This window comes from Oncorhynchus tshawytscha, linkage group LG03 (assembly GCF_018296145.1).
Source record: "Oncorhynchus tshawytscha isolate Ot180627B linkage group LG03, Otsh_v2.0, whole genome shotgun sequence".
Classification (NCBI taxonomy): domain Eukaryota; kingdom Metazoa; phylum Chordata; class Actinopteri; order Salmoniformes; family Salmonidae; genus Oncorhynchus; species Oncorhynchus tshawytscha.
This window is the reverse complement of record NC_056431.1, coordinates 66,034,738-66,095,685: the sequence shown is the minus strand read 5'-3', so window position 1 is coordinate 66,095,685 and position 60,948 is coordinate 66,034,738. Positions and strand designations below refer to the sequence as shown.

Sequence of the window (60,948 nt, the reverse complement as noted above, 5' to 3'; positions counted from 1 at the left end):
CCCTGGCTATCCGTAAATTAAAATAAGACAATGATGCTGTCTGGATTGCTTAATATAAGGAATTTAAAATGATTTACACTTGTACTTTAAACCAAATACTTTAGCCTTTTACTCAAGTAGTATTTTACTGGATGACTTTCACTTGAGTAATTTTCTATTAAGGTATCTTTACTTTTACTCAAGTATGAAATTTGGGTACTTTTTCCACCACTGTTCCTATGCAGAAAAAAATACGTCAAATAGTTGAGTCACTACTGCGCGCTCCGCTGTATGCCACGTACAGGTTTACGTCGACAAGCGGGCAGACTTCCTCATGTGAGGCTAGGATTCTGTGTTTGCCAGCCCTGGGTTAAAGATTTTGGCTGACAAGGTCCTGAGAGAAATACCGACACAACAGTGGGATTAAGTCGTCCAGTTACAGGTGGGATACATATATCTGTCTGTTTCGATATGGCTAATATTGACAACCTGGATCACAGTTAGCATTTCAACCTAACGAATGATACTAGCATCGGGTTTGTTATGTTTCTAAAGTCACATTTGTTTTATTTTCTCAAAGACCTCTCTTAAATTGTATACATAATGTTATCGGTGCAATGATATTGTTTTTTGTATTAAATTAAGTAGAAGTTTCATTCTCTGATGCTAAACTGTGAATTATTTTGCAGGAAGTCAACATTCTGACTATAAATGGGAGTTTTGAGTTGGTCTGTATTTGGCATGGTTCTACATCCTGTCAGTTACAGGAAAATTGGCTATGTAATGATCCAACTTGGCTTTCTTTCTAGCTAGTTAGCGAGTTACATTCGTTTTGACACCTCTAACAACAATACAATCATCTAGTTATGTTAACTAACAATATAACCAGTGCAACAGATTTTGAGCCAGAGTTAGTTATTGGCATAACAGCAAACTAACGAGCTGTCAAATTACCACGCTAGGTAACGTTAGCTATCATGTCATGAATCACTGCAAATAAAATGACAAGCTGTAATCCCGAACCTCGCACTTTCATTAGTCAGCAAGTTAATGGAATGACTTCTGTACAAGCCTTATGTTAAATTGAGATGGGTGTCATAACTTGCTATATTATGCGAACTATCTAGACGGACACCTTTTGTTGGTAGCTAATTTAGCTAGCTTGTTTGCTAGCCAAAGGCCAGACCAACAAGTTCAAATCAAGATCAACTAAAGTAGTTGCATTTGACGTGATTGAATCTATATATTGTAATTGTTTTTTGATAAAAGGCCTATCTGGGTGTGGACTGGATAGGGAAGGGATTGTTCATCATAAACTAATCAGTTCAGCTAGTGCTTATATTATTCTGATGATATTAACCAGTTGTGTGTCATGAATCATGATCCACTCAACACATTCTACAAACTCACTCTTTCAATTCAAGTTAGTACTTGGCCTATATAGGCCCAAGTCTCTTTGTGGGGATGCATAAGAACCGGCCTGCCAGCTCAGCCTGCCATTTTTTTTTTTTTTACTTTTGAAGCAGAACTGTGTACTATATAGTAAAGTGGTTCCTAGAGGGCAGTGACCACTGACCAGCTGTAGTGCATTCTATGTCATGCAAAGGTAAAGATGAGTGAATCCAATTGGGTTGCTAGATGAATGATTCTTCCATTTTCCCATGGTCCAAACACTTTGTATCTGAAGGATGTTTTAACTGATGGTGCTGATCTGTTTTTCAATGGTTGTTTGTGGCTCACTAATCATCTATAGCAGTGGTTCCCAAACTGGGGTGGGGGGGACGCATGACAAAATATCTAGAATTGCAGGAAACGAGCTTTAAACCTGCACAATTCTCTTCACCAACAAGAGGGGTGTGAACAGTTTGTGTCATGAACAGTGCTTGTTCCTATAGAAACCTACATGATTCCTGTGTAATGTTCCATCTCCTTCCTGTTGTGATGTCCCCTCCAGAGGTGGGAGCAGTAGACTGTACCATGAACGGACAACTGGACCTGAGCGGCAAGCTGATCATCAAGGCCCAGCTGGGCGATGACATCAGACGCATCCCCATCCACAATGAGGACATCACCTATGACGAGCTGGTGCTGATGATGCAGCGTGTCTTCAGGGGCAAGCTGCAGAGCAACGATGAGGTCACCATCAAATACAAGGACGAGGGTAAGCATGGAAGGGGACTGGGCCGTTCTGGAATAAGATGGATTATCACAATACTGGTAGTCAGTGTGCTGCTAACTACTTAGCTTCCTCCACTGTCCGACTGCCCCATACTGGGCTCAAACCAGTGATCCTCTGCTTAGCAACACAAATGATAGCCCTCCTTGACAACGTGTAAACCGATAGAACCATACAAAAGGTACCAATTTGGATGGCTCCATCCGCAACATTTTAAGATAGCTGTGAAATAAGTTTACGTTCTTAACTCTGATGCGCTAGCTAGATGCCATCTGATGCCTCAACATTTAGCTGCTCCCTGCTGGTAATGGAAACGGATGTTCTCTTCCATACACTTGAGAATGCATCCTCTCCTTTTTTAGAGTTATTATTGGAAGTAAGAGAATATGTTAATGTGAGGGTTTCTACCTCACAGCTTTCACCAATTCAGTCATTTCACAATAGTCATTATCTTAGGAAATAAGGATTCATTGTGAAAGTATTGGAACGTGGCCTCATTCTGATTTGGGTTCTGAATGATGTTCCCTGCTCTCTTCTCTTCCTGTAGACGATGACCTCATTACTATTTTCGACAGCTCGGACCTGTCTTTCGCCATCCAGTGCAGTAGGATCCTCAAACTCACTCTCTTCGGTAAGATATTATCATACACATACATAACCATCCCTTCCTTTTTTACTATAGGCCTAAGTGCTGCTCTGCCAAGCACGCCCATCCTTGAATAATCAAAACAACTTGATTTTTCCCATAGGATATTAAAGTAGGCTCATTCTGTTTTTCTAGTCTTTGTTATGGTACTGTACTATATAGAACTTATTTCCTTTGTATCCTCTTGAATGCTCATTCTGACTGTTCCATTCCAACAGCACCCTCTCTCCAAAAGTTAAGGTTCATTTCCAGGAACATGCCACAGGGAGGCAGTCTAGTTTCATAGTTTGACATTGAACCTGAGGTCTTCATAGATCTACCTGAACTTGATTACCCGAGATCCGACCCAGTCACATTTTGTAGTTAACCCTCGGATCCCGGGTAGGATCCCGCTCGGTGGCCACGGGCCTCGGATCTTTGTGAAAATATGTGAAATACTGACCGGATCCCAAATTAAATTTGAAGAGTTTAGTTCCTAAACAACATTTCATACATTTTAAATGTTATCTTAGGGCTAAATGACTGTCAGGGGGGGTCCCTTTTCATCAAATCAGACGTGTCATTTTGTGACAAAAGGCAAATTTGCTTTATTAAAACAAGCCATTTATGTGATGTGGGGTAAAATAGCCTACTTGTTGTGAGAGAGGAGGACGCAACAGCGGAAAAGAGTGATAGCACCTAGACTATATAAAGTGAGTTTCTGAAACATTGAGTCAGTCGTTCTTTGCTGACGTGAAGAAGAAACTGAATGAAAGACCGTAGAGGGAGGAAAAAACAACAGTCATCTGTATACCCCTCATTTATGTACATTGTGGATATGAAGGGGAAAAGGGTTGCCCATATTGTCAAGACCTTTTTTTTTTTTTTTTTTTTTTTTTTTTTTTTTTGCATTGGATCCGTCTCAGTCCACTGCATCTGCTGATGTCACTTCCGCACCCCAGGCTTAGACAGGGCTTACCTAGACAGTTGTGTGTTCAAATAACAGTTGAACTAATGTTGAATGTCTCGAGTCAAGTGTGATATTTATCAGCATAAAGATGAGTGGCTCATTTATGCTCTAGATTTGTGGCTTTCGTTCAAAATAAATAAGCTATATAATGCAGAGTTATTTACACATTCTTTCTGATCGTCTTTAATAAAGAACAGATATTTGACTAAGTTAATCTGCTCATGTTTGCGTGTGTGCGGTAGACTCATTGCCGTAGGCTTATCTGCAGAAATATTGTATTTCTAATGTTGGAAGGCTGCCGATATGATTGTGTAATGCATGGATAGGAATAAGAAATATCAGGACAACTTGTCTCTTCAACTCTCAGGACAGTAGGACTACACAGCCGTGGCATGGATTACTTTTCGATCAAACCCATATCCAAACCAGACTGATTCTGCGGGCCTAAAGGCTATATCTCCATTTAATTTAGAACAAAAAATATTAGGCTATTATATGAGTTAGACCTGAGTTGTAGAACAACATATTTTGGTAGGCTATAACACTTGCCAACGTCCTAAAATCACCAAATAAAAATCCTTGAATCTAAAAAATGTGGTCAACAGAAACATGCAATTATAGCGTTGGTATACTGAACTCTAGATCAGGGATCATCAACTAGTTTCATCCACGGGCCGATTTTTAAAATAAATAATAATAATTAGAAAATTATTGAGCGGATGGTGGGGTGTCTGGAACATTAAACAATTTTTGTCGACTGCAAATTGATTGCAAGAAGCCCAAACAGAGATAATATTTGACTAAATCATTTTAAACCTTGCTTACATTTGTATATGATCATGTCTCTCTACTATGCGGGGGAATATTTTAACAGATTTCCAAAATTCAAATCACTTGGGGCTGATATCCTGGTGTTTATACAGTCTTATGTCCAGCAATGAAAATTATAAAATAAAAATATATTTGTTTTTCTCAAAAAACGTGAGGCCAAATAAAACCACCTTGCGTGGCAGTAAAGCTAAAAAATAATGTTTATTTCTTATCCGTTTAAGTCGGATACAGACCTGACCCAATTTGGATCAAATTCTCTCTCAGGTCGGACATGTTGTGTCAGATCTGGTCCACCTCGTATCCGAACTGGATCGGATATTGATTTTCCCCCCAAAATACTGGATCCTGTTGGTTGGGTAGAAATGTAATGGTTCGGATCTCAATTTTTGGATCCAAGAAGACCTCGACATTGAACTCCTACTTCGTACCCCTTGACCAGTTTTTCTCTCCTGCCAGTATCATCCCAAAGGCAGTGTTCCTATGCTGGTTGGTTAGTAGAGGCACCAAGCTATACTTGAAAGTTATTATAATTTTTGTAATACTTTTCATATGTCTCTCAGGAGTTGAGCTCCATCTGGGGCTCCATGTTGTCAACCCCTTTTCAGAGAGTTTTAAGAGTGTGCTCTGCAAAGGATGGCAGATGGATGACGAGGACTTTTGTCTGGTTTTGTCTGCTTTAGGCCTAATCATCATAATGCCTTCTGATCTTCTGCCAGCGACATCCCTGTCCCTATACTGTTGTGTGTGTGTGTGTGTGTGTGTCTCCATGTCACAGTATTGTACTCTGGCCATGTGTTATGCTTCCGCCTTTGTTTCACAGTGCAGAAATGTCAGATATGTGTAACTGTTTACACAAACACACCTCTCTCTCTCATCTCCAATGCCAGCAGGCCCCATGATGTAATATCCTGTGCTCTGTTCCCAATTACACCCCAGTGTCCCTGAACTATCCCTGCTATTATTAGAGAGGGAGCGGCAGAAAGTAAATGTTTTGGGGATATTTGACTCCATCCCGAGACGTTAGTGCCGAGGCCTGGAGCGCCAGCACGTGCCGCCGGCCGTGACCTCACGTCCTGCCGGCCGTGACCTCACGTGTAGTCGATATTCCCAGTCATGTGTACAGGGATTGGGAGCAGGAGGGAAGAGTAGGATTCATCCCGACGGCCCGTCTCCATCCAGGGCCTTTTTCTGACCCGCTGGGTCTCTGCTCACACAGGAATCTGGAATTCTGTCTGTAGAATGCCCTTGTATGTCATATACTACAGTCACATTGTCACATATACCATGTGTCCAAAGCTCCCATCAAGCATTTCAACTGAGCTTTATTTGTTGGGCTTCCTGTAGTGTAGAACCGTGCTCATCTGTCTGTACTAGTTGTGCTCCAGGAGTTGAGTGTTGGTCACATCTCAAATGACTCCCTGTTCCCCATTGAGTACACTACTTCTAGCCAGAGCCACAGCCTTAGTGTCGCTTTGTGGTTTCAGTCATGTGGTTTCTGTGTCAAGCCAGACTACTGTGGGACTGCTCACCTCCCTGCTCTTTTTGTACCCATTGATGGGCATACTCTCCCTCTCCTCTGTGCCCCTATAATCTCTATCTATTGATTCATTTCAGTCCTGATGAGGATTGTGTTGTGCTATGGCAGCCTGTAAGACTGGGACTCATTGAGATGATACAAGGTTCCCAAACTTTTTCACTCCGGCTCCCTCTCCAGCATTGGGGAACATCTTCCCCCTGCGTCTATTTCTATGGGCAGAAGCTCTGTTCATGACACAAACTGTTCACACTCCTCTGCATTCACACAGGACCAAAATAAATCTACTGGACTCATGTTATAGTGATCAGAAGGACTGTCTGGTACAGATCACTGTATCCTATAGCTCTGGGATGCTGCAGGGTGGATGGAGAGAGATTGAAGAGGTGATCCTCACCCTTACCATTGTGAAGTTCCATACCACTATATATTTGAACTGTAATAATGTTATATTGTCTCACACTGATTTTGTCTCGTACTCTTCTCACTCGTCCCCCAATATATCTTCTCCCTAGCTTTCTTTCTCTCTCCCTCTCTCGCTGTCTGTCTCTCTCTTTGTCTCTCGCTCTCAATTCAATGGCAACGTGCCACAAATCTTGCTGCTGTGATTGCCTACTGTGTTATTTGGCCTAACATGAAGGGGAGTTTATCAATATTTTATTTGTTTTTAAATTGTTTATGGGTCCGAGTGATCTGTGGGAAATACACTGAACAAATCAAATTGTATTTGTCACATACACATGGTTAGCAGATGTTAATGCGAGTGTAGCGAAATGCTTATGCTTCTAGTTCCGACCATGCAGTAATATCTAACAAGTCATTTAACCTAGCAATTCCACAACTACTACCTTATACACACAAGTGTAAAGGAATGAATATGTACATGAAGATATATGAATGAGTGATGGTTCAGAACGGCATAGGCAAGATGCAGTAGATGGTATCGAGTACAGTATATACATATGAGATGAGTAATGTAGGGTATGTAAACATTATATTAAGTAGCATTGTTTAAAGTGGCTAGTGATAAAAACATTTCCATCAATTTCCATTATTAAAGTGAGCTGGAGTTGAGTCAGTATGTTGGCAGCAGCCACTCAGTGTTAGTGGTGGCTGTTTAACAGTCTGATGGCCTTGAGAGAGAAGCTGTTTTTCAGTCTCTCGTTCCCTGCTTTGATGCACTTGTACTGACCTCGCCTTCTGGATGATAGCGGGGTGAACAGGCAGTGGCTCGGGTGGTTGTTGTCCTTGATGATCTTTATGGCCTTCCTGTGACATCGGGTGGTGTAGGTGTCCTGGAGGGCAGGTAGTTTTCCCCCGGTGATGCGTTGTGCAGACCTCACTACCCTCTGGAGAGCCTTACGGTTGTGGGCGGAGCAGTTGCCGTACCAGGCGGTGATACAGCCTGACAGGATGCTCTCGATTGTGCATCTGTAGAAGTTTGTGAGTGCTTTTGGTGACAAGCCGAATTTCAACCAGCCTCCTGAGGCTGCGCCTTCTTCACAACGCTGTCTGTGTGGGTGGACCAATTCAGTTTGTCCGTGATGTGTACGCCGAGGAACTTAACTTACTACCCTCTCCACTACTGTCCCGTCGATGTGGATAGGACGGTGCTCCCTCTGTTGTTTCCTGAAGTCCACAATCATCTGCTTTGTTTTGTTGACGTTGAGTGTGAGGTTATTTTCCTGACACCACACTCCGAGGGCCCTCACCTCCTCCCTGTAGGCTGTCTCGTTGTTGTTGGTGATCAAGCCTACCACTGTAGTGTCGTCCGCAAACTTGATGATTGAGTTGGAGGCGTGCATGGCCACGCAGTCGTGGGTGAACAGAGAGTACAGGAGAGGGTTCAGAACGCACCCTTGTGGGGCCCCTGTGTTGAGGATTAGCGGGTGTAGATGTTGTTACCTACCCTCACCACCTGGGGGCGGCCCGTCAGGAAGTCCAGTACCCAGTTGCACAGGGCGGGGTCGAGACCCAGGGTCTCGAGCTTGATGACGAGTTTGGAGGGTACTATGGTGTTGAATGCTGAGCTGTACTCGATGAACAGCATTCTCACATAGGTATTCCTCTTGTCCAGATGGGTTAGGGCAGTGTGCAGTGTGGTTGCGATTGCATCGTCTGTGGACCTATTTGGGCAGTAAGCAAATTGTAGTGGGTCTAGGGTGTCAGGTAGGGTGGAGGTGATATGGTCCTTGACTAGTCTCTCAAAGCACTTCATGATGATGGAACTGAGTGCTACGGGAGGGTAGTCGTTTAGCTCAGTTACCTTAGCTTTCTTGGGAACAGGAACAATGGTGGCCCTCTTGAAGCATGTGGGAACAGCAGACTGGGATAAGGATTGATTGAATATGTCCGTAAACACACCAGCCAGCTGGTCTGCGCATGCTCTGAGGATGCGGCTGGGGTTGCCGTCTGGGCCTGCAGCCTTGCGAGGGTTAACACGTTTAAATGTTTTACTCACGTCGGCTGCAGTGAAGGGGAGTCCACAGGTTTTGGTAGCGAGCCGTGTCAGTGGCACTGTATTGTCCTCAAAGCGTGCAAAAAAGTTAATTAGTCTGTCTGGGAGTAAGACATCCTGGTCTGCGACGGGGCTGGTTTTCTTTTTGTAATCCGTGATTGACTGTAGACCCTGCCACATACCTCTTGTGTCTGAGCCGTTGAATTGCGACTCTACTTTGTCTCTATACTGACGCTTTGCTTGTTTGATTGCCTTGCGGAGGGAACAAAAGATGAGAGAACCGATAGGGAGGAGGTCAGAGACCTGACCGTGTGGTGCCAGGACAACAACCTCTCCCTCAACTTGATCAAGACAAAGGGGATGATTGTGGACTACAGGAAAATGAGGGCTGAGCACTCCCCCATTCTCATCGACGGGGCTGTAGTGGAGCAGGTTGAGCTTCAAGTTCCTCGGTGTCCACATCACCAACAAACTAACATTGTCCAAGCACACCAAGACGGTCGTGAAGAGGGCACAACAAAGCATATTCCCCCTCAGGAGGCTGAAAAGATTTGCCTTTGATCCTCAGTTCTACAGCTGCACCATCGAGAGCCTCCTGATGTCGTGTCTTTACTATCATTAACTGAAGACTTATAGTTTTAATTAGTTATTACGCGATCAACTGATTAAATGCGTAACTAATTAACTAGGGAGTCGGGGCACCATGGAAAAATATTCAGATTACAAAGTTATAATTTCCTAAAATAACTTTTCAGGTATTTTATCTGATCAATTAGTCTTCGAATTAATTAATTGTTTATTTTACCTCACGTTAGTCTCATTCCAAACGTCGTAAATTGTTGGTTATCTGCACGAACCCAGTCTTCACTGAGTCACCATACATCAATTGTCTTAAATCATTTATTTATTACTAACTAAGTAATTCACAGAAATGCATAAACAAACAAGGTAAATGAAATGATAGGAGAATGTGCCCTAGTGGGCTAAACCGGCATTGCGGCTTGTTAGACAAAAAGGAAGTGGTGGTCGACTAAAAAGTCACTACAGAGTTAATAATTATAACAATTGAAATGCTATTCCTTTACACATGAACGCTCACTCATTCGGGAACAATTGCAAATCAATATATATATTTACGCTCAGTGTGTCTTGATCACTGGTGAAAAGTTCACTTCTTTTGTGGAATTGTCCGTCTCTCTCCCTCTCTCTCTCTCGATTGTGGTTAGAGGGGATAGTTCAGAGTGACATTCGTTATAGATGGATGTTTCGGCGGTTGTCGTTCTTCGCGTTCAATGATATCGAATTCCTAGCTGCAGACTAGTAATTAATATCAAAGACTTGTTCCCATTCTGTCGGTTTCGATAGTCTAAGAGTCTAACCACGTGTTATGGTTAAAAGATTCAGCAATGGTCTGCAACCTTTTTGTCCTCCCTTGATTGAGAGAATCATGGTCTGCAACCTTTAGCCATCTCATAATTGAGGTAAGCTCAGTCTGCTGATAATTTCTTAGTTGGGTTTTATTCAGAATTGCAGAATAGGGGCTGTCCCAGGAGGCCTGACCCTAACTGGGCTTAGGGGCGGTCCTCTGATTTAGTTCAAATCAAAAGGGAATTGTATTTTTCTTCATTCAACAGTCCACAATCATATTATACAAACAGTATCATACTCACTCATTCATCTTATACAACAATTAGATGTAAACATCATATGTGAGGCTATTATATAAACAGCGTTATGGTAATTTGGCCACACCGTCTCCCATGAGCCTCACCAAGTTGTGACAAACGGACCAGTTCGTAGCTGGATTCTTCACAGTTCTTTTACACTTTCTCCGGAACATGGAATTTGTTCGTACCTCAAGTTCTGTGAGGTGGAAGGATTTCCTTTGTCCTCTATGAAAGTTTACCCTCTCTCTACTATGTGGCCATGTGGCAGGATCTTCTCAGGAATTTACGACCTCTGACCACAGCAGCCTAGTTGGAGGCAAGGGGGGAGGCAGCGAGAGGGGGATGGGGTTGCTATACCCAAAGAGGCCAACGTCATGACACTGGTTGCATCACTGCCTGGAATGGAAACTGCTTGGCCTCCAACCGCAAAGTACTACAGAGGGTAGTGCATACGTCCCAGTACATAACTGGGCTTCCTGCCATCCAGGACCTCCTTACCAGGCGGTGTCGGAGGCTCCAGCCACCCTAGTCATAGGCTATTCTCTCTGCTACATCACAGCAAGCGGTACCGGAGTGCCACGTCTAGGTCCAAAAGGATTAACAGCTTCTACCCCCAAACCATAAGACTCCTGAACAGCTAATCAAATGGCTACCCAGACTATTTGGATTATCCCCCCCACTCTCTTTTACACTGCTGCTACTCTGTTTATCGATGCATAGTCACTTTAACTCTACCTACACTACCGTTCAAAGGTTTGTGGTCACTTAGGAATTTCCTTGTTTTTGAAGGAATAACACACAAAAAAAGTCCATTAAAATGACATCAAATTGTCAGAAGTACAGTGTAGACATTGTTAATGTTGTAAATGACTATTGTAGCTAGAAACAGTAGATTTATAAAAAATGTAAATATAAATGATGGCTAATCCAAGTTGATCTTTTTAAAAAGCTCATTAGAAAACCCTTTTGCAAATTATGTTGGCACAGCTGAAAACTGTTGTGCTGATTTGAAGAAGCAGTATAACTGGCCTCCTTTACTCTAATTGAGTATCTGGAGCATCAGCATTTTTAGGTTCAATTACAGGCTCAAAATGGCCAGAAATGAAGTACCTGCAAAACACCAGTCTCAACATCAACAGCGAAGAGGTGACCCCTGGGATGCTGGCCCTCTAGGCAGAGTTGCAACGAGAAGGCCAGCATCCTGGAGTCGCCTCTTCACTGTTGATGTTGAGACTGGTGTTTTGCGGGTACTATTTAATGAAGCTGCCAGTTGAGGACTTGAGGCATCTGTTTCTCAAAGTAGACACTAATGTACTTGTCCCTTAAAATGATAAACTTGGATTAGCTAGCACAACGTGCCATTGGAACACAGGAGTGATGGTTGCTGATAATGGGCCTCTGTACACCTATGTAGATATTCTATGAAAATCGGACATTTCCAGCTACAATAGTCATTTACAACATTAACAATGTCTATACTGCATCTCTGATCAATTTGATGTTATTTTAATTGGCAAAAAATGTGCTTTTCTTTCAAAAACAAGGACATTTCTAAGTGACCCCAAACTTGTGAATGGTAGAGTATGTATATATTTTTTTAAATTGTGGATCACATTTTTATTTGGCGTACCCCCTACGGCATTAGGCTTACCCCAGTTTGGGAATACCTGCTCTACACAACATGGAGGTTGGTTTATGGTAGAGAAATTAACATTCAATTCTCTGGCAACTACTGTTAGACAATCCTGCAGTCAGCATGCCAATTGCACACTTCCTTAACTTGAGACAACTGTGGTATTGTGTTGTTTGACAAAACTACACATCTTAGTGTCCCCAACGCAACGTGCACCTGTGTAATGATCATGCTCTTTATTCAGCTTCTTCACATGCCACACCTGTCAGGTGGATGGATTATCTTGGCAAAGGAGAAATTTGTGCACCAAATTTATGAGAAATAAGCGTTTTGTGCAAATGTTAAATTTCACTGATCTTTTATTTCAGCTCATGCTTTACATGTTGCGTTTATTTTTGTTCAGTCTATGTATCTCTAATGTGGTAACATCTTTCTCTTCTCTCCCCCCACAGTGAATGGTCAGCCGAGACCTCTGGAGTCCTGTCAGGTAAAGTACCTGCGTAAGGAGCTCATTGAGCTCAGGAACAAAATCAACGGTCTCTTGGAATGTCTGGAGCCCCCCTCAGAACCTGGCCTGGCTGCCTCCGCACCAGACAGGGGTACGTGCGCGCACACACACACACACACACACACACCTACCTCTGTCTTTGCAAGTGTGAAGTGTGTTTTTAAATAATGTAATTATCTACTGATGTGCATATTTGTTGTATAACTTTATGAAGTGTACACACAGATACAGGCTGGTTGGTTTTATTACTTCCTAAACCCTCTCTATAACTTCACTATTTAGCCCTGAAAAGGGTGGTCCTCTTTCCTAAACCATCCATTGCTTCTAATCCAGTGGACCAATCACGTTCCACACCTGCGCTATGTTTAACGCCAGGGGCGTTTTCACAGCATGCTTTGCATCAATGTTGTTCGCTAGCTGACTTGTGGTGGACAGCAACAGGTGGATTTGTTTTTCCAAGGAGAGAAGTGTAAAAAATGTTTTTACGAGGTGTTTCCTTTGGCATGTTTATGCCGCTAATCCGGGGTAATGAGTTGATGTTTCAATGATAAAAGATAATGGAATGCTCTGCTTATTTGCATATTTGACAATGTATTGTTTGTGAATGTGTGTATATTGATGTGTTGACATGCATCCCCTCCCATCCACTTCCTCTCTCCTCCAGACTCGGTGGATGTGTGTGAGGGTAGGGTGGTGTCAGCGGTGAAGCAGGCCCCGGTCCCAGTCAGTGCGGCCAGCATGTCGGCCTTCGACCCCCTGAATAAGCAGGACGAAGTCAGCAAGAACGTCATCTCCGCCTTTGGCCTGAGTGAGAACCATGTCCCAGGTAAGGCCGCCCATCATTGCTATTACTTTATGTTTGTATTTTTTTATGCAGTCTTCTGACTGACCTTGCCCTCACTCCCCACCCTGTTTGATTTCTCACTTTTCTCTCTCTCTGTCTCTGTTGAGCGTCTGATACATACCCCCTTTGTCGCAGGATGGGGATTGGGGGGTGCACAATTTTGGTATTTTACTTAACTAGGCAAGTCAGTTCAGAACAAATTCTTATTTACAATGACGGCTTACCCCGGCCAAACACTAACCCGGACGACGCTGGGTCAATCACGGCCGGTTGTGATACAGCCTGGAGTCGAACCAGGGTCTCTAGTGACGCCTCTAACACTGAGATGCAGTGCCTTAGACCGCTGCCCACTCTGGAGCCCAAAATTAGTGGTGGTTGGGCCTGTTGCTCTGCTCGTGGCCTGGGCATATGTGCGGCTCTCATGTTGAGGTCTGCTGCGGGGCGGGGGGCAGAAGGGGCATAGGTCTGATCTGGGGGGACCTATATAGGGTGTGGCCAGGGTTTGTTTGGGTTGGTCTCAGCTGGTTGGGGTGTGGCTGGTGACGCTGTGGTCTGGGTGTAGGTCCTCTTGGTGTGGGTTCTCTCGGTGCAGGTGTCTCGTTGGTCTGGACGGGGTGTCCACTGCTCTGTTGCTCCTGTGTGAGGTGCTGCGGTTCAGGGTGACGTCCTTCTGGGTCCTGGCAGAAGTTGGGATGGCTGCCTTGTACAGGTGGACCTGGTCGTAAAGGCTGTTAAAGTCCAGGTTGGTGGGCCAGGTAGACATTAGGTTTTGAGGCAAAGTCCTGGGAAATGCTGTCATTCACCTGTTCTATGGTGGCTGGGTGGAAGTATTTTCGTGGTAGCAGGGTGGAGATAACCACTTGTACGTTGGGGGAAAAGTTTATTCTCTTGAATTGATTTGCCAGTTGAGTCAATGAGGAACACAATTTCTGGCTTTTGTGCCCTCAGTGGATGTGTGGGGGCTGTCAGGGGAGCTAATGGGGGAGCTGACGGGAACTGTTTGTTGGGTTGTCTGTCCTGTTGTGGTCCCGGTCTGAGATGGGCTCTCTGTCACACCTCAGCATTCTCACCTCCTTGTGCAGTACTGTTAGCTGTGCCGTGTGTTTCTCTCTCTCTCCTCCTTCACTACTGTTAGCTGTGCCGTGTGTTTCTCTCTCTCTCCTCCTTCACTACTGTTAGCTGTCCCATGTGTTTCTCTCTCTCTCCTCCTTCACTACTGTTAGCTGTGCCGTGTGTTTCTCTCTCTCCTCCTTCACTACTGTTAGCTGTGCCGTGTGTTTCTCTCTCTCCTCCTTCACTGCTGTTAGCTGTGCCGTGTGTTTCTCTCTCTCCTCCTTCACTACGGTTAGCTGTGCCGTGTGTTTCTCTCTCTCTCCCCTCCTTCACTACTGTTAGCTGTGCCGTGTGTTTCTCTCTCTCCCCTCCTTCACTACTGTTAGCTGTCCCATGTTTCTCTCTCCCCTCCTTCACTACTGTTAGCTGTCCCATGTTTCTCTCTCTCTCCTCCTTCACTGCTGTTAGCTGTGCCGTGTGTTTCTCTCTCTCTCCCTCCTTCACTACTGTTAGCTGTCCCATGTGTTTCTCTCTCTCCTCCTTCACTACTGTTAGCTGTCCCATGTGTTTCTCTCCCCCTCCTTCACTACTGTTAGCTGTCCCATGTTTCTCTCTCTCTCCTCCTTCACTGCTGTTAGCTGTCCCATGTGTTTCTCTCTCTCCCCTCCTTCACTACTGTTAGCTGTCCCATGTGTTTCTCTCTCTCTCCTTCACTGCTGTTAGCTGTGCCGTGTGTTTCTCCTTCCTTCACTGCTGTTAGCTGTCCCATGTGTTTCTCTCTCTCCCTCCTTCACTGCTGTTAGCTGTCCCATGTGTTTCTCTCTCCCCTCCTTCACTACTGTTAGCTGTCCCATGTGTTTCTCTCTCTCCTCCTTCACTACTCTTAGCTGTCCCATGTTTCTCTCTCTCCTCCTTCACTGCTGTTAGCTGTGCCGTGTGTTTCTCTCTCTCTCCCCTCCTTCACTGCTGTTAGCTGTCCCATGTGTTTCTCTCACTCTCCTCCTTCACTACTCTTAGCTGTCCCATGTGTTTCTCTCACTCTTCTCCTTCACTACTGTTAGCTGTCCCATGTGTTTCTCTCACTCTTCTCCTTCACTACTGTTAGCTGTGCCGTGTGTTCCTCTCTCTCTCCTCCTTCACTGCTGTTAGCTGTCCCATGTGTTTCTCTCACTCTCCTCCTTCACTGCTGTTAGCTGTCCCATGTGTTTCTCTCACTCTCCTCCTTCACTACTCTTAGCTGTCCCATGTGTTTCTCTCACTCTCCTCCTTCACTACTCTTAGCTGTCCCATGTGTTTCTCTCTCTCCCCTCCTTCACTACTGTTAGCTGTCCCATGTGTTTCTCTCGCTCTCCTCCTTCACTGCTCTTAGCTGTCCCATGTGTTTCTCTCTCCCCTCCTTCACTACTGTTAGCTGTCCCATGTGTTTCTCTCACTCTTCTCCTTCACTACTGTTAGCTGTGCCGTGTGTTCCTCTCTCTCTCCTCCTTCACTGCTGTTAGCTGTCCCATGTGTTTCTCTCACTCTCCTCCTTCACTACTCTTAGCTGTCCCATGTGTTTCTCTCACTCTCCTCCTTCACTACTCTTAGCTGTCCCATGTGTTTCTCTCACTCTCCTCTTTCACTACTCTTAGCTGTCCCATGTGTTTCTCTCTCTCCTCCTTCACTGCTGTTAGCTGTGCCATGAGACATGAATCCCTCTCAATGATGGAGGAGCAGTGTAGTTGTGGGACCTGGGTATGTTCGGGGGGGACTATCCTCGTCTGCAGGACAGTTTGAAGTGGTGATCAGACTCACTCAGGGTCGGGGGTCGTCACAGAGAGATTTTCCTTCTGTGCTCTCTCGCTCTGATCCCATAAAGGTCCTTCTGAAAGTGCATGAGGATGCCCAGACGGGTACATGTTGACGAGTTGATTACATTTCCTCTAGTATTCTGAGTGTCTAGCCTGGGCCAATACCCTCTCTCTTGACATAGGGGTAGTGTGCTCTTATAGCACGGTGTCATGCCAGGGGATGGTCTGTGCGGAAAATTAAGTTGCTTATGTTTCCCTCTTTGCAGCAGTCAGCAAATAGTGTGTCTGGATTGTCCTTGAGGAGTTTATTTTTGTAGTTATTCTGTGCAGTTTTATTTTAAATATCCATGGGGTACTGTACTTTGATGACATCTGCATAGGGATACACCAGGGGGCTTCAATGGCCTCTGCATTTGGGTGGGGGAGGCTATGAAACTGCTGCCATTGTTAAGGCTCAAGAGTTTTCACACACATCACTTCAGTGCTAATTAAAGTTGCAGCCGGGTCAGGTCAGTTCTGTCCTAGCAGCTAATTAGCCTTAGTTCATTTTGTTATATAAAGCTTATTAAATATATTTTACTTTTTGGCTCCAAAAGTAGGTTCAGACTGAGTAATGTTCACTCAGTTTTGTGTTGGATGCTATTTCCAGGTTTCCGCTGTGTTTCTTCTGCAGGTTTTTGTTTGCTCTATGTTTTTGTCAACTGTCCTTGGCAGTTAGTATCCATTCAGGTCATTTTGTCAAATCATGTTTTGAGGATAGTGTCCCATAGAGGATAGTGTCCCATAGAGGATAGTGTCCCATAGAGGATAGTGTCCTGTATGTCCTTGTGGGGGAAAAAATCAAAGTTTATCTACATTTATCCAACTCTATATGTTTTATATATTTCTGTCTCTCTCTGCTCATGCTCTGTAATCTCATCATCCTCTCTCTTTCTCTCTCTCTCCCTCTTTCTCTCCCTCTCTCTAGCCCCCCCGGGTGTTTCGTCTGTGGAGCGGTCAGATACTCCAGACAGCATTGCATCATCCTCGTCCGCCGCCCCCCAGCCACAGGCCCCCTACGCAGGGATGCAGCAGGGACCCCCAGCATCCCTCGACGGTTAGGAACACGCACACAGTAACCATTACCACCATATCTCTGCATGAATGAATATATGTAGGAAAATGTGGGGAGGGAGGTTATCAGTGTGGGCCATTGTAGCCATTGGGTGGTTTAGCACCTCCAAATATCTGGGGTTAACTGGGATCCCTAAAAAACTGTTGTCTTGTCAAGACGGTAGAGCGAGTTCACCCCATGACAGTTACCAGAGGTCAGTTTGTGCTTTAAACTGATCTCAGGCCTGTGCCTCAGGGCAGCCTTAATCCAGTTGATGTGTTGTGGTACACCTCTCTGGCGTGGCAGCATTAGGGCCTGGGACAACACTACTTGAGCAAAAGGGCCCATCACAGAACTATGTTCCAGTCCCCTGCACTGCCAATGGCATGTTGTTTTTCTGCTCTTATTTCCACTTTGTCCTCTACAGACATTTAGAACAGTATGATTGTGTCGCAATGGCTTCATCCAGATGATTTTCACTGCTCAGACTTGTCGTCAACCACAAATGGGGGGAATTGGTTGTCCTGCTTAATTGTTTGTGTCATGCTGTTGGACATTAAATCTATTGTAAATCACAACTGCCATTTTAGTAGGGTATTTATTAATGCCTCCATTTTAGTCTGGGATGGCTAAATATTAAACTTGGATTGGCCAGTTCCCCAGTCCTGTTTTCAGTACAGTATTGTTACTCTGCATATCTACATGCTGATGTATCTGTAACATACAGAGCATTCAGGAAGTATTCAGACCATAACCTTTCCCACATGTTACATTACAGCCTTATTCTAAAATAGATTAAATACATTTTTTCCCCTCATCTACACACACTACCCCATAATGACAAAACAAAAACAGATTTTTTTTATGTTTGCAAATTCCTAAAAAATATTTTATTGATTAATTATACGTATTCAAACCCTTTGCTTTGAGACTTGAAATTGAGCTCAGATGAATTCTGTTTACATTGATCATCTTTGAGATGTTTCTACAACATGATTGGATTCCACCAGTAGTAAATTTAAATTGTTTGGACATGATTTGGAAAGGCACACACCTGTCTATATAAGTTCCCACAGTTGACACTGTATGTCAGAGCAAAAACCGAGCCATGAGTTCGAAGGAATTGTCCGTAGAGCTCCGAGACAGGATTGTGTCGAGGCACATGTGACAGAATGGCGCCGGTGGAGGACGGCTGCCGTTTCACGGGCTCCTAACCAGCGTTGCTTTTTTTTCACATTGTTTGTAACAGTACATAATGTTGCTGCTACTGTCTCTTATGACTGAAAACAGCTTCTAGACATCAGAACAGTGTTTACTCACCTAGAGTTGGACGAAGATTTTCTCTTTAATGTGTCTGATGTGAAGGATATACTGCTACTCGGAGACCAGGCCCAAATCCCTGTCATATTCGCATGAAGAAAAGACCGAATTAAAGGAGGCTGGAGATCGGGGGCAAGTGAGTAACCCTCCTCAACCGTCCCTTCTATTGGCCAACATGCAATCACTGGAAAATAACTGGATGATCTCTGCTCGAGACTATCCTGACAACTGTAATATCTTGTGTTTCACAGTCGTGGTGGAACAACAAGGATAATATACAGTTGGCTGGGTTTTCCGTGCATCGGCAGGACAGAACAGTTACGTCTGGTAAGACGAGGGGTGGAGGTGTGTGTTTTTCAGTAACAGCTGGTGCGCAGTCTAATATTAAAAAGGTCTCTAGGTATCTCTAGGTACCACAACCCAATGCTGGCATTAAGACCGCACTCAATGAGTTGTATAAGGCCATAAGCAAACAAGAAAATGCTCACCCAGAAGCGGTGCTCCTAGTGTCCGGGGACTTTAATGTGCAACCAGAGGAAAAATAACTCTAGACCAGCTTTACTCCACACACAGAGGCATACAAAGCTCTCCCTCGCCCTCCATTTGGTAAATCTGACTATAACTCTATCCTCCTGACAACTGCTTACAAGCAAAACTAAAGCAGGAAGTTCCAGTGACTCGCTCAATATGGGAGAGGTCAGATGACGCGGATGCTACGCTACAGGGCAGTTTTGCTAGCACAGACTGGAATATGTTCCGGGATTCATCCAATGGCATTGGAGTATGCCACCTCAGTCACCTGCTCCATCAATACGTTCCTTGATGTCTTCGTCCCCACAGTGATTTTACCTACATATCCCAATCAGAAGCCATTGATTACAGGCAACATCTGCACTGAGCTAAACGGCTAGAGCGGCCGCTTTCAAGGAGTGGGACACTAATCCGGACGCTTCTAAGAAATCCTGCTATGCCCTTGGACGAACTATCAAACAGGCAAAGCATCAGTACAGGACTAATATGGAATCCTACTACACCGGTTCTGACGCTTGTTGGCTGTGGCAGGTCTTGCAAACTATTACAGACTACAAATGGAAACCCAGCCACAAGCTGCCCAGTGACGCAAGCCTACCAGACGAGCTAAATGCCTTTTATGCTCGCTTCGAGGCATGCAACACTGAAGCATGCATGAGGGCACCAGCTGTTCCGGACGACTGTGTGATCACGCTCTCGATAACCTATGTGAGCAAGACCTTTTAAACAGGTCAACATTCACAAGGCCGCGGGGCCAGACGGATTACCAGCACGTGTACTCCAATCATGCGCTGATCAACTGGCAAGTGTCTTCACTGACCATTTTCAACCTGTCCCTGGCTGAATCTGTAATACTTACATGCTTCAAGTACACCACCATACCCCATGTGCCCAAGGTGAAGGTAAACTGCCTAATTGAGTACCGCCCGTAGCACTCACTTCGATAGCCATGAAGTTCTTTGAAATACTGTTCATGGCTCACGTCAACACCATCATCCCCAAAACCCTAGACCTACTCCAATTTGCATACTGCCCCATCAGATCCACAGATGACGCAATCTCAATCACACTCCACGCTTTCCTTTCCCACCTGGACAAAAGGAACACCTATGGAAGAATGCTGTTCATTTACTACAGCTCAGTGTTCAACACCATAGTGACGACAAAGCTCATCACTAAGCTAAGGACCCTGGCACTAAACATCTCCCTTTGCAACTGAATCCTGGACTTCCTGACGGGCCACCCCAGGTGGTAAGGGTAGGCAACAACACATCTGCACGCTGATCCTCAACACGGGGGCCCCTTGGGTGCATGCTTTGGCCCCTCATGTTCACCCATGATTGCGTGGCCAGGCTCAACTGCAACACCATCATTAAGTTTGCTGATGACACAACAGTAGGCCTGATCACCGACAACGATGAGACAGCCTATAGGAAGTCCAAGACTTGGCTGGTGTGTTGCCAGGACAACAACCTATCACTCAACCTGAGCAAGACAAAGGAGATGATCGTTGACTGCAGGAAATGGAGGGCCAAACACGCTCCCATTCTCATTGATGGTACTGTAGTTGAGCGGGTCGAGAGTTTCAAATTCTTATCGTAGTTCAAACACACCAAGACAGTCGCGAAGAGGGCATCTTTCCCCTCAGGAGACCGAAAAGATTTTGCATGGGTCTCCAGATCCTCAAAAAGTTCTACAGATGCACAATCAAGAGCATCCAGACCGGTTGCATAACCGCCTGGTATGGCAATCCGACCATATTGCTATTTTGTTTTTATTAAATTTTTACTTTCCTTTATTTAGTCAATATTTTCTTAACCAACAATGCAGTTTGAGAAATGGAGTTATGGGCTTGTAAGGAAGCATTTCACGGTAAGGTCTACACCTGTTGTATTCGGCATATGTGACATACAATTTGATTTTGATTTGAGATCTGGGGAACAGTACCAAAAATGTCTGCAGCTTTGAAGGACCCCAAGAACACAGTGGCCTCCATAATTCTTAAATTGAAGAGGTTTGGAACTAAACTCTTTTTGCTAGTCCTGTCTGGTCCAGCAACGGTGGGTTTGTGCCCATAGGTGACATTGTTGCCGGTGATGTCTGGTGAAGACCTGCCTTACAACAGGCCTACAAGCCCTCAGTCCAGCCTCTCTCAGCCTATTGCGGACAGTCTGAGCACTAATGGAGGGTTTGTGCATTCCTGGTGTAACTCGGGCAGTTGTTGCCATCCTGTACCTGTCCCCCCGCAGGTGTGATGTTCAGGTGTACCGATCCTGTGCAGGTGGTGTTAGACGTGGTCTGCCACTGCGAGGACGATCAGCTGTCCGTTCTGTCTCCCTGTAGCACTGTCTTAGACGTCTCACAGTACGGACATTGCAATATTTTGCCCTGACCACATCTGCAGTACTCTTGCCTCCTTGCAGCATGCCTAATGCACATTCACGCAGATGAGCAGGGACCCGGGGTATCTTTCTTTTGGTGTTTTTCAGAGTCAGTAGAAAGGCCTCTTTAGTGTCCCAAGTGTTCATAACTGTGACCTTAATTGTCTACAGTCTGTAAGCTGTTAGTGTCTTAACGACCGTTCCACAGGTGCATGTTCATTTATTGTTTATGGTTCATTGAACAAGCATGGGAAACAGTGTTTAAACCCTTTACAATGAAGATCTATGAAGTTATTTGCATTTTTACGAATTCTTTGAAAGACAGGGTCCTGAAAAGGGGATGGTTTTTGCTGAGTTCTGCAAGACCCTTCCTCGAGCTGGCCGCCCAGCCAAACTGAGCAATTTGGGGAGAAGGGCCTTTGTCAGGGAGGTGACCAAGAACCCGATGGTCACTCTAACATGGGTCCAGAGTTCCTCTAAGGACAACCATCTCTGCAGCACTCCACCAATTAGGCCTTTATGGTAGTTTGGACAGATGAAACACTTTTACTTTAGTTTATTTAGTAAATATTTTCTTAACTCTATTTCTTGAACTGCTTTGTTGGTTAAGGGCTTGTAACTAAGCATTTCACAGTAAGGTCTACTGATGTATTTGGCGCTTGTGATCAAATAAAATTAGATTTCCTTTGAGTAAAAGATGCATGACAGCCCGCTTGGAGTTTGCCAAAAGGTACGTAAAGACTCTCAGACCATGAGAAACAAGATTCTCAGGTCTGATTAAACCAAGATTGAACTCGTTGGCCTGAATGCCAAGCATCATGTCTGGAGGAAACCTGGTTCCATCCCTGTGGTGAATCATGGTGGTGGCAGCATCATGCTGTGGGGATATTTTTCAGCGCCAGGGACTGGGAGACTAGTAAGAAGTACAGAAATACTTCATGAATACCTGCTCTCGACCTCGGACTGGGGCAAAGGTTCACCTTCCAACAGGACAAACAACCCTAAGCACACAGCCAAGACAACGCAGGAGTGGCTTCGGGACAAGTCTCTGAATGTCCTTGAGAGGCTCACCTAGAGCCCTGACTTGAACCCGATTTAACATCTCCAGAGAGACCTGAAAATACCTGTGCAACGCTCCCCATCCAACCTGACAGAGCTTGAAATCATCTGCAGAGAAGGGGAGAAAATCCCCTAAATACAGGTGTGCCGAGCTTGTAGCGACATACCCAAGAAGACTCAAGGTTGTAATCGCTGCCAAACATGCTTCAACAAAGTACTAAGGGTCTGAATACTTATGTAAATGTCATTTTTCAGTTTTTATCATCTTTATACATTTCCCAAAAAATCTGTTTTTTGATTGGTCATTTGTGGGGTATTGTGTGTAGATTGAGGAAGAACACAGAGCTTCAACTCTTGGTCCCGCTGGGTATTCCCATAATGGTGGTGATCTGGAATGAACACAGTTTCACCTCTTGAACCCGCTGGGTATTTCCATAATGGTGGTGATCTGGAATGAACACAGCTTCAACTCTTGAACCCGCTGGGTATTCCCATAATGGTGGTGATCTGGAATGAACACAGTTTCAACTCTTGAACCCACTGGGTATTCCCATAATGGTGGTGATCTGGAATGAACACAGCTTCAACTCTTGAACCCGCTGGGTATTCCCATAATGGTGGTGATCTGGAATGAACACAGCTTCAACTCTTGAACCCGCTGGGTATTCCCATAATGGTGGTGATCTGGAATGAACACAGCTTCAACTCTTGAACCCGCTGGGTATTCCCATAATGGTGGTGATCTGGAATGAACACAGCTTCAACTCTTGAACCCGCTGGGTATTCCCATAATGGTGGTGATCTGGAATGAACACAGCTTCAACTCTTGAACCCGCTGGGTATTCCCATAATGGTGGTGACCTGGAATCAACAGAGCTCGAAAGTAACTCTCTTACCAGGTAACGAGGTGTGCTAGTATTTGGCATCTCAGTATATGACACAGACAGACACAGGAAGGGAGGGGACAGAGGAACATGTTGTGAGTCAGTCTTATTATTAAGCTACCTCATTATTTTGGATGTGTTGTTTTTTCATTGGCAGTCACGTCTTTTGGCTCTTCTGGCTCTCCGTAGCCGCCTCCATCCTTGGAGACGTCTCTGATTTCACCCAGAAAGACCCATAACCAGCTCACTGACAAAACCCCACCACAGGATCCAAACCACAGCTGGTACACGCACACGCACGGTAGGCTCGTTGAGCTGTGGCTTGAACACAGAGGAGCCATACCAGGGCCTCTAAACCGCACTTGGAACAAAGAGAGTGCGGTTCCACATGGTGTTGGTTTGACCGTCTTCCCCAGACCAGCTCTGTGGTTTTGGCTTGGGCAGGGTTCAGGCTTCTCCAAGGGGTTTGGGTTGAGTTTAACAGAGCCAAGACACCGCTAAGAGTCTAAAGTTAGTCATTCTTCCGTACATCTTACTTATTCAACTCAGTCGTACCCTTTATATTCCAGACCCTTGCACTTTGTGTTGGTTATTAGTTTTAGTTTGTCCATAAATGACTGTGCGGTCATATAACGGTCACGGGCTGTTACTAGATTCAGGGTGACATCGCTGACTGTGTGGTTGGCTGGTCGTCTTCTGGAGTTCATAATCCTCATCTTTTCCTCCCTCTGCTCATCCGTTCCTCCCTCTCTCCCAGACTTCCAGGGAGGAGAGAGGCTCTGGGGCTGCAGCTGTTGGCCAGACGGCCGAATCAGGCTGCAGGGACACGTTTTTCTCTATCCCAAGGCTCTGGTGAGAGAGAGACCCCAAATGTTCCCTTAGTTCGGGAGTGTCCATAGGGTCTGTACAAAGACAATACATTGAAGACTGATCATCGTTGACCAGGAATAGTCTCAAAGGATCAGTGCACTCCTGCCAACATGTTGGGAATGAACACGTTGATTAAGGGTGTGGTGCCTTGAAAATATGCACAGAGGACTTCTTCAGAAACGCAACGAGGACACAGATCATGTACTTTGGGAGTAGATGGACCAGTCACTCTCTCGTCTCTGTCAACATTTGGTTTGGGTTTATACGTAAACATGGAGCTAACAAGATCCATAAGCAGAAGATTTCTAGTGGCTGTCTCATTTACACTGAGTGGACAAAACATTATGAACACCTCTTTCCATGACTTAGACTGACCAGGTGAATCCAGATGAAAGCCATGATCTCTTATTGAGGTCACTTGTTAAATCCACTTCAATCAGTGTAGATGAAGGGGAGGAGACAGGTTAATAAAGAAGGATTTTTAAACCTTGAGACATGGATTGTGTATCTGTCATCCAGAGGGTGACTGGGCAAGACAAAAGAATGAAGTTCCTCTGAACGGGTTATGGTAGTAGGTGCCAGGCGCACCGGTTTGTGTCAAGAGCTGCAAAGCTGCTGTATTTTTATACACAACAGTTTCCCGTGTGTATCAAGAATGGGCCACCACCCAAAGGACATCTAACCAACTTGACACAACTGTGGGAATCATTGGAGTTGACATGGGCCACCTTGTAGAGTCCATGCCCTGACAAATTGAGGCTGTTCTGAGGGGAGGGGGGGTGCAACTCACTATTAGGAAGGTGTTTTGTACAGATGACGTTCAACCCTAGATGAGGAATGTTCTGTGTTTGTTTGTCTCTGAGTTTTAGCACACCTGTTCACCCACCACTGCACAGACGGTGTCTTTGATGCTTTATCAGATGGAATACCTCTCCAGCTTGAAAGTTGGCTGTCAGAAGTATTACAATGTGAACCTTTAATCCGTCTGTCTGCTTATTTCAAGACATGGCATATGGGGGTGTAGTGAGAGACCCAATAGGCTGGAAGATACTCTTTCCAATATTTATCTTGAAAAAAAAGTATACTCAATCATTCCGCCATCATGAAAACAATGGAAAAATATGATTTATTGAAATAGCATGGGTGACCAAGAAAAACAAATTGATACAATTTAAGGCCAAGTGGTAAACAATGCAGGCACAGGGGATGGGGGTGTAAGCATGCTGGTCTAGTGCAAAGTCTAGGTCCAAAAGGTTTTTAACAGCTTCTACCCCCAAGCCATTAGACTCCTGAACAGCAAATCAAATGGCAAACTGGACTGTTTGCATTGAACCACCCCCATTTTTACGCTGCTGCTACTCTCTGCTTATTATCTATGCATAGTCACTTTACCTCTACCTACATGTACGTTACCTCGACTAACCTGTGCCCTTCACACAACGACTCTCTACCGGTACCCCCTGTATATAGTCTCACTACTGTTATTTTTATCGTTGCTCTTTCATTATTTATTTTAGTGAATACTGTTATCACTTTTTCTTGACTGCATTGTTGGTTAAGGGATTATAAGTAAGCATTTCACTGTACCTGTTGTATTCGGTGCATGTGACAAATACATTATTTGATTTTAACTCACCCCTGCAGGTCCATGTGCTCAACATCCATAGAGTACAACCCTACCTCACACATGAAGCAGTGCTGGCGCTTGTCATCTCCCATCTGGACTACTGCAACTCGCTGTTGGCTGGGCTCCCCGCTTGTCAAACCCCTGCACCTTATCCAGAACACTGCAACCCACCTGGTGTTCAACCTTCCCAAGTTCTCCCATGTCACCCATCTCCTCCGCACACTCCACTGGCTTCCAGTTCAACCTTGCATCCACAAAAGACCATGGTACTTGCCTTCGGAGCAGCGAGAAGAACTGCCTACCTTCAGGCTCTGTTAAAACCCTACACCCCAAACTGAGCACTCTGTTCTGCCACCTCTTGGCACTCTCACCGCTATGGGAGAGCAGCTCCCGCTCAGCCCAGTCCAAGCTCTCCTCCATCCTGGCACCCCAATGGTGGAAACAGCTTCACCCTGAAGCTTGGACAGCAACCTCCCTGCCCATCTTCAAAACCATTTGGAACTCTGCCTCTTCAAGGAGTATCTTAAATAATCCCACAGTACCCCCCTCGCACAACCTCCTCAGCCCCCCACACACACAAAGAAATTGACTTTTGTGTACTCGCACTTGACCCCCCTTACTGGCTCTGACTTTGCTGATACCTGCTTTATTGAGGAAAATGTACTTACTATGACTGTGTGTGGTTGTTCCACCTAGCTATCTTAAGGTGAATGCACTAACTGATAAGAGCATCTGCTAAATAACTAACGTAAATGTAATACCAGCCATATTATCTTGTTTCCTTTCTGAAAACATCCCTAATAGGCTTGAGAACTACAGTGAAGCAATAACATTCCAGATAATTTTTCCAGCTCTGTTTTGTGTTCAGCTGAAGGGATGTGCAGGCAGCCAGTCTCTCTCCATAGAGCCGCAGTGATTTCTCTGTCCTCTGGGACTTACATTTACTGATCAGAGATGAATTCTTCTGGCCAATGAGGCCTGACGGCAGCTCCATCCACCCCTCTATCTGATTACATAACACACATGATGGATAGCAGACAGGAAACCAAGACGTAGAGAAAGTCAGCACCTACATGCTCGCGAGCACACACACACATATTCACACACACATTCACTCACACACTTTGTGATTCTCACTCAAGCACCATGGTGCTCACATTACAGGGGTTAACAGTGGGCTTACAGCTGATTCATAGATGCAGTCCTATAGAGCAGTATGTCTGGTTTCATTGTATAGACTTTTCACAATTTGGGGCAAGATGGTAGCCTAGTGGTTAGAGCGTTGGGCCTTGTCAGCTTGGGAATCGAATCCCTGAGCTGACAATGTAAAAATCTGTCGTTCTGCCCCTGAACAAGGCAGTTAACCCACTGTTCCTCAGTAGGCCGTCATTGTAAATAAGAATTTGCTCTTAACTGACTTGCCTAGTTACATTTTTGTAAATGTTTGAATCATGTTAGATGAGTGATCACCAATTGTGGAGGAATGAAACATGGTTCTTTCATCTGGTCCAGACTTGGGTCAAAATGTATTTGTACTTAATGTACCTGAAGTATTTGAAAGAAAACAAATGGCATTTCAACCCAGACACGGACCTACAGTATGGATCTGGGTTATGATCTGGGCCTGGGAGTGTATAAGATGGCTTCATGTGTCACCCTGTCTGTCTGTAGTAGACGGTCTAATTAGTTCCCCAGTCCACTGCAGCTCAGACCCTTGTTTTTTTATTTATCTTCCTCTGACTTTGAGAAAGTTTGTCCCCTGCAGGTTTTGGGTCAGTTTTATTCGGGCACATTTGTGCCCCAGCTGTTTGGACCTGTGTGTGCATTGTCTGTGTATCTTTCAGCCACTGTGTGTGTGTGTGTGTGTGTGTGTGTGTGTGTGTGTGTGTATCTTTCAGCCACTGTGTGTGTGTGGAGTGAACTACCACTTCAGTGAGTGTTTAATCAGCCTAGTGATAGCCTAGCACAAATGTCCCTGCAGAACTTGTTAGAATTATGTCTAGTCCCTTTGTCCCTCACAAATGAGTTCCATAGGGCTCTGTTACAGGCCCTCTGAGTGGAAAATCAACGCTTTGTTTTAACTGGCACATGAAAAAAACAGTGAACTTTAGCAAAAAATAAAAGCATTGGTCAGGCAGCTGTGCCAGACAACCTCATGTTAATCAGCTTTGACCTGCGCAGAAGCAACCATCAAATCAATTTAGCAGATGTTATTGCGGGTGTAGCGAAATGCTTGTGTTCCTAGCTCCAACAGTGCAATAATATCTAACCATACACAACAATACACATGAATCGAAAAGTAAAAGAATGGAATATTCCTTGCCTGTCGCAAAAAGTTTGACTGTCAGTGTCTTGGTCTTTGAAGCTTGGCGGTCCGGTCCAGTCCACATTGTGAGAGCACACTACGTGCATGTGTATGTGCCGTTTTGTGTTTATAAACTTCTAGTTTTTATTTTCAGACACTCTTAACCACACTCCTCAGTCCATGGTATTGAGCTGACTTTCCAGTCTAGACTTTTAAATGTGACATGGACCTGAAAAAGAAAGAGAGAGACACACACAGACAGACCTGTGAGGTTATGGCTAATTAAAGTTGGGAGGGAAGTGTCTTGTCTACTGACACAGTCAGACCTGTTTAGACAGATGGCACCCGCTCTGACCCAACACGTCTATCCAAATAAAAGTGTGTGTGCGTGTTTAGCTTGGAGCTGTTCAGATAACTGTAATGTGTCATAGAGAGTGTCTAGGTGCAGGGCTTTGAAGAACCAGTCCTGTTTTATTTTAGTGCTCGGGCTGTTTGCATTAAGACGATCCTGTCTGGTTCCATCCAGACACCCAGGTGTGTGTGTCTGTCATACTGATGTCCTCCATCTCTCTTCTCCAGGTCAGATGTACCAGCAGTACCAGTCTCCAGGTGGATATCCTCCCCAGCAGCCAGCACCGCAGCAGCAGTATGGCATGCAGTACCCTGGTAAGACAGTGACACTTTCCCTCAGAAAAGGTCCAAGAAGGTCATGCTGATCTTATAACAATGGCCCAGACTTTCACAGGAATGATGCTATGAATGTGAAATCGATTACAATCAAAAGTTGTACTGTACTTCTCCCCCCAACTCTCTCTCACTCAGCAGGATGCACCCCCCAGCCCGGCACCCCTCAGCCTCAACAGCAGCAGTTCCAGAACTACCCTGCCCCCACCTCCCAGGCCCCCGCCCCCAGCCAAGGCCCAGCCCCCGGCTTTCAGGGAGGCCAACAGCAGGCCGCTCCACCCCAAGGTCCCCAGCAGTACCCCTCAGGGGCCTTCCCTCCCCAAAACTACACCTCCCAGGCCAACCAGCCTGCCAACTACAGCCTACCCCCACCTCCCAGTCTGGCCAGGGTTACCAGGCCTGTCCCAGCTACACTCCTCCCCCCGGTAGCAACGTTACCCCCCCTCCTGGGGCGTCCAACCCCTATGCCCGCAACCGGCCCCCCTTCGGCTCGGGCTATGCCCAGCCTGGCCCTGGGTACCGGTAAAAGAGAAGGAACGGAAAACGTTATCCACCCACCACTCCCCTTTGTGTCCTGGCTGGCTCTGTTTGGCCTGGGTTCGGTAAACATGGTCTGCTAATCTGTCCATCTGTCCTTCTGTCAGTCCTCAGTCACTGATGAGTTCATATCCAAAACAAACTACAACTCCCCCCCATCTGATCGTCTGTGTTCTGTCTCGACCCCACCACCACCACACACACCCATGTGCTATTGTCTGTCTCGACCCCACCACCACACACACCCATGTGTTATTGTCTGTGTTCTGTCTCGAGCCCTCCACCACACACACAAACCCATGTTATTGTCTGTGTTCTGTCTCGATCCCCTCCACCACACACACAAACCCATGTTATTGTCTGTGTTCTGTCTCGAGCCCCCACCACACACACAAACCCATGTTATTGTCTGTGTTCTGTCTCGAGCCCTCCACCACACACACAAACCCATGTTATTGTCTGTGTTCTGTCTCGAGCCACCACCACACACACAAACCCATGTTATTGTCTGTGTTCTGTCTCGACCCCACCACCACACACAAACCCATGTGTTATTGTCTGTGTTCTGTCTCGAGCCCTCCACCACACACACAAACCCATGTTATTGTCTGTGTTCTGTCTCGAGCCCTCCACCACACACACAAACCCATGTTATTGTCTGTGTTCTGTCTCGATCCCACCACCACACACACACAAACCCATGTGTTATTGTCTGTCTCGATCCCACCACCACACACACACAAACCCATGTGTTATTGTCTGTCTCGATCCCACCACCACCACACACAAACCCACGTGTTATTGTCTGTGTTCTGTCTCGACCCCACCACCACACACACACACCCATGTGTTATGGCCCTGTTATTTGTAATTGAATGTTCCCTACCCACACCCTATGTGTCTGTCATCAGGGTGGGCTCAATTTGAATTGAAGGCAGTCAATTCAGGAAGTTAACTAAAATGTACAATAATAAAAAAGGGCATTTTCAATGACTTCTCAATAAACTGAAAAGTCTAAGTTATTTATTTCAAAATGTTTTTAAATGTTTTAATTTCTAATTGACAGTTCAAATTGTGCTCAACACTGGTGAACATGTAGTCAGTCTGTAAGCACACTCAGCTGGGAGAACAAAACAGGCTGAAATATGAAGGCTGTCTTATTATCATCATCCGACTTTATCTTGCTAGTCTGACAGCTGTAAATGCACCTGTATCCGCTGGTCAACAGATGATGTTGATTCGTATTGCATTTAACTGATCTTTTGAGGATATAGTTTGCTGAGTGTCAACAGATGCTTCTATGAAAATGGTGTTCATCCCCTTTTTTTAAAATACTTTTTTTACAACTCGTTTTCATCAAAGCCATGTTGGTATTATGTCGTGTCATGGAATCTGCCCCTCGCTTGAGTACAATATGGGAGGTGTAGTTTTGACCTTCCAGAAGGGTCCTACCATGTTTAGCCTCTTAGATCACCTCCTTATGGTTTATCACTCTCTCTTTCTCATACATTGTTTTCCTCAATGGTTTGTATTAATATATCAGTCAGATTTTCCACCTTGAAGTGTCATTTAGTTTGTTTAAACTAACATTTTCTCTAAAACCTAATAAAGGTTTTGAAACCTTGGAAGTCTGTCATTGTTTTGATTCTTTCTCTCCCTCACTCCTTCCCTCACACTGTGGTTTGTGAGTTCACGGCTCCGTGTTGAGCTTGGCTTCCGAGAGCCTTTCGTATCCCACCAGAGTGGATTTGGAAAAGTGTGGTAATGCTGCTGTTGCTGTTTGTTTTCCTAATCGGGCGTTGTGGTTGGCTGGGATGTGTGGTGAGGGAGTGTGTGGTAGGTCCCTCAGCTCTGCCTGTCTGCAGTCAGAACTAATGGAGAAATGAGTGAAACGGGGCATGTGTTGATGATTTGTGTGGGTGTGTGTGTGACATATGAACACACACTCATATGTGCACAATGCTTTTACAACCAATTTGAGTCGTAGAAGTAGTAAAAACAGAACCATACTTAAGGATTTATTGTTGAAAATAGATACAGAAATGGTTGTACATATCTGGAACAATCTATAAACACTTTTCCCCAAAAAATTGGGTTGAAAATACAACTGCAGCCATTTGTGAGCAACTGTACAAAATGTTAAATGTAATCTTTGTTTGGTTGTTTCCACACTAAAAGAAGCCTTTATGTACATGTTATATAATATTTAAACTCAGACGAACAAGTTGTGCTAATGAAACTGTAGAAAACATTCCAAGGCTAAAAACAAAGAGTTTCGTCAGTGAGGAGAAATGTTCTGAATGTTGTAGGTAGAAATGTAACGTATAGAACTGAATTCCTCATCCTACAAACCCAATACGTTCCATATGAGCATTCTGCAATGGTGCACCCCACTGAACACGCCCCAGAGGTGGACAATTGTGGTCACTTGCAATGAGCTTAGGACCACATCCACATAACGGATTCCTGGCAATCATTCTCCAAATTGAGATGAGTTGAAGTTAGAACATTTAAGATGAAAGAACAAAGCATATCCTTATATGCTGTTCATTCCAACTGAGTGAATCCCAGTATCTGATGACTTAATATTTGGACATTCATTGGCTAAAGAACCCATTCAGGTGTTTTTCCAAGTGATTAACACACTTCTAGTCCGTGGAACCGCCTTGCTTTGTAAACTTAATGTTGAGACTTGATAGTAGTTCGGAAATATTGTTCTTTCACATATACATATTTAATACTTTCATATTGTGCAAACCGCAACTGTTAATCCCACAGGACCAATCAAGAAAGGATATTGAGTATAGACAGTATCTGTATGAGTGAAAACTAATGCTTTTGTAGCAACCCTTTTAACAGACTGGCCAATAGAAACCACAAGGTACATGAATAACAACTGCTTGATAAATAAAACCATACACATTATTACATTTTTAGGGAGCCAGCTTCCCAACAGTTTCCGGTGTTCATATTTAATGAAGCACTCTGAAAAACCTTTTACCAACTTCTCTTCCTTGTTTACAGGTTGAGTATTTTCTCATGTTGTCGTGATTGATAAATAGTGAGATGAGATTTAAGGAGATATGACAAATGTGCCTAACAGAGTTCGTGACAAGTATGGTCCTGTACACTTTTATACAATGGAATGTGGGCTGTTGCCATCTGACAAATAGATAGTCAGAAAGGTGCATCTCCATGGTAACAGAGAAGCCCACCTCCCCTCAGGCCTCCTCAGTCCTCCTTTCAGCCTGGTAAAATCCCTCTTTCAGTCAGGCATCTTCCTGGCCACCTCCTTGGTGGAGGGGTCTTACCATTTCCCAGGTATGGGTGTTCCGCACTCGTACCAGCCGACATAGGTGGCATGCGAGTTCCCTCCGATCTGGCCGAAGTTGACCGGTTCCTGGCGCATAGCCCGGTAGAAACCTGAGACATGAGAGCAAAAGGATAATGAGAACCTTTCTTTTAAAAATGGTTTGGGATGTGAATGGTCTTAACATAGTCTAGAGATCATTGTTTCCCATAGTTAACCCTGAAACAGAAATCTTTAGTAGTCATTGAAAAGTGAACAAGAAACCGTGGTCATGGACACCTGTACAAGTGGTTCTCTGCCACTGATCTTTCTAATGGGTCCCAGTTGATGGTACTCTACCTGATCGGCTGGGTAGCTGGTCGGCCAGTAGCTGGCTGCCTGTTCGTCCATCCAGGAAAGAATCTACAAACTGGCAGTGGTCCTCCCCATGACCAGTCTGGTCCCCGATGTTGTAGAACTTGCCTGCACAGGGTCAAAGGTAATGGCTCTGTATGATGCTATAGGTTGAATAATGTTGTTTGAGATTATATAATTTTAGTTAGTTACACCTCGTTCAGAATTCCATTGTATCCTTTATAGTCGTACGTACACAAGTCCTTTATAGTCGTACGTACACAAGTCCTTTATAGTCGTACGTACACAAGTCCTTTATAGTCATACGTACACAGAGACAAGGTAATATAAACAGAGGAAAACATAGACATACACTGAGTGTACAAAACATTAGGACACCTTCCTAATATTAAGTTGTCCCCCTTTTTGCCCTCAGAACAGCCTCAAGTCATCGGGGCATGGACTCTACAAGGTGTCTAAAGTGTTTTTCAGGGATGCTGGCCCATGTTGACTCCAATGCTTCCCACAGTTGTGTCAAGTTGGTTGGATGTCCTTTAGGTGGTGGACCATTTTTAATATACTCACAGGAAACTGTTGAGCATGAAAAACTCAGCAATTTAGAGGTTCTTGACAAATCCGGTGCGCCTGGCACCTACTACCATACTCCGTTCAAAGGCACTTAAATCTTTTGTCTTCCCCATTCACCATCTGAATGGCACACATACACAATCCAAGTCTCAATTGTCTCAAGGCTTAAAATTCTTCTTTAACATGTCTCCTCCCCTTAATCTACACTGATTAAAGTGTAGATTATGTAACATCAATAAGAGATCATACACTCTTTGAAAAAGGGTTCAAAAGGGTTCTGCGGCTGTCCCCATAGGAGAACCCTTTTTGGTTCCAGATAGAACTCTTTTGGTTTCCATGTAGAACCCTCTGTGGAAAGGGTTCTACCTGGAACCAAAAAGGAGTTCTTCAAAGGGTTGTCTTATGGGAACAGCGAAATAACCCTTTTTAGTTCTAGATAACACCTTTTTTCAAAGAGTGGAGCATTCACCTGGTCAGTCTATGTCATGGAAAGAGCAGGTGTTCTTAATGTTTTGTACACTCAGTGTATACTGTGACTTCGGAACCTATTCAGACCCCTTGACTTTTTCCACATTTTGTTTGTTACAGCCTTATTCTAAAATGGATTAAATAAAACTGTTTCCTCAATACCCCAAAATGAGGAAGCGAAAACAGGTTTTTAAACATTTTTGCAAATGTATTTAAAAAATAACAGAAATACCTGGATTACATAAGTATTCAGACCCTTTGCTATGAGAATCGAAATTGAGCTCAGGTGCATTCTGTTTCCATTGATCATCCTTCAGATGTTTCTACAACTTGATTGGAGTCCACTTGTGGTAAATTCAATTGATTGGACATAATTTGGCTAGGCACACACCTGTCTATATAAGGTCCCACAGTTGACAGTGCATGTCAGAGCAAAAACCAAGCCATGAGGTCGAAGAAATTTTCCGTAGAGCTCTGAGACAGGATTGTATCGAGGCATATATCTGGGGAAGGCTACCCAAACATTTATGCAGCATTGAAGGTCCCCAAGAACACAGTGGCCTCCATAATTATTAAATGGAAGAAGTTTGGAACCACCAAGACTCTTCCTAGAGCTGGCTGCCAGGCCAAACTGAGAAATCGGGGGAGAAGGGCCTTGATCAGGGAGGTGACCACAAACCTGATGGTCAGTCTGACAGAGCTCTAGAGTTGCTCTGTGGAGATGGGAGGACAACCATCTCTGCAGCACTCCATCAATTAGGCCTTAATGGTAGAGTGCCAGAATGCTAAGTGTCACGTCTGGAGGAAACCTGGCGCCATCCCTACAATGAAGCATGGTGGTGGCAGTATCATGCTTTGGGGATGTTTTTCAGCAGCATGGGCTGGGAGACTAGACTGGATAGAGGGAAAGATGAACAGAGGAAAGTACAGAGAGGTCCTTGATGAAAACCTGGTCCTGGACCTCAGACTGGGGCGAAGATTTACCTTCCAACAGGACAACAACCCTAAGCACACAGCCAAGACAACGCAGGAGTGGCTTCGGGACAAGTCTCTGAATGTCCTTGAGTGGTCCAGCCAGAGCCCAGACTTGAAGCCGATCGAACAATTCTCGAGAGACCTGAAAATAGCCGTGCAGCAACGCTCCCTATCCAACCTGACAGAGATTGAGAGGATCTGCAGAGAAGAATGCGAGAAACTCCCCAAATACAGGTGTGCCAAGCTTGTAGTGTCATACCCAAGAAGACTCAAGGCTGTAATTGCTGCCAAAGGTGATTCGACAAAGTACTGAGTAAACAGTCTGAATACTTTTGTATTTTTAATAAATGTGGAAACATTTATACAAACAAGTTTTTGCTTTGTCATTATGGGCCATTGTGTGTAGATTGATATGAGAAAAAAAACTGTTTAATCAATTTTAGAATAAGGCTGTCTCACCAGGGATGGGTAGGTTACTTTCTAAATGTAATCCATTACAGTTACCTGTCCAAATTTTTATTTATTTTTTACCTTTATTTTACTAGGCAAGTCAGTTAAGAACAAATTCTTATTTAATCAGTAACGTTACTTTTGGATTACCCAAACACAGTAACATAATCTGATTACATTCAGTTACGTTTAGATTACTTTCCCCTTAAGAGGCATTAGAAGAAGACAAAAATGTATGTTACCAATTGAACCACATCTATTGATTTATGCTGCAATGTTAAAGTTTACATAGCTGGCCACATATGGATGTTGCATTTGACTTTGTGCGTTGTTTGTGTAGGCTTCTTCTAACCCATCGCTTTCTACTACATATAATAATACGTTCAACTTTGGTTTTTAATGTAAAAATATAATTTAATCAGAATTCCAGTCATTCCAATAAATGTTATATCCCTTGATCTTCAAGGAAGGACTTGGAAATATGGAAGTATAGATTAGCCAAATTGTTTTACCTGAGCATGACCCCAAAACTAAGGACTTATTAGCCAGCTCTACTCTGTTGTTTATGATTTTGTTGTCATGGAGGACTGATTGATTCGAGTTGAAAAATAAATGCTGTGCTCATGGAGTGGCATGCTTTGAGCACCACTGAAATGTGCTATTAACATGTGAAAAATGAATGCCATATGCTGCATTTGCCATAGGCCTATTGTTTACCTTTTGTTGGTGACACTTTGATATCTTGATAATATGCAGCTGTTTAAAGGGCAAATCCACAGATGAAACAGTAACAAAACCGCACCCCGCCTCTGTTATGGTAAAAAGCTGAGGGGTGGGCCTGGAGAAATGTAACCACTCTCAGATTAATAGTCAGAGCTATGGATGCGAGGACTGACCATCCATGATATCAAAATGATTGTTTTAACCATGTTATAAGGCTATACAGGTTGTTACATTTAAAATGTTTACAAACATTGGGGGAAAACAAGCTTATATTTTGGGTTCTCATGGTGGGACAGTTGAACTAATCTCATGAGGCATGTGAAGTTATATTCTTCAAGAATCAATTGATATATAATTTATAAGTCCAAAAATGGATGTAGCAACTACAGATTGCTCCTTTAAGTTGATCAAAAGTGCGTTTGAGTTTGGACACATGTCCATTAGGCCTATGGGTAAGAAAAAATAGTATCAGCATGAATCAGATTGAGCAATAAAACCCCCACTTGTATTCCATAGGCTGGGATTCGCACTATGCAGCTGTTGCAAGAGCATATGTTTTCCTGGCTGTCCACTGGTTTCAAAAACATTGACTGAGAGGCAGCTTAAACTTCTTGAATTCAACCATTATTGGGTTCAAATACACATGTAGATTTGTGAACAGCCATCCACCACAACCACCGTAATGTGTAAATAGCTAAATGAGAGAACAGCAGTGTGATTCACATCAATGCGCTATGTAGATGACAATAAGTGATATCCATATCGCCATAGACTACACTGCTGTCATCCTTTTTTTATTTATTTTACTAGGCAAGTCAGTTAAGAACAAATTCTTATTTTCAATGACGGCTTAGAAACAGTGGGTTAACTGCCTGTTCAGGGGCAGAACGACAGATTTGTACCTTGTCAGCTCAGGGATTTGAACTTGCAACCTTTCGGTTACTAGTCCAACGCTCTAACCACTAGGCTACCCTAGCGTTTATTCAAGTTGGATCATATTTGGATGCCGACAGCAGTCGTACCATTGGAAGGACATGGCTTGGACTGGAGCTTACAAAAGCCCTTTCCTGCTCTTTTCCCGCAATCCATCAAACCCATTTGGTGTGTCATCATAGTGGTCTCTGAATTCTGGTCAGACTTGCTCAGGTGGAAAAAATTTAAACATGCGCCTTTTATCAATGCTGATTTGAATGTCATTGAGAAAACAGGTGTCAATGAATTTTTTTCTCGCAAACCTCCTTTCTGAACTTAAAAGCTATCCTCGATGTAATCATCTAATTTTTCAAAAGTATCTGTAATCTGATTACAATATTTTTGCTGGTAACGTAATGGTTTACATGTAATCCATTACTGCCCAACCCTGGCTGTAACCTACTGTAACCTAACAACATTTGGAAGAAGTCAAGTGGTCTGAATCATTTCCCAAGGCAACCCTCTTACTATACTATACTGACCGTTGAGCGAGTCGCTCATGTAGATTTTGTATCTAAGGGAGTTGCACAGCTGGATGCCCACAAACTTGCGGTACCAGGTCCTCTTCACATACTGCTTCCCATTACACTCTGAGTAGGAATCTGCCTTGAAGGGGAACTGTGTCCATATAGCAGCTTTACCTGGAGGCAGGAGAGAGAATATATTTAAGGATTCATTTGACACTATGGCACAGAGAACGGGACACAAACTATGGAAGAAAAATGATTGTGAACATGACATACTGAGTCCACTCACCTGAGACATTCTCACTCACCCGAGGGTCCGCTATGGAGGAGAGAGTGAAAGAGAGAAAACATCATTAGTCACACATCAGTCCATTATTACCGCATTAATACAGTAATAAACAATACTTGCACATGGACAGCTACATAGTCATGTCCCTCCCAGTCTGATTTCACTACAGGGCAAAGAGCCTTTGGTCCAATCACTCCTCTTCATCAGTGTTGGAGATCAATCCAGCTCAGTCACTGTTATTTCTGTTTGGACACAATATTGCTGTGAATGTTAGTTAATTGATTTCATTAGTGTGCATAACGGATATGATATGAATCCCAAAATCCAGTCCATCTGTAGCTATTATGTGACTATGACTGATGTTGAAGCTGTCATATCGTTGAGCAGCTGCTCTTGTCACGAAGCCACACCCTCCCTCTCAGGTTAGAAGTTCAGAACGAGAAAGTGTAGGCTAGTTAGAAAAAATGACGCTCAAATTGAAATTCATTAAACAAAATACTGAAGATTTCGATCTGCCTAAGGGAGGTGTAGATTACATTGCACATTCCAGTGTTCCTTATGGAGGTGTAGATTACATTGCACATTCCAGTGTTCCTTATGGAGGTGTAGATTACATTGCACATTCCAGTGTTCCTTATGGAGGTGTAGATTACATTGCACATTCCAGTGTTCCTTATGGAGGTGTAGATTACATTGCACATTCCAGTGTTCCTTATGGAGGTGTAGATTACATTGCACATTCCAGTGTTCCTTATGGATGTGTAGATTACATTGCACATTCCAGTGTTCCTTATGGAGGTGTAGATTACATTGCACATTCCAGTGTTCCTTATGGAGGTGTAGATTACATCTCACATTCCAGTATTCCTTATGGAGGTGTGATTACATCTCACATTCCAGTGTTCCCTATGGAGGTGTAGATTACATCTCACATTCCAGTGTTCCTTATGGAGGTGTAGATTACATCTCACATTCCAGTGTTCCTTATGGAGGTGTAGATTACATCTCACATTCCAGTGTTCCTTATGGAGGTGTAGATTACATCTCACATTCCAGTGTTCCTTATGGAGGTGTAGATTACATCTCACATTCCAGTGGTCCAACTTGTTAATTAAAACCTGTCTAGGACTGGGGTTCCGCAAGCGGAACTTCAAACCTCAGATTTCCCACTTCCTGTTTGGATTTTTTCTCAGGGTTTTGCCTGCTTTATGAGTTCTGTTATACTCACATACATCATTCAAACAGTTTTAGAAACTTCAGAGTGTTTTGTATCCAATACTAATAATAATATGCATATATTAGCATCTGGGACTGAGTAGGAGGCAGTTTACTCTGGGCACACTATTCATCCAAAAGTGAAAATGCTGCCCCCTATCCCAAAGAAGTTTTTAACAAGGCTGCATGGGATGTATCTTAATGTGACTCTGTGCAGCCAATGGCAATGTCCCCTTTAGGTACACTGAACAAAAATATAAATGCCACATGCAACAATTTCAAAGATTTTACTGAGTTACAGTTCATATAATGAAATCAGTCAATTGAAATGAATTCATTAGGCCCTGATCTATGGATTTCACGACTGGGATACAGATATGCATCTGTTGGTCACATATATCTTAATATCAGAAAGCCAGTCAGTATCTGGTGTGACCATCATTTGCCTCATGCAGCATGAAATCTCCTTCGCAAGCCTGTTGAATGTTTTCCCACTTGGAGAGAAACTAGAACATGCTGTCGAACACATCGATCCAGAGCACCCCAAACATGCTCAATGGGTGACATGTCTGGTGAGTATGAAGGCCTGGGAGAACTGGGACACTGTCAGCTTCCAGGAATTGTGTACAGATCCTTGCGACATGGGGCCGTGCATTATCATGCTGAAACATGAGATGATGGCAGCGGATGAATGTCACGACAATGGGCCTTTAGGATCTCGTCATTGTATCTCTGTGCATTCAAACTGTCATCGATAAAATGCAATTGTGTTCGTTGTCCTTAGCTTATGCCTGCCCATACCATAACCCCACTCCCACCATGGGGCACTCGGTTCACAATGTTGACATCAGCAAACCGCTCGCCCAGTACAGTTGAAACGCTGAGTCATCCATGAAGAGCACACTTCTCCAGCGTGCCAGTGGCCTTCAAAGGCGACTATTTGCCCACTGAAGTCGGTTACGACGCCGAAATGCAGTCAGGTCAAGACCCTGGTGGTGACAATGAGCACACAGATGAGCTTCCCTGAAACAGTTTCTGCAGGTTTTGTGCTGAAATTCTCTGGTTGTGCAAACCCACAGTTTCATCAGCTGTCTGGGTGGCTGGTCTCAGACGATCCTGCAGATGAAGAAGCCGGATGTGGAGGTCCTGGGCTGGCATGGTTCCACATGGTCTGCAGTTGTGAGGCCGGTTGGACGTACCCAAAATCTCTAAAATGACATTGGAGGCGGCTTATGGTAGAGAAATGAACATTCAATTCTCTTGCAACAGCTCTGGGAGACATTCCTGCAGTCAGCATGCCAATTGCAAGCTCCCTCAAAATTTGAGACACGTGGCATTGTGTTGTGTGACAAAACTGCACATTTTAGTGGCCTTTTATTGTCCCCAGCACAAAGTGTACCTGTATATTGATCACGCTGTTTAACCTGCTTCTTGTATAATGCCAGGAGCCACTTGTGGATTTGACAGCTCTAACGCAGTTCCACCTCCGACACCGCCAAAACAACCTCTATGCGGATGTCGGCTAAAGTGGATCTGATTGAATAGAGCACTAAACCTAACTATGACCAACATGATCAAGTCCCCAAACACCCCCCTCGCAAAGTTGCACCCTGGTAAAAGTTGTCCATCTCTTCCTAGAGACTAGTGTGTGTTGTTTTTTGATTAGAGGAGTGATGAAAAGCCTGACAGACAGACAGGACCGATAGGTCTCGACCAGACATGACCCAGTGATTGCCAAGGTTACCAAAACGGAAAAGGCACGTTGGAGTCATTAACAACAGTCTTATTGCACACCTCTGACATGCTAGGCCATGTTAATAGTGAGCAGCTAATTACTTACGCACATCTATTAGCCAAAGGTTAATACCATGAGCAAGAAACTAATTAGCGACACATGTCTGAAAAGCATGCGATATCAGTGTTTGATACAGCACTTAGAGGCGGAGCCAAGCTAATGCAAAGTATTCAAGTTGAAACAGTAAGATTGTTATTCAATTTTTTTTTACTAATTTACTGGCCCAGCCAATGGGGCTCTATAATGCCAACAGTGGGAATTGTGGTCCTAGGTCAAGGTACTGATTTATGGTCCCTTTTGCATGGTTTCCATCAGCGGTTAACATTTGGATATGGGAATGGAAAGCTGATCAAAGATACAATGCCTTGCGAAAGTATTCGGCCCCCTTGAACTTTGCGACCTTTTGCCATATTTCAGGCTTCAAACATAAAGATATACAACTGTATTTTTTTGTGAAGAATCAACAACAAGTGGGACACAATCATGAAGTGGAACGACATTTATTGGATATTTCAAACTTTTTTAACAAATCAAAAACTGAAAAATTGGGCGTGCAAAATTATTCAGCCCCTTTACTTTCAGTGCAGCAAACTCTCTCCAGAAGTTCAGTGAGGATCTCTGAATGATCCAATGTTGACCTAAATGACTAATGATGATAAATACAATCCACCTGTGTGTAATCAAGTCTCCGTATAAATGCACCTGCACTGTGATAGTCTCAGAGGTCCGTTAAAAGCGCAGAGAGCATCATGAAGAACAAGGAACACACCAGGCAGGTCCGAGATACTGTTGTGAAGAAGTTTAAAGCCGGATTTGGATACAAAAAGATTTCCCAAGCTTTAAACATCCCAAGGAGCACTGTGCAAGCGATAATATTGAAATGGAAGGAGTATCAGACCACTGCAAATCTACCAAGACCTGGCCGTCCTTCTAAACTTTCAGCTCATACAAGGAGAAGACTGATCAGAGATGCAGCCAAGAGGCCCATGATCACTCTGGATGAACTGCAGAGATCTACAGCTGAGGTGGGAGACTCTGTCCATAGGACAACAATCAGTCGTATATTGCACAAATCTGGCCTTTATGGAAGAGTGGCAAGAAGAAAGCCATTTCTTAAAGATATCCATAAAAAGTGTTGTTTAAAGTTTGCCACAAGCCACCTGGGAGACACACCAAACATGTGGCAGAAGGTGCTCTGGTCAGATGAAACCAAAATTGAACTTTTTGGCAACAATGCAAAATGTTATGTTTGGCGTAAAAGCAACACAGCTCATCACCCTAAACACCATCCCCACTGTCAAACATGGTGGTGGCAGCATCATGGTTTGGGCCTGCTTTTCTTCAGCAGGGACAGGGAAGATGGTTAAAATTGATGGGAAGATGGATGGAGCCAAATACAGGACCATTCTGGAAGAAAACCTGATGGAGTCTGCAAAAGACCTGAGACTGGGACGGAGATTTGTCTTCCAACAAGACAATGATCCAAACCATAAAGCAAAATCTACAATCGAATGGTTCAAAAATAAACATATCCAGGTGTTAGAATGGCCAAGTCAAAGTCCAGACCTGAATCCAATCGAGAATCTGTGGAAAGAACTGAAAACTGCTGTTCACAAATGCTCTCCATCCAACCTCACTGAGCTCGAGCTGTTTTGCAAGGAGGAATGGGAAAAAATTTCAGTCTCTCGATGTGCAAAACTGATAGAGACATACCCCAAGCGACTTACAGCTGTAATCGCAGCAAAAGGTGGCGCTACAAAGTATTAACTTAAGGGGGCTGAATAATTTTGAAGCCTGAAATGTGGCAAAAGGTCGCAAAGTTCAAGGGGGCCGAATACTTTCGCAAGGCACTGTATATCCATGCCCAATGGGAACTTCTATCTGGAGCTGGCCTCCATTCCGGCTCCATTATGGAAGTGTAATCAGACATACTGGCCGCTCTGATATTGCTCCATCCATATAATCATATATTCTTAATACATAGTCTTAATTCATCATCTCTTTACTTAGATTTGTGAGCATTGGGTATATGTTGTGGAATTGTTAGATATTACTGCACTGTTGGAGCTAGAAACACAAGCATTTCGCTAAACCCACAATAACTGCCAAACACGTGTATGTGACCAATAACATTTGATTTGATACAGTGGAGTCCATTTTGGCTCTACACCTACCTGACTCTGTGTTGAACGACACCGCCTCACTGGCAGGCCCTTCCCCAAGCTCATTCTTGGGTTTTACTTTGAACTCGTAACTGAAAAAGGAAAGAGAAAAAGTCAGCATGATGTTAAACCAGCTCAGTCATTCCAAAATCTCCTTTTTATATACAGAACTTTCTATTCCGATCGCCATGGTGAGATAGCTTTCCCAGCAAAGGAATGTAAACGGGAGATTCCACATCACAGGAGGCTGCTGAGGGGAGGATGGCTCATAATAATGGCTGGAATGGAGTGAATGGAATGGTATCAAACACATGGAAACCGTGCATTTGACGTATTTGATACCATTCCATTCATTCCAGTCCAGCCATTACTATGAGCCCGTCCTCCCCAATTATGGTGCCACCAGCCACCTGTGTTTCACGTACACAAAAAGAAACCTTAGTTACACTTGTTCGCTATAATCTTAAACTTTGTGGAGCTTGAGTTTATATTCCACCCGTCTCCAGCACTATGAGACTTAATATTTGTATTCTCTACAGCCTTGAGCAGAGGCCAGTGCTTGCTCATGGCCCCCTCTCCCTTTCTCTACTTCTCAATCTCCCTCTCTCTCTTGCTCTTTCTCTTTCTCTCTGCCTCTCTCTCCTATTCTCTCTCTCTCTCTCACACACACACACACACACACACACACACACACACACACACACACACACACACACACACACACTTTGCTAATGGCTGTTCCATAAAGTATGTGATGTTCAGATGTTGTGGTGGGTGAAACAGACCCAGCCGAGGATAAGGTTCTGGTTAATTGGGTTTATTCTATGAATCTCTAACTCCCAGCCAACACCAATATCAGGATCAAGCATAATTAGAAACACAATGAACCTTCCCAACCCAACCCTGCTCCAGCAAGCCTCCACACACCACATAAAAACAAACACAGACACACACCTGCTCTCTGGTTTTAAATTCTCCACAGCAGTGTGAGTCTGGTTGGTAGTCAGGATGGACACCTCTTCTCCATTGGGTCCTTGGGTCCTTGAAATGACCTCATACTCTGATCAAACGAGAAGCAGCAAATCCACACAACATGTTTAATTATATCTTTACAACCTCATTGATATTATACATATGTGATTTATGTGTCTTAACGAGGCAAATATAACATTTAAAGACAGGACTCTGAGGATTTGGGTGTGGTTGACAAGGACTGGGCCAAAGAAAGCGTTCTGAAAATATGTTGTCGCAACACTCCACCTCCACGACATGTTCTTATTGTAGAGTTATCCTGATGGAGCACAGATGGAGTTTCAGGATGTTATTAAAAGACCCATTGTAATAGAGTCTTATGAGTTAGGACTTCACCCTTCAATAACCTAGAGAGCATTATGAACCTCTGCGCATGTGCTCTTGCACACACACACACACACACACACACACACACACACACACACACACACACACACACACACACACACACACACACACACACACACACACACACACACACACACACACACACACACACACACGTATACGCACACACACATATATATGCGCACACACGCGTGTATCAGCACACACACACAATCACATACACACACATTCGCACACACAAACATTCGCACACAGACACATATATATGCGCACATACGCACACGCACACACACACACACGTATACGCACACACACACATATATGCGCACACACACACACACACACACACACACACACACACACACACACACACACACACACACACACACACACACACACACACACACACACATATATATATATATGCACGCGTATACGCGTATACGCACACACACACTCACACACACACATGTATAAGCACACACACACACATATGCACACACGTATACGCACACACGTATATGCGCACACACACACATATATACGAACACACACTCACACACAAACCTGTGGTGTCGTTGTCAGTCTTCTCCCAGTCCAGGATGATGAAGGAGGGGCATCCCTCCACGGTCACCACGGTGACATTGGAGGGGGACAAGCGGGGGGGTGCGGTGACATTCTGCTCCACCCCCTCCTCCTCAGGGAAGAAGCTGAGGGAGTGTGTTATGGAACACGGCTCGTCTGGCTTCTTGTCCGTCTTATAGAGCACATGAGGGGCTGGAAAAGACATTAAGGGTTGGTGCTCAAACAATAATATCTTAAAAGACACAGAACTCTGTAGGATAACATACGTCATTTAGCAGACGATTTTATCCAAAGAGACTTTCAGTAATGCGCCATAGGATTACATTTTACATACAGGTGGTTGTGGGAATTAAACCCACCATCCTGGCATTGCTAGCGCCAAGCTCTACCAACTGATCTACAGAGAATCACAATAGGATAAGAACCATTAAAAACATTGTAACTACAGATTTAGGTAAATGTTTTTCAGAGCACTTATAATGTACTGTCACATATTGTTCTACATCCGGGGTACATGCAATTAATTATACATTGCATTCATTGAAATAGACCAGAACAGCTTATGATCAGCTGTATAGTGGTATTATTGTTAACATCTCTGACATCTGTACTCCATAGACAAGAGTTCTAAATCAGCTGGAGCTCAGCCAACCATCTGGATACAGACAAGACAAATCCAAAACAACTGGCGGTAAGAGGAAGCACGAAAGGCTAATGTTCTCCAGGCTATTGTCCTCAGTGATCCTCCAGCCCCTGTCCACCGTGAGTTAGGTCATGGGGAGTTGTTGAAGACTGTTATGATGCATGTGTCCTTACCTACGAAGCGCTTCTTGCCCAAGGCGTCCACTTCCGAAGCAGGCAGAGAGCTGAACACAGAAGAGTTGTCACCTGGCTCATTACGAGTGGCTACAGAGAGATGGATGATGAGATTGAGAAACAACAAAGTGAGTGTGTGTGCATGCTATGAGAGTACTGTGATGATATGTCAACATTCCCCGGCAGAACTTTGTCCTCAATCTCTGGCTCAGTCCTACAGTCCGCAGCTGCCAGCTAAGAACTTCAGCTAAGAACTTCAGCTAAGAACTTCAGCTCAGAACTTCAGCTCAGAACTTCAGCTCAGAACTTCAGCTAAGCACTTCAGCTAAGAACTTCAGCTAAGCACTTCAAATGATATTCTTGATGTTTCAGCAGTGTTAAATTGCTTAGATCATAGGCATCACTGTTTTTCTATATTTATAGACCCACAGCATATCTAAGGACTTTGATACTGTCCAAAACTGTCCAAATCTAAGGACTTTGATACTGAAATGGGCCTCGACAAGGCGTCTTGCAAATGGTTTGGGAACTATCTGTCAGACAGGACACGTGTGCTTCTTGATGGTGTCAAGTCAAGTTACCTCTACTACTAAAGGTGTCCTGCAAGGGTCAATTTTGGGACCTGTCCTCTACTATTTATATAAATAATGTTGGTCTATCTGCAAAATCCTGTAACATTCATCTGTATGCAGATGACACTTATGCATGTAAATATCTGGGCTTTTGGATTAACAAAAATTGGATGTTTAAAAAACATACGGATGAGCTAGCTAAAAAAGCTGAGATTTAAAATAGGCTTCTTTTATAGAAACATATCCTGCAGGTTGTACAGGCAACCTCCCTGCCACCTCTTAATTATGGTCACACTATTCATCAGACTGCAGCATTCTCTAAAACCCCTGGATGTTGTGGTACAATAGAAGTGTATCACTTCATTTCATGTACAGCTGCAGCTGTACATAGTCTATTGGTAAATAGCCCACCCATTTTTACCTACCTCATCCCCATACTGTTTTTATTTATGTACTTTTCTGCTCTTTTGCACACCAATATCTCTACCTGTACATGACCATCTGATCATTTATCACTCCAGTGTTAATCTACAAAATTGTAATTATTCGCCTACCTCCTCATGCCTTTTGCACACAATGTATATAGACTCCCCTTTTTTCTACTGTGTTATTGACTTGTTAATTGTTTACTCCATGTGTAACTCTGTGTTGTCTGTTCACACTGCTATGCTTTATCTTGGCCAGGTCGCAGTTGCAAATGAGAACTTGTTCTCAACTAGCCTACCTGGTTAAATAAAGGTGAAATAAAATAAATAAAATTTAAAAAACTCTCCCTTTTTGTTTACAAAGCTATTCTGCACAAGCCTCCAAAAAATCTCAATTCTCTGTTAAAGTATAAAAATACTTGAGGGGCCTCCCGGGTGGCGCAGTGGTCCAAGGCACTGCATCACAGTGCTAGCTGTGACACCAGAGACTTTGGGTTCGAGCCCAGGCTCTGTCGCAGGTGACCGGGAGGTCCATGGGGTGTCACACAATTGGCCTAGCGTCGTCCGGGTTAGGGAGGGATATCCTTGTCTCATTGCGCACTAGTGACTCCTTCGGCGGGCCGGGCGCGGTGCACGCTAACATGGTCGCCAGGTGCACGGTGTTTCCTCCAACACATTGGTGCGGCTGGCTTCCGGGTTTGATGCGTGCTGTGTTAAGAAGCAGTGCGGCTTGGTTGATTGTGTTTCGGAGGACGCATGACTTTTGACCTTCCTCTCTCCCGAGCCCGTACGGGAGTTGTAGCAATGAGACAAGATAGTAACTACTAACAATTGGATACCATGAAAAAGGGGGGTAAAATTTTAAAAATACATTTTAAAAAGTATAAAAATATGAGGCACCAAACCTGCTCACATGGTTGGTTAACTCTTGAAGTCCCTCGTGTCTCTACCAACCTACGTCAATCAGTCTTTAGTTTTAACGCCCCCCCCCCCATGTTTGGTATAATTTACAATCCACATTACATCTGGAAACCTTGGTGCCAATAGGGCAGTTTAGAACGTTGATGAGGGATGAATTCACTGAGGTTTCCAGAGGTTTGCGAGTGTTTTGGTTGATAGTAATAATTGATTTGTGTTGTTGAAATGTAGTGCATCTTATATTTTTTTTTTTGCTATTTTACTGAATCATCATGTTGACTTATGAATTGTTTGTTCTCACGGCACCATTGTGAATGATACCATGGTCTCAATTGGGCTCCCTTGAACAAATAAAAGTTTGTAAAAAGTGCAAAAAAACACATACACTACATGACCAAAAGTATGTGGACAGTTGCTTGTTGAGCATCTCATTCCAAAATGATGGGCATTAATATGGAGTTTGCTGCCATAACAGCCTTCACTCTTCTGGGAAGGCTTTCCAATAGATGTTGGAACATTTCTGCAGAAATGTGTTTCCATTCAGCCACAAGAACAGGCCTGGCTCGCAGTCAGCATGCCAATTAATTCCAAAGGTGTTCGATGGGGTGGAAGTTAGGGCTCCATGCAGGCGAGTCAAGTTCTTCCACACCATTCTTGCCAAACCATTTCTGAATGGACCTCACTTTCTGCACGGGGCATCGTCATACTGAAACAGGAAAGGACATTTCCAAAACTGTTGCCACAAAGTTGGAAGCACAGAATCGTCTAAAATGGCATTGTATGCTGTAGCGTTAAGATTTTCTTTCACTGGAACTAAGGGTCCTAGCCCAAATCATGAAAAACAGCCCCAGACCATTTTTTGTCATCCACCAAGTTTTACAGTTGTCTCTATGCATTCGGACAGGTTAGCTTTCTCCTGGCATCCGCCAAACCCAGATTTGTCCATTGGACTGCCAGATGGTGAAGCGTGATTCATCACTCCAGAGAACATGTTTCCACTGCTCCAGAGTCTAATGGCGGCAAGCTTTACACCACTCCAGCCAAAGTTTGGCATTGCACATGGTGATCTTAGGCTTGTGTGCAGCTTCTCGGCCATGGAAACCCATTTCATGAAGCTCCCAACAAACAATTATTGTGCTGAATTTGCTTACAGAGGCTATTTGGAACTCGGTAGTGAGTGTTGAAACCGAGGACAGACGATTTGTACGTGTTAAACGCTTCAGTACTCAGCGGTCCTGCTCTGTGAGCTTGTGTGGCTTACCACTTCGCGACTGAGCTGTTGTTGCTCCTAAACGTTTCCACTTCACAATAACAGCACTTACAGTTGACAGGGGAAGCACTAGAATGGCACAATTTTAACGAACTGACTTGTTTGAAAAGTGGCATCCTATGACGGTGCCACATTGAAAGTCACTGAGCTAATCAGTAAGGACATTCTACAGCCAATGTTTGTCTATGGAGATTGCATAGCAGTGTGCTCCATTTTATACACATGTCAGCAATGGGTGTGGCTGAAATATCTGAATCCACCAATTTGAAGGGGTGTCCACATACCTCTATAGAGTGCATACGGAAAGTATTCAGACCCCTTCCCTTTTCCCACATTTTGTTAAGTTACAGACTTATTCTAAAATTGATTAAATAAATTACTTTCCTCATCAATCTACACACAATACCCAATAATGACAAAGCGAAAACATTTTTTTTGACAGTTTTACAAATGTATTAACAATAAAAACAGAAATACCTTATTAACAAAACTATTCCGAACATGTGCTATGAGACTCGACATTGCGCTCCGGGGCAACCTGTTTCCATCGATCATCCTTGAGATGTTTCTACAACTTGATTGGAGTCCACCTGTGATAAATTCTGCTGATTGGACATGATTTGGAAAGGCACACACCTGTCTATATAAGGTCCCACAGTTGACAGTACATGTCAGAGCAAAAACAAAGCCATGAGGTTGAAGGATTGTCCGTAGAGCTCCGAGACAGGATTGTGTCAAGGCACAGATATGGGGAAGGGTACCAAAAAATGTCTGCAGGATTGAAGGTCCCAAGAACACAGTGGCCTCCATCCTTCTTAAATGGAAGACGTTTGGAACCACCAAGACTCTTCCTAGAGCTGGTCGCCCGGTGAAACTGAACAATCGGGGGGGAAGGGCTTTGGTCAGGAAGGTGACCAAGATCCCGATGGTCACTCTGACAGAGCTCCAGAGTTCATCTGGGGAGATGGGAGAACCTTCCAGAAGGACAACCATATCTGCAACACTCCACCAATCAGGACATTATGATAGAGTGGCCAGACGGAAGCCACTCCTTAGTAAAAAGCACATGACAGCCCGATTTGAGTTAGATTTGAGTTAGCCCAAAGTCAAAGACTAGTCAGGATCGAGGGAAAGATGAACTGAGCAAAGTACAGAGAGATCTTGGATGAAAACCTGCTTCCAGATTGGTCAGGACCTCAGACTGGGCCAATGGTTCACTTTCCAACAGGACAACGACCATAAGCACACAGCCAAGACAACGCAGGAGTGGCTTTGGGACAAGTGTCTGAATGTCCTTGAGTGGCTCATCTAGAGCTCAGACTTGAACCCGATCGAATATCTCCGGAGAGACCTGAAAATAGCTGTGCAGCGATGCTCCCCATCCAACCTGACAGAGCTTGAGAGGATCTGCAGAGAAGAATGGGAAAAACTCTTCAAATACAGGTGTGCCAAGGCTTCTAGCGTCGTACCCAAGAAGACTCGAGGTTGTTATCGCTGCCAAAGGTTCTTCAACAAAGTACTGAGCAAAGGGTCTGAATACTTGTGTAAATATTTCCGGTTCTAAGTTTTTGTAAATTTCCTAACATTTCTATAAACCTGTTTTTGCTTTGTCATTATGGGGTATTGTGTGTAGAATGACGAGGGGGGAAAAAAATCAGGAAAAAATCAAGATGTCTGAATACTTTCCAAATGCACTGTATTTATATAGTGTATATTCTTAGAAACACAGTCACTGAACCGTACCGTTCAAGGCCGGGGCGATGGTTGTGGTCTTTTGTTTGGAGGGCTTAGTCGTAACCAGAGGGAAGGACTTCAAGATGGATGCCTTGTCTCCCTGCTTCAGGTCTATAGGCTTATCTGAGGACAGGGGGTAGAAAACACAGCTCAGTCATATTAGCTACAGATACAGTTGTGGTCATCTGCTACCCAGCCAGGTGTATCTCTAAGAGGTTTTCCTGCTGAAGGAAAATATATTAAATATGTGTGTTGCATAATTGTGTTGGTGTTATGTAAGAGAAGTGAGTCAGAACAACACACACATACTGCACACACAGGCACACACATGCACACATACATACTGGCAGGTGCGCACTCATCACAGGCACTCACACACAGTTGTTACGTTTAAAGCTGTGTGTGTATTCTTCAGAGAAGTGGTTTAAAGCTGTGTGTGTATTCTTCAGAGAAGTGGTTTAAAGCTGTGTGTGTATTCTTCAGAGAAGTGGTTTAAAGCTGTGTGTGTATTCTTCAGAGAAGTGGTTTAAAGCTGTGTGTGTATTCTTCAGAGAAGTGGTTTAAAGCTGTGTGTGTATTCTTCAGAGAAGTGGTTTAAAGCTGTGTGTGTATTCTTCAGAGAAGTGGTTTAAAGCTGTGTGTGTATTCTTCAGAGAAGTGGTTTAAAGCTGTGTGTGTATTCTTCAGAGAAGTGGTTTAAAGCTGTGTGTGTATTCTTCAGAGAAGTGGTTTAAAGCTGTGTGTGTATTCTTCAGAGAAGTGGTTTAAAGCTGTGTGTGTATTCTTCAGAGAAGTGGTTTAAAGCTGTGTGTGTATTCTTCAGAGAAGTGGTTTAAAGCTGTGTGTGTATTCTTCAGAGAAGTGGTTTAAAGCTGTGTGTGTATTCTTCAGAGAAGTGCAAGGCGCTTTAGAACTTTACTGAGGGAAGGAAGAACCATCAAAATGACGACAAAATTAAGATGTCGGTGCAAAACTTGTGTTGCTTTAACAGAAGCAAAAAAGTGTTGCTGTAACAGAAGTCAAAGTATTCAGCATCAAAAACAGTGGTCAGTTCTGCCCTCACCCTTGTTCCCTGTTTTCCCCACCAGGTTGGGCCTCTTGTTGACAGGAAGAGAGGGACGCAGGACTGCAGGGGAGCCTGGGAAATAGAGGCCATAGCAGGGTTAGGAACTACATATTTGGAGGCCGCTGGAGTGCACTGTTGAGAGGCCTATTAACTCATAACTGAGGATGAATATTGTGCTACTTTTCAAGGGGGATGAAGAAGAGAGAATCCGCAGTGTCAACTGAACCACTGGAGAGGAGATGGTGATGGACAGAAGCATTGCCATACAAACAGGCCCAACAGATTGGACTTGTAAAAAAAAGCATGTTGAGAATTCCTACTACATTGCACAGCCATAGGCTATGAGTAACAGCACATACACTCTTAATAACCTTCAACTATAAACCTAGCCGTCACATAAAAAACACAAGAGCAGCAATCAGAAGAAACCTAAAAACCACACAAGGATTCAAAGAAATTGTCAGCGAGACCGAGGCATAGATTCAATAAGATCAAGCATTTACCAGTGATAGCTGACACATACAGTGCCTACGGAATGTTTTCAGACCCCTTGACTTTTTCCACGTTTTGTTAGGTTACAGCCTTATTCAAAAAGGTATTAAATAGTGTTTTCCCACATCAATCGACACACAATACCCCATAATGAAAAAGCAAAAACAGGATTTTAGAAACGTTTGCTAATAGAAAAAAATGAAATATCGCATTTACATAAGTATTCAGACGCTTTACTCAGTACTTTGTTGAAGCACCTTTGGCAGTGATTACACCCTCGAGTCTTCTTGGGTATGACGCTAGAAGCTTTGCACACCTGTATTTGGGAAGTTCTCCCATTCTTCTCTGCAGATCCTCTCAAGCTCTGTCAGGTTGGAGGGGGAGCGTCGCTGCACAGCTATTTTCAGGTCTCACCAGAGAATTTCGATCGGGTTCAGGCCCGGGCTCTGGCTGGGCCACTCAAGGACATTCAGAGACCTGTCCCGAAGCCACTCCTGCATTGTCTTGGCTGTGTGTTTAGGGTCATTGTCCTGTTGGAAAGTGAACCTTCACCCATTTCTGAGGTCCTGAGTGCTCTGGATCAGGTTTTCATCAAGGATCTCTCTGTACTTTGCTCAGTTCATCTTTGCCTCGATCCTGACTAGTCTCCCAGTCACTACCGCTGAAAAACATCCCCACAGCATGATGGTGCCACCACCATACTTCACCGTAAGGATGGTGCTAGGTATCCTCTAGAAGTGACGCTTGGCATTCAGGCCAAAGAGTTCAATCTTGGTTTCACCAGACCACATCTTGTTTCTCATGATCTGAGAGTCTTTAGGTGCCTTTTGGCAAACTCCAAGTGGGCTGTCATGTGCCTTTTACCGAGGAGTGGCTTCAGTCTGGCCACTCTACCATAAAGACCAGATTGGTGGAGTGCTACCTAGATGCTTGTCCTTCTGGAAGGTTCTCCCATCTCCACAGATGAACTCTGGAGTTCTGTCAGCCTGACCATCGGGTTCTTGGTCAGGAAGAGAAGGACGCAGGACTTTTTAAGATTGATTCGGCCACTGTGTTCTTGGGGACCTTCAATCTTGCAGAAATGTTTTGGTACCCTTCACCAGATCTGTGCCTCGACACAATCCTGTCTCAGAGCTCTACGGACAATTCCTTCAACCTCATGGCTTGGTTTTTGACATTCACTGTCAACTGTCGGACCAAATATAGACATGTGTGTGCCTTTCCAAATCATGTCCAATCAACTGAATTTACCACAGGTGGAATTAAATCAAGTTGTAGAAACGTCTTAAGGATGATCGATGGAAACAGGATGCACCTGAGCTCAATTTCGAGTCTCATAGCAAAGTTTTTGAATACTTATGTAAATAAAGTATTTCTGTTTTTAATATTTAATAAATTTGCACAAATGTCAAAAAAACTGTTTTTGCTTTGTCATTATTGGGTAGTGTGTGTAGATTGCTGAATAGGTTTACTTATTTAATCTATTTTAGAAAAAGGCTGTAATGTAACAAAATGTGTATAAAGTCAAATGGTCTGCATACTTTCTGAAGGCACTGTAGCTGATATTTTGGCGGTGTCGGAGGTGGAACTGCAGCTGTCAAATCAATGAGCAACTGCTCTTGATTATTACCACAAAGCCACACCGTCCCACTTGCGTTATAATTCAGAACAAGAAAGTGTAGTCATTTACTGTAGAAATAATTATGCTCAATTTGAAAATCATTAAACTAAATAATGAGGATTTCTATCAGACTAATCAAGTTGTTGATTACATCTCACATTCCAGTGTCCGAACTATTAAAAAAAAGTCTGCATGGGATTTCTCTTAATGTGACTCTGAGCAGCCAATGCCGATGTTCGCTTTAGGTATAATGCCACAGGAGCAGCTTGTGGATTTAACAGCTCTAATGCAGTTCCTCCTCCGACACAGCCAAAACAGCCACTATGTGGATGTCAACTAAAGCAGAGCTGATTGAATAGACCCCTGAGACACCATAACATTTTATGCATGTTCTTATATCTTTTAGATGAAAAGCAAGAAACCTGGTCTCAATTAATCCTCTGCTACAGCCAAGCCAAAATTCTTCACAACCCCTGTATTGTTCCTATTCCAGAACCTACGAATAGGATCAGACTAAACACAACCCAGGGAATAAGGCGGACGCCAGTTCAAACTCCTGCTAAATGATGTTCTTTTAAAGTCTGTTGGAGCTTTAGCAGGCTGTGGACTGATTTTAGGGGCAAAGCTCTGTGATGAAGACTCTGAAGTATCAAACTCAGAACAGGCCACTCAGACTGAACTCAGATCTACTATTAAGCAATCCAGTTCAGGAAATTCTCCCTGAATATCTTTTCTCCTGGCCAAACTGAGAGGGTTGGCAACCCTAGTTCAGGTCTCATTGAGTAAATGCACTTACTGGACATGCGTCATCTCTCCATACTGTTGACTTTGATGTGGTAGGCACTATCTGAGCGTGATTGAGGCAGTTCTTTGAATGCTTGAGAGACTGGTTCATTCTACTCACTGTAGCCTATGTCTATAGCTCTGACCACCCAGTGTGCAGCCCAGGTGGCCCCATGTTACATCATGTCATTTCCACTTGGCACACTCTTATCTCAAGAGAATGATTGGTGGTTGTGATCTCCTCTAGGGTATCTACTGTTCCTAAGCCCTCCTTATCAGCACTAAACCCCCTCATAAATATTACCCCCCCCCACCACCACCACAACACATTCATAAATATTAACTTGGCTTGTGTCGACCCCTTGGCCCAGTCGGATCTGACCCTGCATGCCTGTCACTCTTTCAGGGGTAAATCAGACTGAGCTCCAACCTCAATGGGGCTACGAAGACCAGACAAGGATAAGTAGAACTTGAAGCCAAGCGTGGGAAAGTCTTGGAGAGCCACAGTGTGTGTCGCTTTCAGCCAAAGAAAATGTGGCTGTGCGTAAAACCTTGTGGCTCCTTAAATGCTTTTTTCCCCAAAAATTCAATCTTCAACTTTTGTTGACTGCTCATTGGGTGATGGGGATCAGCGTTATGGGAACGTAAGGTGTGACATCATGAGGAAGCTCTGTTTATCATCCTGAACCCTGCATCTGGCTATGGGAGAACCAGATTATTCACAACACCCCACAAAACACTCACTGGTCTCTTTGGGTGAAAAACACCTAACCGCTGCACTGTTTTACAACAGCAGTGACACACACACACACACATGCTCCCACACAAATACAAACACACACACTGTTTTGAAGTGTGAGCTTTACCAGCAGTAGATTGTTGTGTGTGCTGGTTTCTGTCAGAATCCTCTGGCAAGACAGTGAAAAACACTGTGCTTTAGGTTTGCCCAGAACCATATTCCCTGAGAAAATATTTTCCACTGATTTACAAAATGACTGTCATGCTTGTTGCAACATACAGTGCAATCAGAAAGCAGTCAGACCTCTCCCCTTTCTCAACATTTTGTGATGTTAAAATGTCAAATGTAAAATGGATTAAATCTGTTTGTTTTTTCTCATCAATCTACACACAATACCACCTATCGACGAAGTGGAAAAAGGTTTTAGATATTTTTGCAAATTTCAAAAATAAAGAAAATGAAATACCTTATTTAAATAAGTATTCAGACCCTTTGCTATGAGACTCAAAACTGAACTCTGGTACATCCTGATTCCATTGATCATCCTTGAGAAGTTTCTGCAATTTGATTGTAGTCCACATGTGGTAAATTTGATTGTACATGATTTGAAAAGGCACACACCTGTCTATATGAGGTCCCCACAGTTGACAGCGCATGTCAGAGCAAAAACTAAGCCATGAGGTGGAGGTAATTGTCCGTAGAGACAGGATTGTGTCGAGGCACAGATCTGGGGAAGGCTACCAAAACAAAGGAGAACCTTCCAGAAGGACAAACATCTATTCAGCAATCCACCAATCAGGCCTTTAATGTAGAGTGGCCAGACAGAAGCCACTACTCTGTAGAAGTCACATGGCAGCCCGCCCGCACTACTCTGTAGAAGGCACCTAAAGGACTCTCTAACCATTAGAAACTAGATTATATGATCTGATGAAACCAAGATTGAACTCTTTGACCTGAATGCCAAGCGTCACATCTGGAGGAAACCTGGCACCATCCCTACGGTGAAGCATGGGGGTTGCAGCATCATGCTGTGGAGATGTTTTTCAGCGGCAGGGACTGGGAGACTAGTCAGGATCGAGGGAAAGATGAATAGAGCAAAGTACAGAGAAATCCTTGATGAAAACCTGGTTCAAAGCACTCAGGACCTCAGACTGGGGCGAAGGTTTACCTTCCAACAGGACAACAACCCTAAGCACACAGCCAAGACAATGCAGGAGTGGCTTCGGGGGAAGTCTCTGAATGTTGCCAAAGGTGCTTCAACAAAGTACTGAGCAAAGGGCCTGAATACTTATGTACATGTTATATATTTTTTCTATAAATTTGCAAAAATGTCTAAAAACAAGTTTTTGCTTTGTCATTATGGGGTATTGTGTGTAGATTAATGAGGGAAAAATATAATTGAACAATTTTAGAATAAGGCTGTAACGTAACAAAAAGGTCAAGGGGTCTGAATACTTTCCGAATGCACTGTATACTCGAGAAACGCAAGGTCACTATCCACTCTCAAAGCAGAGGGCTCAAAACAATGTAACGCCTATATAAACTCTATAGACCACATTCACAGTTGAACAACATCAAATCAAACATGAGATGTGCAATGTGCAAGACATTGACGTACAGAACACAGATATGAGCACTCCATCCAGTGTGGAATTCACCCTGAGAGACACATGCTTCAGGAAGTGGATGGGACCATAGTAATATGAGACAGATAAGCCCAAGACAGACAGACACCACAGACAGACAGACAGACAGACAGACAGACAGACAGACAGACAGACAGACAGACAGACAGACAGACAGACACCCCTGACAGACAGACAGAAACCACTGACAGACAGACAGGCACCACTGACAGAGAGACACCACTGACAGACAGACAGACAGACAAACAGACACCCCTGACAGACAGACAGACAGACAGACAGACAGACAGACAGACAGACAGACAGACAGACAGACAGACAGACAGACAGACAGACAGACAGACAGACAGACAGACAGACAGACACCAATGACAGACAGACACCATTGACAGACAGACAGGCACCACTGACTGACCGTTTAGACACATCATAATTCACAACTACATCAATGATTTAATTTTGCAGTTCATTAGAAACCAAAAAGTGCAAATATTGGAATAATGTTGCTGTGGGGACATTTGAAATGTAATAATATTTCATTGGTATTTCAGATTGGTTTTTGTAGACAGTGTTTTTGAATTCTGTAGAGCTGCTTCCTGCAAGCCCTAGGGCTCCTTGATGACCTCTGAAACTCTGCCAGTTTCACAGAAACACACACACCGGCTGAGACTGAAGCCAACAACTGGTTATAGTGAAATGTAGGTGTGGACATCCATGACTGTGGTAATTTTTTGGCTTGAGATGTAACACATTTTCGAGCATATCATGCAATGACGTCAATGGGAGATTTGTGTGAAAATTCGAACCAGATATCAAGTTACTGTAAGATTCAGTCTTTTATGACCTGAACAACAGGTCTAGGATTCTTCTTTAGTCTCAGTCATATTGACAGTCAAAACGTGGACAAACACAGCAGCAGATTCAGTCCCACATCAACAATAACAGGCACAACACGCAAATGGACAGGATGCCCAATAAGAATGGACAGTCACGCAGACAAACAGACAAGCTTGCCAATCTTAGGACAGGGGCAAGTTGTCAAGTTGTTGGCTTAAGCGCATGGAGGGCTTGCTGCGGGGAACATAAAACAAAATGGCGTCTCTCGGGAAGATGGGTTAGTGAGTGAGAGACACACTGAGAGGTAACAATCATCTCTGTTTTTTACCCAGTCGGTTTCCGGACCAGACTGCAGGTTTGGAAATAGCAAGACCCTTGTGGTGCTCCCCGTCGGCTGTTGGAGGGAGAAGAGGGCTCATTAAATTAAGCATGTCTGAAAACGCAGAAAACATGCTAAAGACATGCTAGGAACACACGAGAGGACAACAACAACAAGACTAAAAGTGGATAACATAATCTAATCTGAAAACACAGTCTCTTAAAAGTAAATGATCAGATCAGTCTGGTGTTTGGAATGATTTGAAGCCAGTTGGCTTGTGTTCCACAGATGTATCTCTCTCTCTTCTCTCTCTCTCTTCTCTCTCTCTCTCTCTCTTCTCTCTCTCTCTCTCTCTCTCTCTCTCTCTTCTCTCTCTCTCTCTCTCTCTCTCTCTCTCTCTCTCTCTTCTCTCTCTCTCTCCAAAAACATTGGCAGAAATTATTAAGCCTACACATTCTTTGACCCACACTGTGGACCAAGACCACATGACACTCATATCGATTTGTGAGAGGAGAGAGAGAGAGCGAGAGCGAGAGAGAGAAAGAAAAGGTGAGACCTGACCTAGTGGTGAGGACAGAGGGAGGAAGATAAGGAGGAAGAAGAGGAAAACATTGCTCCATTACCCTCACTCGTGACGGAGGTGAGGGGGGAGGTGATGTTTTTGTTCCTGGGTAGAGAGAGAGGTCTGATGCCGTTAGGGGTGGAGTAGAGAGCTACACGAGGCAATGTTGTGTTCCTGGCTGCCGTGGCAATGGCAGAGCCTATAGGAGAGCGAGGATCGGTGGGGGTCAAAGGTCTCAGGAAGCTGGTACCTATATGATCAGAGAGAGGGGCAGTAGGAGGGGTTAGAGAGAGAGAAGGGGTCCGATCCCATGGAGACAAGGTTCAAAGGTCATTCAGGTGAGATGGTAGGAGCCCTGGATGGAAAAACAAATGAATGAGTGAGTGAGTGAGTGGATAAATGGATGAATGAAAGATGCAGACAAGGAAAGGAAGAGTGAAGTGAAAAGAAGAGTGAAGTGAAAACAACTTTAGTTGAACTGCCCTTCTTTTCTTTTCCATGAAAGATGGATGATTTAATGCCAGTGAGACCAAACTATCCAGTGCCTGGAATGATCAGGAATGGGGTGAGTGAGGTGTAGTAAGAATGAGAAGGATGGGAAAGGGTGATGGAGAGATGCAGGGGTATAGGTGTACAGTTTGTTGTAATGGGATGGTAGGAGGGAGAAAGAGTTCAGAGTGCAACACAGACAGCTTCAACCAATAGTAACAGTGTGCGGACTGATGAAAATTGTATTATGGGTAAGCTATGAGGTCATCCAACAATTGACTGATGGAGAGCAGACATGACCAATGAGAGCTTTGGGTTCATGAGGTTGGATGACAACAGAGATGGTGATAGGACAAAATGGTGTCATCGTTACCCCGGGTGTTACTATTTGCCCTCTCAGTGGCGAGGGCGGGTCTTGGCAGAGGTTGTCCCACCTGATATTGGCTGGGAGCTGTGTGAGAGAGAACTTTATTTTTTATCAGAGGATTAGACGTTTGGACTCAATGATCCATTATAAATGTTCTATTTCTCTGTTATGGCCGAGGTGAGTGGAGAGAGCAGGGTCTTTACCCGTGGGGGTCTGTAGGTTCTGGGTGACCTTAGCAGGCTGTTGGGGCTGGGCCTGAGGCTCTGGCTGGGGTCTGGCCTGTTGGGGTCTGGCCTGTTGGGGCTGGGCCTGAGGTTGGGGTCTGGCCTGTTGGGGCTGGGCCTGAGGTTGGGCCTGAGGCTTGGCCTGAGGCTGGACCTGTTGGGGCTGGGCCTGAGTCTCAGGCTGGGGTCTGGTCTGTTGGGGTCTGACCTGTTGGGGTCTAACCTGTTGGGGTCTGACCTGTTGGGGCTGGGCCTGAGGTTGGGCCTGAGGCTTGGCCGGAGGCTGGACCTGTTGGGGTCTGGCCTTTTGGGGCTGGGCCTGAGGCTGGGCCTGAGTCTCGGGTTGGGGTCTGGCCTTTTGGGGTCTGACCTGTTGGAGTCTGACCTGTTGGGGCTGGGCCTGAGGCTCAGGCTGGGGTCTGGCTTGTTGGGGTCTGGCCTGTTGGGGTCGGGCCTGTTGGGGCTGGGCCTGAGGCTCAGGCTTGGGTCTGGCTTCTTGGGGTCTGGCCTGTTGGGGTCTGGTGTTACGATGGGGGTTATGCGCAGGGGCCGTGGGAGAGGCCAGGGGAAGGGTGGGGGAGGGCAGGAGCTGGGGGAGGCATGGGGGAGGGTGGGGGAGGGTAAGGGGAGGGTGGGGGAGGCACGGGGGATGGTGGAGGAAGAGCGGGGGGACGGTTGGGGAGGCACGGGGGATGGTGGGGGAGGCACGGGGGATGGTGGGGGAGGCACGGGGATGGTGGGGGAGGCACGGGGGATGGTGGAGGAGGCAAGGGGGACGGTGGAGGAAGCACGGGGGATGGTTGGGGAGGCACGGGGGACGGTTGGGGAGGCACGGGGGATGGTTGGGGAGGCACAGGGGATGGTGGGGGTGGCACGGGTGATGTCCACGGAGAGAGAGGAGGCAGATTTGATCTGGTCTGCTCGTCCTGGAGTGGGTGAGAGATGAGAGTAGAACATTGAGGCCATAGAAATATGTTTTATAGAACAGACAGCACAC

At 44.4% G+C, this 60,948-nt stretch overlaps 1 protein-coding gene and 1 pseudogene across 8 annotated transcripts in view; one reads left to right on the top strand and one right to left on the bottom strand.

Moving 5' to 3' along the window:
* The first annotated feature begins 246 nt into the window (after positions 1 to 246).
* On the top strand, positions 247 to 29,491 carry LOC112247085 (annotated as a pseudogene).
* Positions 29,492 to 31,364: 1,873 nt separating this feature from the next.
* LOC112234680 (target of Nesh-SH3) overlaps positions 31,365 to 60,948 on the bottom strand; it is a 53,734-nt gene continuing 24,150 nt past the window's right edge. For 2 of the 8 annotated variants that reach the window (XM_024402927.2, XM_024402929.2), the window contains 12 exons: positions 58,933 to 59,121; positions 58,319 to 58,384; positions 51,870 to 51,944; positions 50,816 to 50,929; positions 45,888 to 45,977; positions 45,054 to 45,263; positions 44,061 to 44,166; positions 43,119 to 43,198; positions 37,935 to 37,964; positions 37,661 to 37,819; positions 33,009 to 33,131; positions 31,365 to 32,782 (listed from right to left, as the gene is read on the bottom strand). In XM_024402927.2, coding sequence (XP_024258695.1) covers positions 32,667 to 32,782; positions 33,009 to 33,131; positions 37,661 to 37,819; positions 37,935 to 37,964; positions 43,119 to 43,198; positions 44,061 to 44,166; positions 45,054 to 45,263; positions 45,888 to 45,977; positions 50,816 to 50,929; positions 51,870 to 51,944; positions 58,319 to 58,384; positions 58,933 to 59,121 — 1,358 coding nt within the window. In that variant the 3' untranslated portion in view covers positions 31,365 to 32,666. Of the gene's footprint in view, positions 32,783 to 33,008; positions 33,132 to 37,660; positions 37,820 to 37,934; positions 37,965 to 43,118; positions 43,199 to 44,060; positions 44,167 to 45,053; positions 45,264 to 45,887; positions 45,978 to 50,815; positions 50,930 to 51,869; positions 51,945 to 58,318; positions 58,385 to 58,932; positions 59,122 to 59,733; positions 59,812 to 59,930; positions 60,878 to 60,948 lie in introns of those variants that run through there. The other 6 variants (XM_024402932.2, XM_024402933.2, XM_042319848.1 and 3 more) reach the window with 4 other exon arrangements.